Source organism: Amblyomma mixtum, chromosome 3 (assembly GCF_055824585.1).
Source record: "Amblyomma mixtum isolate Tamu chromosome 3, ASM5582458v1, whole genome shotgun sequence".
NCBI classification, from domain to species: Eukaryota; Metazoa; Arthropoda; class Arachnida; order Ixodida; family Ixodidae; genus Amblyomma; species Amblyomma mixtum.
In genome coordinates, this window is record NC_143014.1 from 65,977,898 (window position 1) to 66,049,488 (window position 71,591).

Here is a 71,591-nt window from a genome sequence, read left to right on the forward strand (position 1 = left end):
TCGGTTTCACGGAAGCGCTGCTGTCATTGATCAATATCCGAGCTTCTTTCCCAGAATCAAGGGGAACCAAACCCGCGAACACCTTTCGTCGCTGCGCCTTTCCTCGACAGGCTCGAGCAGTGCTGACAAACGCTGCTGCCTAATCGGAGGGGGGTTCGTTTACGACACAGTTATGTGCGATTATCGCGCCCAGCGACTACCGGCTGAATCTCCGATGTATGCGGATTCCAAACGGCAGTCTGAATGCGACACGGGAAGAAAATACGCTTGCAGTAGTTTGTCTGCTACGTGCACCTCAATCATGGCGGCCAGTGGCGGCGCACCGCAGCGCCGCGGCGCGGCTGTGCGCCAGTGCCTACCTAGAAGGAATAATACATAACAGTCGCGCTAGAGCCGCGGTTCTTGCAACGGCGTGCTGACCGCCGTCGTAATGGCAGCGCACCGATCGCAGGGCGTTGCTATGCCTAACTTAATTGCTTCGCACTGAAGCCGCAGTGGGCGGTTCTTTGGGACTAGCCAATGCCTGCTATAAAATGTCTAATATTGCTACTTTATTTCATTATAAATACAATAATCGCTCATTAAAATTGGGGTTGAGCGTCCCTCATAGCCTTAGTCGCTTTGGGACGTTAAATTTGGGTTGAGTTCGTTTTCGCAATGCCTTTTGCACAGGATTTTCAAAGGGATAATGTGTGGGTTCGGCATAGCCAATAAATTGAAATATCCGGGTTCGGTGTATCCGGGCTCGACTGTACTTTATTTGGTACAAAACGAAACAGTACTTCGCACCTTCCGTTGGAAAAGCCGTGCCATATACTTTTTGCCGGCGTTCAGTGAACCAGAGCTCCGGCCGGTTCGATCGAAACACAACTCGGCAAAGTGGTCACTGCAAAGGCGGCTGCCTGGAGATTTCCACTTGTCCCTTTTTAAATTTATCACCCAGTGTGATGGTATAACTTGTGTCTAAAGCGCGGAACCGTGCATCGCAATGAAGCCCAGCGTCGGCGGCGCTAGCGCAACAGGGCGACGCAAAACAGAGCAGACAAGGCTGCGTATATATTGTGTGCACAGTGACGTCCTGTAGTTCCCATTGTGCTGCAAAGGACCCTTCTTTCCGAGACGTCTTTCCGGAAGACTTTGTTGGTCTCCTAATACAGCTGACTGCGCAACACGCAAGAATTGTCGTGGAAAAAGACGAGAATGACGAAAAAAAGAAATGCGAAGTGAAAAACAAACTGAAACGCCGTGCTGCTGTCTAATTTCGTGCACTGTCAAAGGCCGATTTCCGGGACACGGCTGCTTTCGGTGGCTTCACGATCGGGTGCCCGATGGGCCATCCAGTCGATCAGACGCCTAGGGAATGCCGGTTGTTGGGCCGTTTTAGCAGCAGGTAACACCACTGATCTCCACTTTGTGGCTGGAGGTCGACGGATGCGATGCCGTTGGTCTGGTCCTTTGAACTATATTTTAAATAAGGCGAGTAGGGTTTAGTGGGGGCGACGCGGAGCATTCTTCCACTGCGTAAACCGCGCCAGCTACACATACTTCTTTCCCCATTTTTCGCTTAAATAACCGTGTTTCTCGAAGCTTCCCATCTTTCGGATAGCAATCGAAGCTTACATCTGGTTTCGTTGCGTACATCTGGCATTAGAGGCCTTTAACGTTCAGGAGACGTATTAGCGTGAACGTGTACCGGTTTATCGGGCGCCTCCTGCGCACGCGCAGTGGCATGGGTGGGACTATACGCGGTCACTGCGCGCGCGCAGTCGGTGACCGCTAAACTGGTACACGTTCACGCTAATACGTCTCCAGTATGCTAAAACCTCTATTGAGGGACTAAGCAGTAAACCCCCCGCGCTAAAAGCATAACCTGCTGCTGTTACCACGACGACAAAAGATGAAAATGTGTAATGCAGGTGCTCGATAACAGAAAAAAAAAAACAATAGAGAACAACGTAACCTGTATCTATTAAAGCGCAGAAATTCTCTCGAGCGCCCATTTCTGCCTCATAATCGTACCAATCGTACCTTCTGGGCAAGATCTATGCTGTTCGCTACAGGGGTGGAGCTCGCGCCCAATAGCAGTTAGTATTTGCGGCTGGAGTGAGGTTGTCACGGACCGCTCTTGGCAGCTTACTGTGACGCATAAATACGTATTTCCTGGGGCTGTGGTCGCACCGCTGTATTCTCGCTACTGACAGAACGAAACAGCAGAGCTCGCTTTCAACGTCTGCACTGCATACATCAGGGGTGGCCAAACTGCGGCTCGCGAGCCGCATGCTGCTCCTCGCGGATCCAAGTGCGACTCGCGACTCTCTTGCTTCTGTACCCCCCCTCCCATTTCTGACTCTAAAGACAGCTTCTCTTGTGTTCTAGAAGAGAAGGCGCACGTAGCTAGGCAGCTGCTGCCAGTTGGCGCCATCATGCGGAGAAGCCGCAAACTGATGCGTGTGCTGCTCATAGTTTCTAAATATTACCTCCATGGTCCAGTCGGTCCAGCGCAGCTTCAAGCTGCTTTCTGCTCGAAAGGGGCATTGCAATGCAGAGGCACAGTGAGCAATCGCTGCACGACTGGCATTCACTGTTACCAGCAGTTTTGTTGCAAGAAATAAAAAAAACTGCCACGCCCCTTTTATATTGCGGTTCTTCACTGAAAACATTTTTTTTTCTTTTGCATATGCCTGTCTGGCCACCCAGGCCATACAAGAACGCACAATTAGCAAGCGCTCATTATGAAAAGGCGAACCACTTTCGTTCATGGGTCCTCAAAAACTGGGAGGGCCGGTTCTAGTTGCATCGCTTACTAGTCTCTGGCGTTACAGCGCCGCATGCCCGCCTAATCTGTCCTTCCGCCGCAACGTAAACACTTCTGACGTTTACGTCACGTGTTCAGTCGCAGCCGCGTTTCGATGGAGACGAAACGCAAAAGGCGCCAGTTCGCTGTGCGATGTCAGCGCATGTTAATGAACCCCAGGTGGTCGGGGTAATTCTGGGGTAATTCCTTCACTATGGCGTCCCTCATAGGCCATGTGTCGCTTCGGGACGTTAAACCCCATTTTTTTTTTTTGCTTACGTCAGGGGTGACGTTACGGTGAGAACGTAAACATGTGTGAGGCCTCACTGCCATCAGCTACTCAAGGGCTCCCTATAATATTCAGCGATAAGCCGATAGTTCTCCATTCTTCAGGTTTAACTATTGCGTCTCATCATCTTGCTGTCGATAGATATTATTTGCTGTCACAAACAAACTCATACAGATACCTATAGATTTAGAGATAACGAACAAATTAGTTTAGATGATACCACATCACGAAACTTTATGTAGCACTTCCAGAACATGTCCCCTCCATAAAACTGGCGTACGAAACATACATTCGCGCTAAGCTAACCAGGCCTACTGAGCTCATTCGCTCGAAGCTGCACAGAACCGGGCAGCACGCTTCATCACTTCTCAGTATACATATCGGCACAGCGTTACTGAGATGAAATAATCTCTCGGCCTTAAATCTTACCGCTTAGGTTTATTGGTTTATTTTTGTTTAATTTCCCAAAGCGACTCAGACTATGAGGAACGCCGTAGTGAAGGACTCCGGAAATTTCGTCCACCTGGGGTTCTTTATCGTGCACTGACACCGCACAGTACACGGGCCTCTAGAATTTCGCCTCCATCGAAATTCGGCCGCAGTGGCCGGGATCGAACCCGCGTCTTTCGGGTCAGCAGCCGAGCGCCGTAACCACTGAGCCACCGCGGCGAAACCTTAGCGTTCCGCCGAACAGTTCAACATTTTATATTTTGCTTAAGTTGTGATTTAACTTTCCTGCACTTCGCACAAACTTATTACATGCTCCTTTACGCTCATCTCGTCGCAATTTAATTCATCCAGCATTCTGCCTTTGCACGGTTTAACCAACGCCTTAAACAAATCTTTCCTTCCCATTGTCCTAGAAGAATAGATAATCTTCTCGAAAACATTTTTACGAAGACTAATGCTTCCAGATTTATGGAGCTACTCTGACCACTTCGACCTGCGGTACTTTCCCTCGTGCTCCTCTCCCAGCTATCCGATCTGCTTGTATTTCTGCGTTATCTCCTATTTTGCTGTATTTCTGCATGCTTTGCCACATTTGTTTACTGCAGTCCTATTTGCCTGCACTACTTCATTACTTTATTACTTTAGATTTTTATGTACTGCTACATGGTTTGCGATATTTTGCTTTGTTTTTTTAGTGGGGGTAATCTGAGTGTTTTGTTAATTTTATGTTCATTTATATTTTATTTAAATATTTATTAATTTTTTAAAATATTTTTTTTTTCGTATTTTGCACTCTTCAAAGGTTTATTTGGAATGCATATAAAACTTAATTTGAAATAAACAGCTTTATAAAGATGTGCGCACGAGAAGTGATTGAGGCCATAAAAAAAAGTTTGTCCGTAGTATGTTTCAATTCTGCCAATCCTTGCTCATGAGCAGGGGTCAGTCAACCAACGACTTCTGTTGGGACATGATTGCTTTGGGTTACCCTCCCTCCATTATGTAATGTCCCTAACGGAACCTTTGCGGAAAAATGAATTATGATTATGATGAACACTGCCTCGATACCGTACGTAGTACTGGCCGATGTTTATCTCGTATTTGAAACTCTCGCAGTCAGCCTTCCTTGTGCTGCAGCTTGGGTGACATTTCGTGCCTGCATTTAAAGGCTCAAATGCATCGTGTTACTGAACAGTCTTCCCAAACATCGAGAAATGAACGCCTGGGCCCGTGGATGTCTGCACCTTGAACACGTCCAGGGCGGCTGTGGCCCTTGCCACGTTGACGCCGAGCATTATCCGGGCGGTGAGGTTGGTGACGCGGCCGTCCACCTCCCCGGCCAGCTGGAGGGGCTGTCGCGGCCCGGCGTTGTATTGGCACTGCACGAGCAGCTCGTCGAGGCCCAGGCCCCCCGACAGGGCGAGCACGCCGTCCTTGAGCGACGCGGCCACGTCGCCGTGGCGCTGCAGCGCGGGCAGCCCCAGCACGCGCACGTCGTGCACGCGGCCGCCCGGGAAGCGCAGCTCGCCCGGAACGCGCAGTGGCGTCAGGCGCTGCACCAGCGCCGCGCTCAGCCGGAACACGCGCAGTATCTCGTCCACGATGACGTTCGCGATGCGCGTCGTGTCCAGCCCCCCGTGGCGCGGCGGCGTGACCCGAGCTGCTGCTGCTGCGTGCGCGCGCGGTGTGGAGAGACGGGCTACGGACCTGGCACGGCAGAGGCCGAAATTGGCCCCTCGGCTCGCCGCGGACGGGCGTGCACGGCGCCCCCAAGGAGCCACTGCGCAAACGCAGTCTGCAAATCACACCTCGCAACTATTTACGCGTCATCCTGGAGTAAAAAAAGCTTTCGGGGTGTGTGGTGGCCAGTTGGCTAAACTACACTGAAAAAAAAATTTGCACCCTTAAGGGTGCATTTCCGTGTCTATAACTCACACCCTTGCACGCTCACAAAAGGGTGCAAAGTATGTTCGTCGCACGCATACTAATCTTTACATTTGCACCCTTTTTTCCAACTACCCAAAAGGGTGCAAAGTATGCTTGCGCACCCATAGTAAGTGTTGGATCATTAGAGTTGCACCCTTTTTCCGACTGCTTTACAGTTTCGTAGGTTTTTATTGCTTTAAAAGGCGCTGATTAATTCTTTGGGAGGGAGTGCACTTTTGTAGGGAAGCTGAACATTTCCTACGAAAAGCTGCCGACGACCTGTCTACCTTTGCACTACAGTTACGGAATCTTCTACTATAATTATTATACTCAGATGTGCCTTTCGCGGTGTTCCTGAACCTCCTTGCTGTGGAGTCACATTTGTGATGTCTGCATGATTTGCACGGCATGATTTTGCTGAATATATATATAAAAAAGAGCTTGCTTTCAGCAAACCCGCTCGCACAGTAACACGATGCTGTAATGTGCCACATATTTTTGCTACAGGAACAAACGGGTATAAGCTTAACTGGAATGAAACATACAAAGCTACTGAGGAGACAGAGTTAAACACAGAAGACACCACTGCTGCGCGCAATACTTACTTGCAATAACGCGCATAATTTCTCCAAGTTTATACACGCCATTTCAGCGAGCCCCCACTTGGAGTCAGTGATGCTTAGCACTTCAGCTAAAATAATTCAGTTAATCATCACATTATGGGGGTGCAGATCGCAGTCATAGCTGCTCGCATCAAGGCTGCAGCTGTCATTTAATGGATAGCTCGAATAGCTCATATCATTTTAAAAGCAAGCTTGATTGATCTATTGCAGTGTTGTTCAACAAGTCAAAGAGCACCCGTACCACCTTACGCACCCTTGCACCCGAAGGAGCTGCAACACTTACACCCATGCACCTTTGATGGGTGCATTAAAGGTGTTAACATGATAAGCGCACCCTTTATAAAAAAACAACGACAAAAATAAGTGTGGGGAAAGGGTACAGTTATTAGCGTTACACCTTTAAGGGTGCAATTTTTTTTACTGTGTCAGCGGCGGTCTGCAGCTTTAGGTACGGACTATCCACTCATCTCACTGTCGCCGGCAGGCTGTTGCGGATTCTCGTGGGTAGACTGCGATGACCTTCCGTTACGCGTGCAACGGCATTTCGTTCACGCCGAGAAATGCAAGGGGACGTTGACGTACTGGAAATTACTGTTGTGTCATTATTTTTACCCATTGTTCATTTAGGTAGATCCATGCGTCGCGGCGAGGCGCTATGCCGCACAAGTTGTAACTTGGCTGGAAAGGTTGCAAGGGCAGCATATATTTGTGTCACGATAACCTGCATAACCTTTTAAAGCGAAAGCTTTACTACTTGCACTTTCAAGCCTTTGCCGTGACGCGGCGGTGCCACCATTGACCTTTCGCATGACCTCTGTGTGACGTCACGCCGGAGAGCTGGGCGACCATCTCGCGCCGTCTGCAAGTAGTGGCGGTGCCACCACCGGCGGCCTTAGATTAGATTGGATTATATTAGATTACATTACATTAGATTGGATTAAATTGGATTGGATTTGATTGGATTGGATTGAATTCGATTGTATTAGATTAGATTACATTATATTTGATTTGATTGTATAACCGATGCATCACCACAAGTCTAACCACAAGCACCACCACCAGCTACACTACCAGCTGAACCATGGCGTAGGTACGGTTATTGCTTTCGCAATTACCTGGCTTAACCAAGCTAAGCCACAGCGAATTTTTTTACGTACGTTTTCTGTGTAAAACTGGCATTGCATTATTATTATTATTATTATTATTATTATTATTATTATTATTATTATTATTATTATTATTATTATTATTATTTCGGCTTTGCGGCGGAGAAATTGTGGGATGTTGATCACTTAATGAGCGCTTGTATGAATGACGTGGTGCGTAGAAATTCGCCACTCCGAGTCAGAACCCTGTCGTGGTGTCAGGTGTGCAGGTTTTAGATTCTGTCTATGCCATCTTTTAGGTTTTGTTCTGCCAGGCCTGTCCTGCCGCTGGGCAAGGCGCGCAGATGTGTGAGAAAGAAAATTGCGGCGCTTTTACTTTTTTACGATTTGCAGGTTGGCTGAGCGCGAAGCAAACGAGGACAAGAGAGGGACACAGGACGAGCGCTAACTTGCGACTGAAAGAAACAGAAGCAGAATTACGAGCTCGAGGAACTGAATGCGCATGCCCAGCTAACCACTGATAAGACGAGGGGGCAGGATAAAGACAATCTGAACCAAGATAATGTGGTGCTAAACGACGAGATAAAGTTGCACGGAAAGTAACAGGAAGCGCCTCTTCCACCTTTAAGCAGCAAAATCCAAGAAATTGCGCAGCATTTATAAACATAGATTCCTTTCTTTCGCAACATATTCCTTTCTTTTTTTTTTTCAGTTTTCTTTCGAGAAGAATCAAAGCGAGGACGTCCACGCCGCGTGTGCATGCTTCTTTCTGGTCAAGTACTGGGTATTTTCTCTTTTTTTTTTTACGGTGTTCGTTGAGTATGTTGACTTGGGGCGGCACGAACTGCCCATGGCAAGCACCCCGATGACCGTCATTTCTACGGAGCGATTACCTTGAACACAGGATGTATTACTAGTCAGGCAAACGGGGTCGTTGTTAGCTCAGTGTTTTTATCAGTGGTCGGAACTCGAATCTTACGTAAGCGTAAGCACCGCCATCGTCATTATTTCCTTTTTCCCCCGGCCCTCCGCGGTGGCTCAGTGGTTATGGCGTTCGGCTGCTGACCCGAAAGATGCGGGTACGATCCCAGCCGCGGCGGTTGAATTTCAGTCGAGGTGAAATTCTAGAGGCCCGTGTACTGTGCGATGTCAGTGCACGGTCGAAATTTCCGGAGCCTTTCACTACGGGGTCCCTTATAACCTGAATCGCTTTGGGGCGTTAAACCCCCATAAACCTAAACCTTTCCTTTTCGGAGCGCGCGCACGAGATCTGGCCCTAACCTGACACTGCAGACCGATGTGACAGGCAGACCTGTCTACATTGCCTTTTTCTTTGTTTTTAATCGTTTCCTCTCTTTTGTTTTGGAGTTTTTTTCAATCGGGCCTCTCGGACCACTTAGCATGCGCATTGCGAAAGCGGGAGCGCCGGCCTTGGCTGGGGTGCGGCCGGCGCGTGGGTGAACGTGGCGATGGAAGCTAAAATATGCAAGCCCCCTCCTCTCATTTCCTTCGCTGTGAGTTGACAGACTGCCCTCCAGCCCTCCTCCCCTGAAATCTATTCTTCTGGACAAAACCGCACCCTTCCACGTACAAGTGCCGGGTCCAAGGCTGGCAGTTCAAGCGTTCTCCAAGCTCTGCTGGAAATAATTAGGGCTGCCTAATTAGAGAGTCCTCCCTTAGCGGAGAAGCAGCAGCTGGTGAAAAGGACGCGTGACCACCAGAGTGACGTCATAAAGGCACAGTCGGCGGCGACAAGCACGTTTGCGTCTTCCGCCCCGCCGCGGTGGCTCAGCGTCACGTGAGAGCGCTTGGCTGCTGAGCCCGAGGACGCAGCTTCGATCCTGGCCGCGGCGGCAGCGTTTCGTTGAAGGCGAAATGCAAGAGACGCCCGTGTACTGTGCCATGTCTATGGACGTTAAATAACCTCAGGGGGTCAAAATTAATCCGGGGCCATCCACTAAGGCGTCCCTCATAAGCAATGTCGCTTTGGGACGTTAAGCCCCATATACCGCTTGCGTTTCCCGTGGCCCGGGCCGAACTTTTTTTCCTTATTACAAAACCGCTGCTTTGCTCTCTTACTTGGCAGTTTTGATCGAATGCCACAGAATAAAATTCAAAACGTCACGATATGTAAACGCTGATAGCATTCCTCCGCAGAATGAATGGTGACCAAAGAGATCTGTGAGAATCGGACATACAATGGAAATTTGCAATTGCCAAATGGCTTGCTCTTTGGCATTGCCTGTCGGTTCCTCCAGTTTTTTCTCTGTTCTTTGGCTTGTGCGCTTTTTTTCCTCCCTCTTTCATCGTCGCGGTAATGGTATTCGTCTTGGTAACTCACCTGAAATGATTGTGCACGTTGTAAGAATCAGCAGACTGTGCATCGCGGGACGACACCGTGGCATTCTCGCTGCGGGATTCGCTTTCTAAAGCCACAACTGAACAGCCAGCATGCCCCAGATGCGAGCCCGCATCGCCTAGGAACGCTGTCAGGTTTGATGGACAGTGCGCGACCAGAACCCAGAACCGTTTCTACTCTTACTGAGGGACGCTCTCGCGAGTTTTAATCGCGCAACCCTTCTTCCCAAATGCTCGGAATCGGTTGTTGTAGTCTCTCTCTCTTGCGTAATAGGGCTGAGGCACGTAGCCAGGAATTTTTCTCGGTAGGAACCTAAGGTAATTTTCGAGCTGACGGAGGGGGCTGACCTGGGGTTAAGCGGCTCGCCCCCCCCCCCCCCCCCCCCCCTTGGATGCGTGCCTTATAAGGCTGGGTACCTTAGCGCACATCCCATAATTTATTCCGTGATATATTAGTTACCACAAAAGGAAGGAGTGAACTTCGTTTCTCTCTCTCACTCTCTGTGTTGTGTTGTGTGTTATTGTGTTATACGTATAAGCAAGGTTGTAATCCTGCCGTCGGCGCGGGAAATGCGGCGCGAAGTTTTGGGCCAAGTACAATACCGTGTCGTGCCTCGGACAGCGAGCGACCGAAGCGGACGCCTTCTCCCGACCATCATCATCAGTAGCGGAGGCATTTAAAATCATGCATACATCTTTCGGCTGCGGTATATACTGCTGCGGTATATACGGTATATACGGTTATATACTAATACTCCATTCGTGTTGCAAAGAGAAAGAAATGCAAGGTGAGGATGAATGCGACATTTTATTAAGTACTATACAACATCACCGGGTGATATCAAGCGCAAGTGTAATTATATAGGCTACTACTGACGTTTCCGTGTAGTGGAAACCATGATTGACCAGCTTCAAAATGCAACTTCGTTTGCGCGAAGTCAGATGGCCCATGTAGTGGGCATATGTTTATTTTGGTTCGAGCGTAAAGCTGCATTAAATATGTGATACTATGCGCAACTATATATAGATTATAATTACATTAGATACAGCTAACCAAGACTCTTCTCTGTGTCGTTATCACAGGTATCGCGTTTTCAAGTAGAGAAAGCAACGCTGGTGCAGTATTGTCACGCTGCACAGGTGCGTGCGTGCTCCGCTTGGCAGCACGCATCGCCACCGGATTTGTTGCGCACAATGACAAATACCGACTCCGGAAGCTCTTCAGGCTGCGTGCGGTTAAAAAAAGCTATATTTGTTGACCTACTGGGCACGCAGAGAGTCGCCGTTTCTTTATGAAAGCAGACTGCGTGCCGTTGTGCTAAGAGATCTAGTACTGCGGGATTGCTTATGTGTTCACCGCGGTGTGGGGCCAGAAACTCTCATTTGGCTACCAGTTTGGCTTAGAGTTAGTCCCAGACTGATCAGAAGGCTTGTTCGTACAGCTCCTTTGGGGCAGATTGTGTTGCGAGCACTCTATGGGTCTAAAAGCTGTTGTGCAACTCTCTGGCTAAAAGTGGCGAACGTTTCAAGGTACTGTGATTTCTACACAGTTTGCTTCACGTCCTAAGATTATGTCCGCCTCTTTAGTCACGCGTGCAGGTATTGCTGACGAAGTGGTGAGTTGGAGCGTGCACCAACATCAGTGTAATGCCCAGCTAAAACCCTAACCGCACGAAACTCTGAACATATGCGTATTGCTTAGCTTTGCGATTAAGTGAACCAGCACGAAAAGCGCAGCACCTCGTCGCCCCTTTCTTCCCCGCCCAAAATGTTGAGCGCGTAGTCGGGAGCCCCGTTTTGCTGCCGACTGCGCGCTCCACCGTGACCCCTCTCCGTCTCTGTCGGCAGCCGGCCGCGCAGGGCACGACTTAGCGCTTGCGGAACTCATTGAGCGAGGTGAGCTTGCTGCCGAGGTCCTTCATGGCCTCGTTGATGGCCATCGCCCCGTCGGTCTCCACCAGCTGGATGATGCGACCCTTGTTGGCGTTGACTGCCCAGTTGAGGATGCTGCGTAGCGCCCAGTTGAACAGGACGGACGCGCCCGTCGCCCGGGTAATTCGTATGTCACTCAGCTGAACCACCTGCGAAGCGACGCGCATTCCTCGTCAGACACTCGAAAACGTGCCGCTCAAGGCACACAACGCGGAGCGCACGGCGGTCGCACGTGCTAGTGAAAGGGTTCTTACACTGGCCATTCGAGTGGCCGTTATTTCACAAATGACGTCAGAATCGCAGAAATACAGTGTTAATTAAAGTAAGCCAACAGTCGCCGAAACCAAAGAAAGCATAGGGGAATGAGTTTCATTTGTGGCGTCAATCAGTGGGAAAATAATAACGTATTTTTCTACTTTCTAATCAATTATCTTTCAGCCATAAAAAAATACGCTATTATTTTCCCGTTGATTAACGCCACAAATTAAAAAATTAAGTTAGTTTGCTTTAAAATATCGCAATGGCAGGGCTTCGGAAGCAGCGTAGAAGCGCGACCAAGCACACGAAGCCATTCTCTTATTAATTATGAGGACCCATGTAAATGCCTTTGGTTTCTCAGGTCGTTTAGGCTCAAAGTATGACCATTTCCAGTGTGGATCCGCCTTGCTTTGGGCGTTGCTTGTCCCAAACAAGCAATGCGAGTAAAGGATCCTGCGACCCGTGCTATCACAGACTGGGGCTATGCAAAACATGCTCGTGAGGTCCAACCAATCAAACGAGTCATTCGTTCCTGTCAAAGCAGTCGTGCTTCTAAGCACGAACGGTTCGCTGCACGACCTCAACTGCAGCCCAGAAAAGCTAAAAAAAAAAGGAAAGCTTTCCTAGGCTAGTTGAAGCCGTGCAACGAATTTCTCGTGCTTGGAGGCATTTGTCTCGTCTTTTCCCGGTACCACCGCTTGTTTGCATAGAGCAGCTCTTATGGTAGCCTAGACGCGCGCCTTCTATCACCAGCACTGGCTGGGCGATACCACTGTGTAGGTTCTTTCATCCTGAACGTTCCGTCGACAGTGCATAAACCTGGATAAATGCAGTGTTGGACACGTCGTGTATCGTGATTTGAGTGCGGAGTTTTACTTCCGACATAAAGCGTGATTAATTCCGGGCGTGAAAGCTAACTATTCATTGCTATTATTGTCGTTTAGGCGTTTGTTTGTTCTTTCGCTTGTCTGGCGGCGCTTCCAGGGGTTTCTGCTGGACGCCGCAGCTCACCTTGAGTTTTCGAAGCGAGGGCGTGCCGCTGTTGTCGACGTTCATGTCCATGGAAATGCGCACGTCGTTCACTTTGGCGGCCAGCTTGCCCCTGAACGGGATGAGGAGCCAGGTCCTCTTCCAGTCGGACTCCAGCGCCAGGTCGCGCGCGCCCAGATGCACGAGCACGTCGAACGAGGAGTCGCCGAAGCGGAAGGTGCAGTTGTCGCTGCGGTACACTGAGTTGACTCCGTACAGCAGCGCGTTGGAGAGCACAAAACCATTGTACTGCAGCATGCCCAAGGACGCCGGCGATATCTTTGCCTGGATGGTCTCGCTCGTCTGCACTTCCTCGAGGATCTGGTCAACGAAGTCATTGGCGTCGTTGATGTCCTCCTCGCTGTCATCTTGGGCCGGCTTAGTGCTCTGCGCGGGCGTCGTCACATCGCCGGCCGCCGATGTGGACAGCGATGGTGCCGGCTGGTCCCCGGCTAAGTTCGGAGTTGTTGGCCCTTCTGGATATAGAGAGAGGGCAAGGCAGCCTAATGATATCACGGCAAAGTCGGGCGCTCCGAGAAGCATGTCTGTACCAGGAGCACAGTGGTGAGTATGATTTAGCGGTCTGTGAATAACATTGCGAAAGGCGTATATCGAAAGGGTGTGAACATTCAAGAATGTTGTTTGCGGACAATGTCAGGAGAGAGAGAGGTAATTCTTTTCTGTTTTTTTTTTTTTAATAAAGACGCTCAGTGGATAACGTAGGAAAAGTTAGCAAACAATGCGGATGGGGATCGAAAGGTGAAGAAGCTTAGGAGGGAATGGGTTAATGATAGGGTGAAGTGGAAGGGGCCATCAGAGACAGTGACCTCGTTTAAAAATGGGGAAAAGCTTCAAAGAAGACGACGAAGACCAGTCCGACGCTCCAGAGTACCCACTTGGCCACTCCCCCGTAGTGGGTATGTGCCATTTTATTTGAGGCCAACCAACCAAGTGGCCATGCTGAGCCATCAGTGCAGAAGCAGTGCTTGATGCGCATAAAGTTACTCCCGTACTAGAATAAAGTGCAGTTCAGAGACGGCGTGCCATTAAGAACGGCATACACCTTGCAGTCGCGGGGCCTTGCTCTACCAAGTGGGAGCTGACCGTTCATGTACCCATTCGCAATGGTCTTCGATAGTCACAACTGCTCGCGCGAGCGGTGGCCTAGTGGTTTGAGCATCCGCCTCGCATGTGGGTAGGGCGGGGTTCGATCCCCAGTGCCGTCGGGTACCCACCGGTGGTACAGTGGGTACAGGCTTTCCCCTGGCCTGGTGCTCGGCTTATCTGGGGTGAAATTCTTGGGAAATGGGTCTTTGACTTCACCTTGTTGTGTAAAGAAAAATTCCTTGTCCCATAGCGCTGTTCGGCCAAATCTGCCCTTGCGCCATAAAAAATTATCATCCCAGCTTCTCTTCAAAGCAGCGTTTCACTTCCCTTGATCCAGACCGTGCAGCGTCGAATTTTCGACGACCTCGCAGCCTCGACAGGTTGTGGCGGCAGTATGGCGGCTGAGCTTTGACGGTCGCGAAATTTCATGTCATAAATGCAGAAATTGCACGCCTAATGCGTGGTCAGGAGTGTCATGGCAAGGTCTTTTAGAGGTGTAAGGAAAAGAAAGCACCACTGTGCGGACAGGTGAGGGTGTGTTTGCTCTGGAGTTACCAAAATTCCTCCAGTACAGAGCCGATCACACTTGTCTAGAGCGCTCTAGCGGTGTGCTAGGGAGCAAATGAAGTTAAATCTTATCGCAGCTGCTTTGCTGGGGGTGAGGTGCTGGTGCCTGTGTGGTGCACGTGTCTATTAGGCTTCTCCCCAGCGCAAGTATTATCAGTGAAAGTCAATGCCTACTTTAGAATTTCGCTTTATTGCCACCGGACAGCACCGCTCGAGCGCTCTAGAAAGGTGTGATCGACTCTGTACTTTATGAACATAATAAAGCTACACATTGGCACGCTTCTAGCTCATTTGTAAAAAAAAAATGGAATGCACTAGGCAGCACAGAAATTGTCCACGTGAAAGACGAGAGCATTGAATTACCTTGGCAGAGAACACCGGCTACAAGCCAGCTCAGGAGTATCGCTCGCAGAATCATGGTTATCTGGAAACTGAAAAAAAAAAAAGAAAGAAGAGGAAGGGGGATGAGAAGGCATCGTTTTTAGCTTCTGACTTAAGGAATCATTTTGAGGTGTTAGCACAGCGTGAAGTTTGGTTGGTTGGTTCATTACGTACAAAATTAGCGCCAAAAAACGGGACGAAAAGATGCAGGCAGCACGAGCGCTGCTAACAACTGAACGTTTATTGCGAGAGACGCTATAAATAGGGGGGCTCAAAGCACAAAAACAGAACGGCGAAGATAGTGGACACGAAACGCCAAAAACAATTGAAAGTGCGTCATAATGTTTGCCTAGCTATTAAAGTATGCAATCTCCGTTGCTAACAGGGTGAAAGAGAGGAATTACATACCTTGATAGATAGGCAATCATTATGACGTACTTTCTGTTGTTTTTTTGTTTCGTGTCCACTCTTCTCTGTTGTGTTTTTATGATTTGAAGGCTATCTATTTATTGCATCGTTGGCAATAAACCTTCAGTCGAGCGCTCGTACCGTCGGCGTCTTTTCGTCCCGTTTTTCCGCGCTAATTTTGTACGACATTTCAAGTGGGTTTATCCAAAATTCGCTGGCCTGGGAGTATGTTTCGTCAGCATTCTACATCCAACCGATTCGCAGTACTGTCACGTGGTAGTGACGACAGGCAGCGGCAGTGGCGTGACCCACAGACGACGGGCAGGCTAGCTTATGACTCAAACGAATAACTCTTTATGACGTGAACTTGTCGCCACAAATATGAAACTCGGCGATAACAACAAGCACACTGGGAGGTCATCGGAGGCAGGCTTCCCGTTGCTGTCGTCCGAGTAAGTTCAAAGATAGCTTTAAAGATAGCATAACTATCGTGATAAGGCGCCTGAAACACCGACAACAATCCCGAACGCTGTGGAGGTTCTCACCCGTGATCATGATCGCTCCAGGTCGCGTTTCGCGTAGCGAGCAAAGCGATAAAGGCGATTGCCGGTGGCAATGAACTATATGAGCATGAAAAACGAGCATAGCTTTGCGGCAATATGTGTAAATGTGTTGCGCGCTTGCTGTGATGGAATTTGTTGGCGCGGTACAGCACTGGAGAAAAGTTTGCGGGATGTAGTTACGCCGAGAAAAAAATTATTTTTTTTTTATTTGATGCCTCAAAGGCCCCTGGTATGGGGCATTACATGAGGGAGGGACCTGGTTTGTCGCGGTCATGGACCATGAGGGACCTGGTTTGTCGCGGTCAGACAAACCAGGTCAGCGAAAACCATTTGAGCTTGAAGGGACATTCTTGCTCCATCCGCTGAAATAAATACAAACTGACTGGCGAGCCAGGGAACGCGGGAATATTTTTTTTTTCTCCGCGAATCGGCATCAACTACCCGGAGTCCTTTAATGTGCACTGAAAGCTCCGTACCCGGATGTTTTCGCATTTGGCATCCATTGGAATGCAGTCACTGCGGCCGCTGTATGGAACCCGCGAAGTCGTGCTCAGCAGCCAAATGCCACAGCCGCTGAGCGGCCGTCGCAAGCCGGAATGAATGATGGTTTTCGCGATGCTTCCTAAATTTAAGGGTTTCTTGGCGCATGCGCATTGACATTTTTTTTTTTTTCTGTTGTGATCACGCGAACGGGAAAATATTGTAGCGGATACAATATTTATTGTTTTGGTTTGGTTTAGTGGGGTTTAACGTCCCAAAGCAACTCAGGCTATGAGGGGCGCCGTAGCGAAGGGCTCCGGAAATTTCGACCACCTGGGGTTCTTTAACGTGCACTGACATCGCACAGCACACGGGCCTCTAGAATTTCGCCTTCATCGAAATTCAGCCGCCGCGGCTTGGATCGAACCCGCGTCTTTCGGTTCAGCAGCCGAGCGCCGTAACCACTGAGCCACCGCGGCGGGCAATATTTATTGTATCCGCTACAATATTACGGGAAAATATTGTAGCGGATATTCAGCGTTCTCAAGATGCCGTTTAACATTTCTAAACGTTGTAATAGCGGCGCATTAAAGAAGATATTGAAAGGCTAATTCAAGAGTGGCCTCGTCGGATACTGTAATTTCGGTGCCTACATTAATTGTGACATACTTTGGTTGATTTCCTACAGTAATGGCACGTGGCGGCTGCTGATTGCGAGAGCAGTTAAAACCTGAGCTCCCGCTTCGTTACGGAGACACAGCGTAAGCTTCGTTACGGAGACACAGCGTAAGCGGTGCACCATTCACCTGCATGTTCGCCAATATCTCTTCATTGCGCGCGCCTCTGAACTCCGTTTAACGTATGCATTTCACGCAGTAAGGTTGCAAATGAAAGCTTTGAAGTGCAGAAAACATTTGGCGGCAAGGGGACAGAGAAATGAAAGAATAAATGAATGTGAGGCTGTTTTAAACGTTTTTTTTTTCTTTTTTTTTTTCGCAAAAGGTAGACCCGTTCACTCTAATACGTGAGCTCTGTCTGCCGAGGATGATTCAGGGTCTCGCGTTCCCGACATGGTTGAAACTATCAATACACATCCGTTTTTTGTTAAGTGTGCAATATAAATGCGTTTCGTAAAGGTCGAAAATCCAAAATGACATTCCTGAATCGTCGTCGTCATTATTGTCAGTCGTATTCAGTCCACTGCAGGAGAAAGGCCTCTTAAAATGACCTTCAATTTACTTCTGTCTTGCGCCAGCCGTAGCCACGCTATAAAGAACGCGCGCTGCCTAGGTGGCACGGCAGCTGTTCCATTCGGCGACTAAAAACTGCTGCCGTCAGCCGCTTGGGCCGCTACAAACGCGAGAGAACTATCGGGGACAAAAGTGGTATGCTCCCCACGCGGCGGGAGCCGGAGAAACGGAAAACTGCGTTGCAACGCCATCTACACGCGGCATCTGGGATCGAGACAGCGAATGCGTGACCTTTATTATCAGCAGGCATGTCGCTTGGCTTGTTTCAATGTTTCGTGCGTGCTTTAGCTCGCCAAAAAATGCCGCAGTTTTCCGTTGCTCCGGCTCCCGAGTGTACCACTTTTGTCCCCGATAGTACATTCTGAACGATTAGGGGCCCGAGTCTGGCTGATAGCAATAAATGATAGCATTCATTGCCTATAGCTTCTCTCGGCGTAGCCCAGATAGCTGACGCGCGGCATGTGTGGCTGCGACAGAGCGCTGACGCTCATGAAAATAAGCGCGCTAAGGTGGCGTAGAAAAGCAGTATACGAGTGCACCATAAACTGCTTGCTACTGTCGCTAGGATGCATGTTACGGCGCTGCAATCGACACGGCAAACTTCAGCGCAGGTTTCCTATACCGGAAAATTTCTCAAGTTTGTTAGTTCATAAGACTGTCGTGTGCCGTTATGTTTTACTTCTATTGATATTCACTCTGACCCTCTAAGTTAGCAGCGGTTGTCACTTATCTGCGCATTACATGTCGCGCCCATGTCCATTTTTTTCTTTCTGATCTCAGCTGAAATATCAAGTGGCGCTGTTCTAGAACCCGCGCTGCTCTCTCTCTCTCTTAATGTTATATGGTTTGGTTGGTTTGGTTGGTTTGGTTGGTTTGGTTGGTTTGGTTGGTTTGGTTGGTTTGGTTGGTTTGGTTGGTTTGGTTTGGTTTGGTTGGTTGGTTTGGTTTGGTTGGTTGGTTTGGTTTGGTTTGGTTGGTTGGTTTGGTTGGTTTGGTTGGTTTGGTTTGGTTTGGTTGGTTGGTTGGTTTGGTTGGTTTGGTTTGGTTGGTTGGTTTGGTTGGTTTGGTTTGGTTTGGTTGGTTGGTTTGGTTGGTTTGGTTTGGTTTATGGGGTTTAACGTCCCAAAGCGACTAAGGCACTGAGAGACGCCGTAGTGGAGGGCTCCGGAAATTTCGACCACCTGGGGTTCTTTAACGTGCACTGACATCGCACAGTACACGGGCCTCTAGAATTCCTCCTCCAAAGAAATTCTAGCCGCCGCGGCCGGGATCGAACCCGCGTCTTTTGGGTCAGCAGCCGAGCACCATAGCCACTGAGCCACCGCGGCGGCCCCAATGTTATATACCTGCAACATTCCTTTTCGTTGCTCGCTGACTTATAGCCTATTTGTTAGCATCCAGGTTTTGGCTTCGTAGGTGAGTACTAGCAAGATACAGCGAATATGCATTTTCCCATTCGTGGATATGTGTGACTTGCTCCTCATAATTCGGCAGTGAGGGCCAAGTGCCCTGCATCCCATTCTCATTCACCTGCTGATTTCCCTCTCATGATCTAGGTCTGCCGTGGCACCTTGGCCTGTAGACAGGTGCGCATATCGCAGATCGTTATTCCTGTGCCGGACCGTTCAGAATTACTTTCATTTTATTCATATTCATTTTTACGCCTACCAATGCACCTGCGTGAACAGGTACTCAATAAATCGCAGTAATCCATCCGTCAGTTGCTCATATCAGGGTAACATCGTCGACAAATCTGATGTCACTGAGGCGCTCTCTGTCAGCTACTACGTCTCTTACTGTTCCCAGTTTAACGCTCTGAACACTTCTTGTTGATACACAGTGTATAACCACTGAATGACTCTTTTCCGGCCTGACGTTTTCGATTGGCACTTTCACGCACCGCTTATGGCGTGCTAAGATATATTCTAAAAAATGTGCGTATGTGAGTCATTTCTTGGCAGACTCATTTTCCTGCGTTTTTCAATCAGATCCTTTGTTTTCTGCGAGTTTTCTGTTGTCCTATTTGGCTGTCTGACTCCCTCTTTCTGTTGCTCATTACGCTGAGCCCTTTCGTCAGGTTAGCGTTCACTGCTTGTACAGGCGCGGCCATAAGTAAACGGAGCACGCTATTGCGTTCGAAGTGCAATCGCGCTTTCTCCATTGGTAATGAAGAAGCGTTGTTTGTCTACAAGAAAGCCCACCAACCTTCACTACCAGCATGCGCGCACCACTGCTGGAAATTTCAATTAGGTGACGCGTGAAAAATATTCGAAGGCAGTTGCGTGCTCTGTTTACTTTTGTCCGCGCCTGTACATACTGCCGTCTTCTCCGGCTAATGCGAAATATTTGTTTTCGAGTAAGACCGTGAACTGCCCCGCATTCCCTCTTACCGCTGACTCGTATATGTGGTTTTTCTTGACAACTTTCAGCCTCTCTTTTTTCAGATCTAGGCTAATTTTAGACGTCGCGGACCATTCTGTGACCACTACACTTTATCTTGCAAAAAAACCCTCATCTTGCACGCTGCTGGTATCCGTGCACGGTATGTAGTCTATTAAATTTCATTTTTGGTCTCTCCATTCGGGCTTCTTCATGCCCGCTTTATGTTCATGAGTTTACGAAAGAATGCGCTCAATATTCTCAAGTCTCCTGCTTTCTACAAATTCTGCCAACAGTTCTCCTCGACCATTCCCGGAGCTGCGCGAAATATAGTTTCGAATTGCCTTTTCACCTGTCAACTTCTCACTTCAGGGCTGAAGTCGTCCAGTAAAATAGTGCACTAAACGCTTTTACTTTGTCCTCTGCTGTCTCCATGTCATCGCAGAAACTTTCGGCTATTTCGTCTTCGCGATTTGGTGTTGGTGAGTGCGCTGTGAGCCTGTGCTTTTTTCAGTTTGTCTCTCTTGTTGAGCTTTATTGCTCTGGCTGCTACCATTTCGTTAATGCAGAATTCGTTTACGCTTCCCGCTACTTGTTTGTGCGTCAAGAATCCTACTCCGTGTTCTTTTTTGTCAGGCGGTCCTCTCTGCTGTCCATCTAAATTCCAAGCAGCACAACTAGGATAGATACGCCCGATATGGTTCTAGCGTGAGCGTGCAGGGCCTTGACTAGCATAGCCTGGCGTTGCCTCGGGGTTGTTCGCAGCACCCTAGGCCTGTTTTTGTCAAGAAGCCACACTGGATCGCAGAGGCCTGAGCATCTCATCAGCATGGAAGAGCTACTCATGAACAGTAATTTTGTAATTACGGCGCTAATTCTGCCCTGTCAAAGTACATCTGCGGCGCATGCTATGCGTCAATGAATCTCGTGCAATCGTTCTTCTTTCACCGCTTCTGGAGAGAGCATACGCAGCTATTTCTCGATAATTATTCGAGGGCATTAGACGCAGTGAAAAGGGTGAAATTCTTTATATTTATTCCGAACAGAAAATTAGTATTACCTGAGAATTACAGGCAGTTAGAAATAGTATATAGAAAGCGGCTGCGGATTTGTTTTGTAATAGGAAATGCTTGAGAATGGGCTGGTTTGGACTTAATTTTTATGAGAGCTGCGCTCGTTAGAATGACAGGAACACACTTAGCGAAGGCAAACAGGAACAGGAGCGCTTAACCGTTCGTGTCTGTGTTCGTTGAAAGCAACGCAGTTCTCGTAAAATTGTAATAGAAGTGGGGCGCTGTGAATGTTTTAGTATCTGCGTTATGCCTGTTTCATTTATTTGATATTTCAAGGAGGGAACTGGAGAACTAAAGAAATGAACTAGTCTCGCGACAACGTCGCCCATATGTTGCTTGCCGCGTGGCGTCAGCGTTCAAGCGCCATGCGAGCGACCGCGGACAACAATAAAGCGTGTTCTGCGTCACAACAATAGATAGATCGCGCAGACGCGTGAGTTCCGCTGTTCGTGGGAAGAAAAGGTGGTCAGGCGACTGACTGGGCGGCCTTGCACCGTGGGAAAGCGGAGCGCGAAAAACGAGAAGAGTCAGGTTTACGTAAGTACACAACACATGAACACATAATACATAATAATAAGCGCATGAATACAAGCTGCGAAAACAAGAAGCGGATGACGCATGCTCATTTGGTACACAGAAAGCATAAGCGACTTGGCGCGCATCGCGCGTTGTTACGTGCTCACGCGTTATACAGCCCGTTCTAATGACGCCATATTCAGCTCGAGACATGAGAAGTTTGCTCACGTTTGCTTATTTTTTTCTTAGCTTAGTTTGCGCACTATAGACACGCGATCGTCGCCGTATACTGCTTCAAGGCAGCTTTCGCTGAACGCGTATTTAGGGAAAACGGCAAAATGCCACAGTTCTACTTGACGGTGCGAGTGCAGTCCACGACGCGACAAGCGCCGCAACGTATCGCGTACGGTGGAGCCGTTCTGCCTGACCGGACTAATGAGCAACGCTCGTCGCCGCAAGGTCGGGCGCCCGCAGCGGCGGAGCAGCGCGCACGTCTGTTCTTGAAGCCCGTTTCCGCGCGAGCGCCCCCGCCTTGCACATATCCTGCCGGCTTTTGTGCGGACGGGCAGTAAATGCGACACGCTGCTTACGTATGCACGAGACGCGTCGGTTAGGCGTTTAGCTCCGGAAGCTCCTCATAAAGCCATGCCTGGTGCGGTCTCCGAGCGGTTGGCTGCCTTTTTATGTCGATCACACCACATAGCGACTTGCCGATCGAGTCGTTACGTACCCGAGAGCGACACTTCTAAGCGATGAAAATCATCTAACCCGACATGCTTAGGGATCCGGAGAGAAGTCTGCTGAAAAAGCATCGAAAGGATTTCGGTTTAGTACGTTGTCAGTCTACTTCCAGATGGCAGGGTTCAGATCCTCCAGGCCACCTTCATAGCGCTTCATGCTCTTTGAGACACTTTTCTTTTTATATATATATATTTTTTTTTCTCGCAAGAAAAGCGCTTGTAATGCGGGTGATTGCACTCCCCGCGCTGTCACCGCGACCCGTAATATCATCAGTGGCGTGATTGTTTGAGCGATGAGCACGTTTCGGGTAGCATTCATTGTGACAGAGGTCGTCTGATTGGCTGGACTTGGTCATGTTTGCGTAGCTAGCGGTGTGGCCCATTGGCTAGGCCAGCATAGCCAAAGTGGCTTGGCCAAAATGTCATAAAGTTAAAGTTGCGTCACACGCAATTGTTTAGGCAAGCGCCTACGGTGTCGCCACGAGGTCTTTATTTCTGCGTTTTATAAAATATGACAGGTTTGGCGCTAAATAGCTCAACAGTAGCATGTATACGTACAACTAGTCTTTAACATGCAAGCGTTATCGAAACTGGTGTTCGTGCTCCTCCGATTGCGCATGCTGTGACATTAGCACGCGCACTGCTTTGTATTTTCTCGCCGTTATTTGCTATTGGCTTTGTCCAGCATACGCCTGCACACCTTTCTTGGTGTATTTGAAGAACGTTTGCCACTTCGCAATAACACCTGTGTTCGCCGCTATTTCGGTACAGTGAGACCAGTGCATGCGTTGTTTGCTCCCTCAGCGCAACCACTTTCCATTATAATTTTGACTTCGTACCTCGAGTGGCGAACTTTAGTTTCAGAAAAATTAACTATAAAGCGTGTACAGGTGCACCAAAAGTAAAACGGAGCACGCGAGCGGTGGCCAAACTGGAAAAAACTGCATGCCAGCGCGCTCTGTCAGCAGATGTGCAGCGCAGAGCTAATGGGCGTCGGCACATCCGGCTGACCCATCTCGATGATCTGATGCCCGCCTTATCGCCGGCACCATCGAAGCCACGCCGCTACCATCACTGCTCACCAGAAGCGCTTGCAGAGCTTCAAGCAAGGGCTTATACTGTTTTCCCGCGTCGTGCAGGAAAGCTGGCCTTCGGCTGCGTGCGGTTTCTTCTTCGTCAGTAATGGCACCATTCTCAGCCTGCGTGACCGCCGTGGTTTGCCCTTCACTTGGCGGCGAGTTTGTTGAGCTATGGAGTATAAAAGCTAGTGCATGGGTTTGGCAAGTGCGGCCAAAAATTTGCTTGGTTCAAAGGAACAAATGAAAAAAAAAAGAATTGTATGCATGTATTTGCTGTGTTGTCTTTATAATATAAATATATGCTCAAAATATAACCGATCGAGAATCATTCAAGCAGAGACATTATTTTCTATGAAAATTTGTTTAACTTTGTTTTCTCCACTGTAAGAAAGCTTGAAACGGGAGTTTACCCGGAAGAAATGAAGAAAGCAAGAGTGACAGTTCTGTTTCAAGGTGGAGATAAAGATATAGTGTCCAATTATAGACCAATATCTGTGATTCCAGTCTTTTCAAAGGGCTTGGAAAAAGTAATCTTTTCCCGTCTAGTGAACTTTTTTACTATAAAACAAATCCTGTCTGAGGCTCAATTTGGCTTCCGAAAAGGCAAGTCAACAGAATTAGCACTGTTATCACTGAAGGAATGTGTCCTGCAAAACATTGAAGCGGGTATTCTCACTGTCGGACTCTTCATTGATTTTAGTAAGGCTTTCGATTCCATAAACCATGAAATTTTAACACATAAACTTTCTCAAAACGGAGTCCGTGGAACACCTTTAGACCTGATCAAATCATACCTACAAAATCGAAAACAGTCCGTCTATATCGACAAGCATCAGTCTTCTTTTCTGGCGGTACAAAATGGTGTGCCTCAAGGCAGCATTCTGGGCCCGTTGCTTTTTAACATCTATATAAATGACATTGTGCACATTCATGATAAAGCGAAATTTATCATATACGCCGATGATAGCAGTATACTTATATCTGGTCACGACATAAACAAGTTAATAGAAGAGTGCAATGTAATCCTTACGAAACTAGAAAACTGGTCCTCTTCTAATTGCCTCCAAATAAACCCTACAAAGACTAAAATAATAATTTTCCGTGCAAGGAACAAGCCATTCGAACTACAACGCGCTCCTAAATACGCAGGTCAAGAAATTAAAATTGTTGACAACCACAAAATCCTTGGAGTTACTTTCTCGTCGCATCTCAGCTGGGATCAGCATGTGGAAAATATTTGTAAAAAGCTCTCTTCAGTAGCAGGTGTTCTATCACGATGTCGATGGCTTCTTCCCACTCACGTGAAAATTCAAATTTATCATGCTCTTTTCGGTTCCGTTTTGAATTACTGTAACTCTGTTTGGGCAACTACCACAAAAACAAATGTGATAAAAATACAGGTTCTGCAGAAGAAAATGATCCGCTACATTGCAAACCTTCCTTATCTCTCTCCATCACGAAGTGCCTTTATTAATTATAAAATAATTCGTTTTGAACATATGTATGTTTTTCGCATTTTGAGGTTTTTTTACCATTCTTCTCGTGCTTATAGAGATTTCCTCATACATACTGCCCATTTAAGGACCGCTTCGAATCGAACCCACACCCGAAACACCGATCCCTGGTATATTCCATATTTTCGAAATAATTTTAAACTTCAAACGCTTGAACACAATTTACCGACCACTCTAAATAAGTACAAAGTTTTGACTGGTGTTAAACAAAGTGAGTTAAAAATGTATTTTGTTAATATATAGCCAGGTTGCATTTTATGTGCCTCTGTTTGTCTGCAGGTGCCATGTATGCACAATGAGTTTGTTTATTTTTTTTTTTTGGGGGGGGGGGGGGTTTGGGGTCCTTTCTTTGTTTTCATGCGTCTGTAAACTGCCATTGTTTTTCATTGTATTGAATCAATATGTCACTTGCTTCGTTGTGTTTGTTTGTTCTAACCTATATATCTTTGTAAACCTTTTTTTTTGCGTTCTGTCGTGTACTGCCATTTGAGGTGCTTGGGCCCCGTCAAGCTGCTTTTTAGCAGCTTTTAGCCCTTGCATCTCTCTAGGATGTAACTTACATTCTCGAAAAATAAAGCGAAATGAACGAAATGAATAATTTGTGTTGACGCAAGCGGTATTCAATTACCTTGTTTGCTATGCCGTTGATCATCAATTTGTATCACAAAGACAATCGAGCCAATATATGCATGTAATTCTTTTTTTCATGCGTTCCCTTGAGGCAGACAAAGTTTTGACCGCACTTGTGAAACCGATGCAGAACAGTTTATGCTCCATAGCGCAACAGACTCGCTGCGAAGTGAAGTGCGAACCACGGCGGTCACGCTGATTGAAAACGGTGCCATTGCTGATGAAACACTGAAAGCGCTCTTGGCGAGCAGTGATGGTAACGGCGCGGCTTGGCTCGACCCGACGATAAGGCGAGCATCAGATCATCGAGATGGGTCAGCGGGATGTGCCGACGCCCTTTCGCTCTGTGCTGCACATCTGCTGATAGAACGCGCTGGCGTGCAGCTTTGGCCAGTTTGGCCACCACTCACGTGCTCCGTTTTGCTTTTGGTGCACCTGTACATGTCCTGCTGTTGGGTACGATGCGAGGCTATGCACAAATAACGCGGTAAGTCAACGGCGCCCGATTACATCCAGCCGCCAACCCCTCTGGGAGCCTGCATACTCTGACATTAGGACAAAAGCGGATGTTCGTGGATAATTTCGGATCTTATTTCTAATTCTAAGTTAACATTTGAAAGAAGAGGTCCGATCACTGCCACGTGGAATTCTATAGAGATGCAACTACTCTGAATGCCTGAGCCTCAAGCAAGATTCTGGCCTTTGAAGTCAATGGTACTGCTCGATTTCATAATGGCTCTGAAAGTTTATTCCTAGACATTGCCATTATTGCCCATCACCCTCGTTTTACACTGCCCAACAGGTCGAAATGCAACGCCGTTCTTCACCGTATTGATTGTCTTTTTGCTTCGCAGCACCGCGAGCGATTAAAAAAAAAACATTTCTTAATGCATTATTTCGCATGTTCGATTTCATACAAGGGACGCAGCAGTTCTAGTATAGTACAGAGGTTAACATCTTCAGAAATCCGCGGATCGAAATTCGTTATAGCGGAGGACAGGCTTTGGCGGATAAATGACTTGGGAGCCGGAAACCTAGCTTGTGAGATTGCATGCGTATCAGTGAACACAGAGAGCCTCTACTGTTGCGAGGACGTTTCTGATCGTTGTTTGCTATCGTTTCTTAGCGTTACTTGGCATTCTGTAACGAGAGGCGAACAAATTAAATCCGCTTGCAATGTAACGAATGAATGTGCGTTTTTTTTTTTTTAACCATCTGGTTTTTTAGGCAGCCGAAGTGTTCACAACTCACGTCAGTGTCGATGCTTCGAGATGCGTGAATCTTTTCCTTGGAGACGACGGCGCCGGTCCAGAACGAATGTCAACATTCGATGCGGCCAACAGCAATACACGCGTGTATGCAAGTCACAGACTCTTGGACAAAACCGACAGCTGCGGCTCGTCAGAGGGGAGCACCTAAGGCAACAGCACTTCTTAGGTTGCACGCGAGGAGGCGTGTCCATTTCGGCGACCCGTCGTCATGGCAATATTGGTTTCGTGATCGCTCGCATTTTGTTCTTTCACGGAGCTTACTGCAAATAGGGAGGTTCTTTTACCAAAACTTCGGGTAAAAGAAAGAATCGAACAGCGCAGCCGCGCGACAGCTGGTTCTCCCAGAGGTAAGCAACGTAAGGCACATTGTTGATATTTGTACCACTGACTACAAATCGGAAAGTTCCGGCTTCGCATTAGTAGCACGTCAGAAAAGTATTCTAATGACAGGGTTTTATTTCACTACACTATTGCGAACTTTCTCTTTTAATAAAAATTTTGAGTAGCCGCTGAATTCAAATGAAAGGCATCAAAATCTTGCGACGCGTTATTTGTGCATGTAGTGTGTATGTACAGCCTGTGTCAAAAGTTTAGAGCCCAAGAGGTGTCCTTCTAAGACGTGCAGTGGGGCTCTTGTGGCATCCGTGGACGTCCTAAGTTTTGGAGGGGTTTAGGACGAGATTTCCTCTTACTTTCGAGGGATTTGCGCTTATTAAAATGTTCTATAGACAGTCTATAGAAAGTCTATAGACTTCTTATTGACTCTATTGACTTCCTATCGATATTGTTTTTGTCTATTCATAGTCTATAGACTGTCTACAGACAAAAGTCTGCTAAAAGTGTATGGCCGTAAATCTATAGATTATCTATAGGCTGCCTATGGCATTTGTATTGCCTATAGACTGTTCTCTAGGATTTGTCTATAGACAGGCCAACACTGTTCCCACTTCGAGTTATTGATCAATTCGCTCTCGCCCTACCATAAGCTTGCCGTCCCGGTTAGCTCAATTGGTAGAGCGACTTCTCCGGTGAAGCGGTGGTCCCGGGTTCGAACCCCGGACCAGGACGAATTTTTCTTTAACTACGAAGTTTCTGAGAAAGCTGTATAGCTTTCCTTTGTAGCCGTAAGGCTACGCTCGGATGGACGTCAATGAGTAATTACTCCCTTATTACAAATCTACTCCACCTTGGGGGATTCCCCTAAACATTTGACCAACAGTCTATAGACTTTATAGACAGAAGTCTATAGACACTTTATAGACTGTCTAAAACTCTTTTTTTGTAAGGGTGGAACGCTGGCAATGCATAACGATCCATTCCGCATGGTCCAGAAGGGAACTGAGAGCTCTTTACTTTTGACAAATGCTGCTCAATAACGGTGCCACTGACGGTGCACTATCGGGGACGGGGAGGGTCTCCAGAAGGTGGAAAAGTGATCTCGGCGCGCAAGTACCATGTCTGTCAAAGGTCACCTCATTTTATTCCAACGCATCAGAACGCGTGAGACTGATCTTCACCTCCTCAAGTGTAGTCCCGAGCGACGGATCAATAACGGAGCTATCTGCTTTGGGCGCTCACGCGTCCTGTAGACTTTTGTCCCCGATAGTGCATTGAGCCTGCACGTGAACAATCGCATTAAAAAAATATCACCGTGTCTGGGCTTCACCAACTTTACATCCAGCGCGTTTCTGACGCTAAGAGCTGAAAAAAAGAGCTCCTGTTAAATTATGCTTGGTTTTGAGAACAAGGCCCCGTACAGCGGTCGGCAGTCTGCAGCTTGTGTGTTATATCGTCGCATTTCCTCTCACGACGACCAGGTTATCCTACAAAATGACCTACAAAAAATAGATAATTGGTGTTCCGAATGGTTGATGGAGCTGAACATCACTAAATGCAAATTTATGCAAATTTCACGCAAGCATTCCAATATTACGTATCCTTATTCTCTTCAATCAACTATCCTTTCGCAGGTTGAATCATATAAGTACTTGGTGTCACAATCAGCAGCAAACTGACGTGGGAAAAACACATCACTCAACTCGTTGCTGATACATCAAAAACACTGGGTTTTTTTAGAAGGTCACTTTCACTGTCTCCGCAATCAATCCGTAAACTAGCATACGAGACTTTCATTCGCACTAAACTTGAGTACGCATCAGCAATTTGGTCTCCTCACCAGGCTTACTTAATTAACACCATTGAATCCATTCAGAATCGTGCGGCACGCTTCATTACTTCAGATTACGATTTTCACCACAGCATTATACCGCTATCAAGTCATCCATCGCTATCAGCCCACTAGCCCTTAGACGCAAAGTTTCTCGCTTATGTTTATTGCACAAATTATATCACAATTTTCCTAACCTACGCGAGTCCCTTCTAGTCCCTCCTGTGCGCACGTCATCCCGTTTATTCAACTCCATGAGCATCCAACGTTTACACGGATCAACTAATGCCTTTAACAAATCTTTTTTGCCAGCCGCTATTCAAGACTGGAATCGGCTTCCAGAATCGGTTGTCATTGAAAGCGATCCAGTAAGGTTTAAAGAACGTCTGATGTGTTATCTTGCTGTATAAATGGTTTCATTTCCCTTTTGTGACTTTATTTCTCTTTATGCTTTTGTTGTGTGTGTGTTTTCTTGTTTGTTCTTTTTTTTTAATTCTTTTTTCCCCACCAATGTGAGTCATGATGAATGTACTACTCCCCCCCCCCCCCCCCCTTATGTAATACCCCCTCCCAGAGGGGCCTTTAAGGGTCAAATAAATGATGAATGATGATGATGATGCTTGTTCCTCCATGTTACATCTGCCGCCGTGTTAGCGTCTATGGCCCACTTGCGCTGAGCACGAGATAACGTGTACGACTCCCGCTCGCGGCGGCTGTATTTCCGTGGAGGCGAAATGCAAAAAGACCCCTGGGATTCAGAATTAATCCGAAGCTTTAATCAGGAGGAGGATTGTACCAGAATGGGGTTAAAAATTTGCCGAAAATAGTGTGTTGATTCACAGAACTAGTCCTTTCCCTGTGATTGAATTACTCATGCTTTGGGAACGCCGCTCGCGGCCACCCTGTTCCCCTTATTCTTGCAATAAGCTACTCCGATGATGATGATGATGATGATGTATACAAGGCCGCATGTATTATTCACAAGCAATGAAGTAAACGGCACCGAGGCGTGATTTTGAGCAAGCATAAGGCAAATGTAAGAGATGCATGAACGCGTATACCCGCGTGGACGGATTTACAAAAGAAAGAAAATGAAAAGAAGGAAAAGGATTACTTCAGTGTTATATACAGGCATTAAGTGCGTGACGAAGTTCGTCAACTGAAATGAAATATGTAGAGTATAGCATCAAGCGGTGTCGATTGTTTACCCAGCTTAGTAATAGAACAAGTTTTGGGTACACTTGCGTACCGCAGTCGGGGTGTTTTTGCAACAGCAGTATCTCGCAATCCAGCGACCCATTTTGAAAATGCCTGCTGAGCGCCTCCACGGCATTGAACACAGCGTCGCAAGAGATGTTGCGCAAACTTCGTTTAGTGAATTTCAACAACATGACTGCGAAATTAGTAAATGCCTTTGAGTTCATCTATAGCGTTTGTCAAAGTGCGGTCCATATTAACGGTGTGCTAACGCCGGTTGCGGGTACGAGCTTGTGAAGTATAATGCCGCAGGCAGACTTCTGCATGCTTGAGCCCTGTGACCCATGCATCAATCACAGACAACTACACAAAGAAAGAAAGGCCATTATCCTAGAGCTAGTAATAATAATAATAATTTGTTATGAGAAAAGGAAAGGCACAGAAAAGTGTGTCCCGATGGACACCTGAACTGCGTCGTGGGGGAAAGAATGAAGGAGGTGGTGAAAGTGGGAAGAAAGAAAGACCCGTTGAATAGTGAAGGGCTGCGCGGGCTAGTTTCGACCATCTGGTGCTGTTTAACGTGCATTGACACATCGCACAGTACACAGGCATCTTTTTGTGTTTTGTCTCTACCGAAACGTGGTCAGCGCGGCCGCGATTTGATCCCGCGTTTTCGGAATCAGCAGCCGAACGCCGTAACCACGGAGCTGTCACGGCGAGTCTCCGTGAGTTGCGAATACACACTGTGACTATACCGTCTCCCTCTCCAGACTGAGGCATTTCCTGCCCCATTGCGACGGCTGCCCTTTGAATACACATACGATGTAAAAGTGCACCCACAATACCACAAATATTTATTTTAATATATCGGTCCTAATTTGAACCAAGATAGGGGTGGACAGAGAAACAGAAACAAGACAAAGTAGTCTCAGAGCTGTACGTAATAACATCAAGTGCGATGCTCCAAGCGTACCGCCATCATAAACACTAGGAATTAGCAGTTGAACAAGAAGTACACCTATAGCGTTATACTTTCTGTTATTGTACACACCATCAAGACGTTTGTGAGTTGCCTATGCAACAACATGTACAGGAAGTTTATTCCAGTCTAGTTCTGTTCAAGGAAAATGTGAGTGTTCGCGCAGCCTTTCGAAAATTTAGCCTCCGTCACGCGTCTGGCGCGTTTATGGCGGGCTAAGCTCGATGTATCCTCCTTTTATACAATATTGAACATCTCACCACATTCACCGCGACCTGGAAGACCACATTCACCGCGACCTCTTCCTACCAGCAGAGCACCTCCAACACATCTTACTGCTGCTTCTAATCCAGCGCGCGCACGGCATGCTAGGAGAGCAGCGAAAGAAGCACTGCTAGAGTACCAGGCTGGGAATTTAAAATATAATTTCCGTTGTATATTTCTCCCTGCTTACAGACTGTCAGACACAGGGTTTTCGAGGTTTTGTCCTTGCCACAAGGATGTTTAATTCAAGTAACACTTGTTGCTGGGCTAGTCGGTGCATTATTCTTCGTACAAAAGTTAGCGCAAAACACAAGACACTCACAAGAAAGGTGGACAGGACAACGCGCGTTGTCCTGTCCACCTTTCTTGTGAGTGTCTTCTGTTTTGCGCTAACTTTTGTACGAAAAATGATGTTTAATTCGCAGGGCGCTTTGCGGCAGGGCGTCCTCAGACATTTACAGACATGGGTATGACTTAGGGAGCTTAAAGAGCTGCACGTCCTTGCTCTTTTTTTTTTATGAGTCCAGTCCAGGCACAAAAGCCGCAGCGACACAGTATTATTTGTCGGCATTGTTTCGGGGGTTGTGGGCGTGTACGCATCTCTTAGTCTACGAATATGCCGTCTCAAGGATGGCGAGCCACTATTATAGTCATCAGCAAGTCACCATTAGAATATTCGTTACAATGTGGCGTGCTGCTCAGTACGCGCTATAATAGCCCCACTAATCTCCGCCTGATGTTCGCGTGTTGTGTTGCAGTGCGCCCGATGCAAGGATAAAAAGACGTAAGCGGACGCGCGCTTTGCAGTGATCTGACCCGAATGGCAAACGGTAGGCCTGCATTGCTTTCGCTGCGAATACAAAACGACATTTGATGGTTCGCAGAGAACGCATTCGCATATCTCGAATAGTGTACGAAAGAAAAGGGGGGGGGGGGGGGGGGGGGGGGGGTGAGTATCTGGACTATTACACCAGTCTGTTCGACTGGGTTTTACTTAAACCTTGTCGGTAAACTTGTATGGCAGCCTTGGATTTCGTGATCTTGAGCTGCTGAAATCCGGATATTATCAGTCGCACAGAGCGCAGACTTTAAAAAGCACGTTCTCATATGTCGGCAGCAGCGAGTTGTGTCCAGGGTTGCGTCAAGCAGGCGCAATTACTCCCCGTCATTGCTTCCATGACCCACTTGCCGTGGCGCTCAGTCGTGACGCAGCCACTCATCGACTACTGAGTTAAGGCGTACCTCACCAGGGACCTTCACTGTTGCACTATAGTTACCTCTGTACCTCTAGCGGGGAAGGCTGGCGCTTTTATGGTCCAAGCAAAGGGACTGTAGTGTCGAGCCTTCCCGAGTTCTTGCTGCGATGCAAAATTACAACACCTGGTAATTTCAGACACATTAGGACCAGCACAATAGCTGCGCGGCCATCGTAATTCGCAAAAGCCACATCTTACGCGCTTCAATAATGCATCATTCGTGTTGCTTTTGGCTGACGCGATCAAGTCTTTTTATGTACAGATATCAGAGCATGGCTATAAAAGCAGTAGGACCAAGTGCTTGATTTTATTCGCCATGACACGCGCAGCAAAAAAGAAGAGAAACTGGTGTAAGGCAGGCGATCGCTGCTGCGAAGCATTTTCCCTGCGATGCTCTAGTTATTTACGTGGTAATACTTTAGAATGTAGTAGCCATATAACAACCCTTTTGGTGGCTTAGAATGCTCACGGCATGCTCCCTTTGAACTCGCGACGTGTAGGCAGCCCGAAAAACTTGCGCAGTGCACGTTTCTCGCTGCCATTGCTTAGATGTAGCGGATGTTGTGTGTATAACGAAGCGGGCAAGCTTCCTCTTCCGCTGCATAATCCTTCCTCACACGCAGAGAAACGTGTAGGTATTCGAGGCTGCAAAATACGCCGGCGAAAATCTCTGCTCTTCAATAAATAGCTTCCGCGCTCGCGAGAATACAGGTGCGTAGAACGAAGCACATGCCAGTTCTTTTAAGGTCCGTTACACAATGAGCACGTGAGTTGCATTCTTAACACCACCTGCATGCCCCTTGTCAGCGCTCCCTGTGCCCTCATCGGTTATTAAAAAGCAGGATCACATGTGTTTCAAGAGCTTCGCTGACGCTTTGCGTGTGCGCCTGGAGGTCTCAATTCTTCTCAGAACAATCAATTTGTGACAAGCCGAGAATGCAGTGCGACGCTTGCGGCGGTACGTCGTCCTTGCCGAAAAATTATGCTGGAGATCGGGAGAAATATCACGCTCTTCGATGCATGCAGCTTTTCAAAGGTAGGTACTTTCTTGCGAGTAAGACATCCGTCTGTTTGACTGATCAGAGCTTTTAGAGCGATTAACGTTTTTTATTTTCATTTTTTTTTGGTTAATCGGTTGCAGACAGAGCAGTGCTAGCAAACATGATGGCTGTTTTGTTAAATGCTCGGTTATAATTAAATAATGAATCCACGTTTATTCCGGTTAGAGGTGTCTTTTTGGCACCTGATATACTGTGAAGACTATACGCACGAGGAAACACGAGCCGCGGAGTTAGGGTATAGCATGTATCGTGATTGTTTGGTTGCTTGCGCGCTCGAGACAGTCTATTCGTTGTCTTGCTTGCATTTTCGGCAAGTGGTCTTGAAAATCTACGCTTTAGTATGACGTCACACTAAAAAAAAAAGGGGGGGGGGGGGGTGTAGTCTGACTTTTCTACTCATGCGCGCTTGAATTCCTACTGGATGGTATATGAGGCTTAATGCCGCAAAGCAACTAAGGCTATGGTGACGCCGTAGTGGAAGGCTCCGGATAATTTCGACCATCTGGTGTTCTTTAACGTGCACTGACATCGCACAGTATACGGGCCTCTAGCATTTCGCCCCAATCGAAATGTGACTGCCACGGCCGGAATCGAAATCGCGTCTTTCGGGTCAGCAGCCGAGCGTCGTAACCACTGAGTCACCGCGGTGGCTTACTACTGGATACGTCGTTTGTGTCTGCCGAATTTATAAGATATTTTGCAGAATGAGAAGAATAGTTCAAAGATCTCTGCACCTCTTCGTCAATGTGTAGTTTTGTAATAATGCGAAATGTGTGCATACGTTTGTTCTTCGTTAAATATTGCAGGATTAAGTAAGGACATCGGACTAATCAATTTTAAGGCGTCTGATACGGTTAAAAAATGTTGATCGGCGCCAAGTCCTAGTTTGCTGCCAAATTTCTGCTTGTAGAGCATTTTCCATTCTTCTATACGTTTGAGTGCAAATACATGGTGCAGGTTAGTCGCTAGCGTGTGGCCAAGCCCTGGAAACACTTTATCACCGACTTCACCTGAGCGCTGCATTTACAAACGGCTTGGGATACCGTTTCGGTCAAATGAACAGTCCGCTTTGTGACAACTGCGGCTCGAAAGAAACCGCGGAACGTATCCTACTTGATTGCCCTGCTTATGCTGACGAGCGTGCGTACTATGAACATTGCATGGTGGAGCTCTCCCCACCGCCTCTAACAATGGACAGTGTTTTAGGTCCCTTAGCCTGCCCTAGGCAACAGAGACATGCAGTGAATTTTTTGTTTGCATATTTAAAGGGCATTGGACATACTGACAAGCTCTAATTTCACCTTGCATGTTACCCTCATGCATTCCTCACGAAGTGAACTCTGTTAGCCTATTGGCGGACTATGCACTTCATCATTTCATATGTAACATCATTACTCGTCGATGCACCTTAGTACGCATCTAATAGCCGCATTTTATCTCCCCCCCCCCCCCTTTTTATTTATTTTATTTTATCTTGTTCGCACTGCTCTTCTTCCACCTTCATCTTCCAAATTCCCTTTCCCAGCGATTTTTAAACGCCAGCTCAATTCTATGTTTTTTTTCATTAAAGGGTTTCTCTTTCTCTCTCTCCAAGTCCAAGCATTTGAGTGTAGCTGCCAATTCTTTAACTCGCGGACATCTTTCTGTGGCTATGCAGCAGAAGGTACGAGCGCGAGGCACCGGCTTTCACGAGCGTTCGGTTCTCACGCACTCGCGAACCGACCTCGCAGGTCTGGAAACTTTACTTTCGCCGCTGTATAGCTTCTGTTGCATTTATCCGCAGAAAGTTGTTCGTGGGAATATTCGAAAGTGCCTTGCCCTACTGTTTATTTTTATCCCGCGAGTGCTGCCTACTCAAATGCAAGATTGTTTCCCCGCTTTCGAAATGCTGTGGCGCCACCCACTCACAGCGCGCTCGATGCGGAGACTTAGCATGTCACGTCAGTGCTGGCGACCGGGATGAATGCAAATCGCGCTTCGTGGCCTTGATGCAACACTTCCGCGTTATTGCGTCTCTTTTTTTGTGCGTGTTGGGGTGGGGGGCGGAGGCGGGCTGTGACTTCACGCTGCGTTTAGCATGGTCGCTACTTATCTGCTTGGCCCGTATGCCGTGAAGTTACTGCCGACCAACGTCGTATAATCACGGGGCAGCAATTGCCTCATGGAACTTTCGGCTTGTGTTGGTTGTCTACCACGTTATCAGCACAGAGAGGCAGCGCGCGTCGCTTTTCCTTCTTTTAGGCGACAGAAATTCTCGGACCGTGTCGAGAAGGTTAGGTGTAAAAACAGGCTCTCTTATTTTTTGTTTTCTTCGCGGGCTGAACGAGAGTCCCCCTGCTTGTGCAGAGGCAAACCAGGGCTAGCCGCCTTTTAATAGCATCTGTTGTAAGAAAAAAGAGAGAGTGAGAGATCGCGATAAAGTAGTGCGGCGTCCCTGCACAGGTAATAAATGAGGAAATGTCTACTAAGGATTGCATGTGTGAGGTCGTTGTGGTGCATTCAATAGTTGTTCTGCATCTAGCTGGCTCTCGTGCCGGCGTGAAAAGCATACGACCAGCCCTAGCAACCTGTTCCTTGCAGTGCATGCAGGGGCAAAAATTCGCTCACTCGAGCTGTTTGTTCTTTAATCACGTAGAACGCAAGTCCGCGAGGAAAAATGTTGGCACGAGAAAACTCCGCGCATCCCATAAAATATACGTGGCGTTTCCAGCACTTTTTTTTTTTTTTTCAGCGACGACGGCCAGCCCGTCTTGAGTGAGAAAACATGCGAAACTTGAGACTTGTTTGTGTCTCGAGCCAGTGTAGCATGTCAGGAAGATGAAGCAAAAATATGCGTATTCAGAGGTTCGCTTTATATAATTATTGCACTTTTCTGACAGCTTCGTCAGCGGGCCAGCATCATTTAGCTGAAAGTGCGCTTCTCCCGCATAAGGTTTGGGGCAGCTGCTGTGATCGAGTGAAGAAAACATGTAAGCGCAGCTGTGTACGTAGTATACTAAGCTGTCGCCACTCTGATTCCGCCACCTCGCAGCTTTGTTCGATCGTCGTGGGACCGCGCTCTCGGCGCAAGCCGGTGCGTTTACGCACGCATGTCTACATTATACCAAGCGATTTTATACACAAGTAACTCCAATATGAAAAGGAACGCTCAGCCTGCACAGATTGAGGAATTCTGTCGCTATTTTTGCACGCATGTAGAAAATGTCGAGGAGGTATTATTCGTCTAAAATAATACTATCAAGAAAAAAAAAAGGAAATGCGCTTGTCGCTCATACATGAGACGAAATCGCTGCCTAAATGCTCCTCGTGCATGTGTTCCCTGTCATATTGCCGCTGCCTGTACAGTTAAAAGTACAGGGGTTCGCTTCTAAGCCGTGTAGTGGGGCTGCTGTAGCATCGGTGGAAGTTTCAGAGGTGTATCTTGCCTTCAAGAGGTTTGCTGGCGAGTCGTAGCGAGCCACCACGCAGCATGACCCAGAGTGCAATCCCCTGAGCTCTACTTTTGACAAAGGACGTAAGGTGCATTGGAGACACTTATGAGCTGGGAACACGAGACACGCTCAATGCAGACGCTCATTCTCGATAGGAAAGAGTAGAGTGTCAGTATTCCCAACGTCTCTGCTTTCTTCTTTTGTTTACGTTAGCGCGGTCGAGCCGCGAACGACAGACAGAATGGAGCTGTCTTCTACTAAGATAACTGTTCGTGTACTGTTCAGAGAGGGTTGGACGGTGTTCTAGCATATCAAATTCCGGCTTCGACCGAAGTAGCGACGCTGTGCCCACGGGATTCCTGCCAACAAAAACGTCTCGCCGAAATCATTTAGTTCGCATGGAAGTGGTCCGAATTAGCTGCGTCACAGTGTGCGTCACTCGTAACCATAACGCTAACGAAGTGCGAGTCATATTCAGCAGTGACGCGTTACACTCGCGAGCTGCATGCATCGCGAACGCCCTCCCTGCAGCTCATTTGTGCGCCACCTATAAGCGGAAGACAACGCATGCTGCCGCGATTCGAGTCGTGTCTGCAACAGCCCGAGCTCCGGATTGCAGCGAGGGCTGATGATGCGCCGCTTGCGCGCTCCTTCCTCAACCCGCTGCAGCGAGCGAGAGAGGAAGCGCCGGAAGATTTTCGGGAATCGTGATGTCACGAGCTCGCCCGCATTATGAACTGGGGCGCGAAGCAATTAACAGCAATGAGGGGTTGGGGCTCGCGGCGCTCGCACGATGAAACCGCGCGCCAGTACGATGATGAAGCGTTCTGTCGAGCTCGAGATTCGCGATAAGGCGCCCCGGACGCACGATTCACTTGTTGCTAATTAACGGAGTCATCTAACCTCGGTATTTTAATCTACCTGCTGCCGCAGCTCGCTAACTAACCCGCCGCTAAACACGAGATGGAGGGCCGCGAGACCGTAACTTCCCCAATTCTATACATTTCTATGAGGCATATGAATATGAAAACGACGCGTAGTACCGAGGTGTTTGGGTCCAGTGAAAAACGGCGAGTGGTCTAAAATTGCAGGAACGCTCATCAAACGAAATATCTGCTTTTATTAAGGGTGTCTCGGTGATAGGGAGTGTACCTTCCTGGACGGCGCCATTCGTAACCCAGCGGTCGCTTTGGGTCGCAAGACCCGACTGTTTTAGGGCTTCGTGATTGTATTCTCGAAGACGCACAGACGATAAAGAAGTGGAGTTGTTGACAAAATCTTGAAAAAAAAAAGAACAACAAAGGAAACAAGCCCGACGCTTTTGGCTCCTCAACGGCGGCGGGTTACGTGTGCGATCCTTCTCGGCGCGTTGCGCAGCCGCTCCCGGGGGAGGAGGTCGCTGCCGGCACGGAAGAGACTACGTGCGCCGAATGCGGTCCGCCGAGCCTGGCGCTGCCGGGCGCGCTCAGCGTGTCTTGTGGCGCCTTACGCTGCCCCTTGCCGCACGCGTGTTCTTTCTTCTTTTTTTGCCGGCACGCGGCCATGAAAATGCATTTGGCAAGGGGGCCCCTCGGGCCTGTTTTGTGCTCAACACAGGCCGACCTTACAAGACGGACACCCATTGACTGCGACAAAGTCACGCCGAAATTCTCAAGCATCTGTTCAGCAGTTTAATAGGACTCTTAGCTGTTGTTTTACGGGGCTTAATAGATTGTGGTGAAAGAAAAAGAACCAATTCTTGCTTTTTTTTTTCGCTGGCGCCAATGGCGAGACACGAGGTCATGTATTCTCTTCCCCATTCTCGTTCCCCGACCAGTGTATGATTTCACGAAAGCCTCGAGCTCAGGCTTCAGAGAGAAAACATGCAGCTTCTAGAGTTCACACTTGCATATTGTTCATCGATTTGCACGAATCGTGCGCTGAGCCATCACCGCCGGATGCTATGGGGCCAGTGTCAGCTCTGTGTTCACGAGCCCTGCATTAGCACGTGATACATACGCGAATAATATTTCGTTCGCATGACTACATTCTGCGTGCACTGAGTAAACAGCGCTACCCCCTCCTCCTCAACTAAGGGCTGCCAGAATCATGCACGCAGCACATTACAGGCAGTGCGCCCCTGTGTGCCACGCGTACCGAAACTAGTTACTACATGTATAAAAAGCACTTAGTCACCGGTATTTCAAGCCAAGCGTGAAAGGCTGTCAGCCACAAGAAGTTTGCTGCCCCCCCCCCCTCCACCTGCATGATAAAAGTGAAAAAAAAAAATAAAGAATATAGATATAATGGCAAGAAATGTTTTTGTTTTTGAGGCAAAAATGATGCTCCTTCGGCAAGTTAAACTATGTCGTGGTGGTTTGTTGCGATGACTAAGAAAAAATAACTTGGCAGAAGGCACGAAACAGGGCTTGTATAGATAACTAAGTAGATAGCAACATATACCGAGCTTTCTTTTTTTTTTTTTTCACGGGCGCATGGGATCAGACAGGGCGTGCTCTGTTTCTTCCCGGCTGTGGTTCGTCGTCTTGCCTGGCTGGGCTAGTTACGCGGAGCGCGCCCGAAAGCGAACCGCTCGGTCGGTCCTACGTTACCCAGGCGCGTTTAACCGGCGAGGATAGTATGCGGCGCCGGGCGTTTTCCGTCGGTGCAACTGTTCTCCACGAGAAGGCCGCGTGGAATCGCCTTCTCGGTAGAAGTGGCGGTCGCTCTCTCAATTTCCGTCACACACGAGCAGTCATGGGTGCTTTCCACGCTTCCATCAGGCCTTGGTCAGGCGACGACGGTCGTAGAAAGTGTAAGGTGATTCCGCGCCCCTTTCTTCTTAAGTCATGGGGTAAAACCCTCCGAACGCGCAAAAGAAGCCGTGCTCGTCGTTTCTTTCTTTTTTTTTAATCAGATCAAAAAGGCAGGAGAGCTCTGCACGCGACACACAGTATCACCCTCTGCTTTGACAGCCTATGCCACACGGTTGTTGTTGTTGTCCTCAAGAAGATAATGGCGCGTATCCACTGCGGGGGATTGGCCAAGAACAGGCGGCGACTTGGCCAATCCCTCGCAATGGGTACGCGCCACAGATGATGATAATGTCCTAAGGCTTAACGGCACAGGTATAATCTCACTCCTCCTCACGTACGCCTTTTCTTTCTTCCTGTTCATCTTTGCGAAATTAGGATTTCACGGGTCTTTACGTTGGTGAAATTGTTTTGACGACCGCCTTGACGCCTTTATAGACCGTCGGTACCAAATATATCGGGCCAAGTAAAGTGTTCACTTCACCTAGCTGCTGAAACTTTCACAAGGTAATTTGTCTATTTTACGTTCGCCTGTTATGCGTGTTTTTCGTCGTCAAAGCAAAATTTAATTGCAAGTCCGCGCTCCGCCATGCCCATTTTCTCATTACTTCGTTCCGTTGTGGGTGAAGTGATCGAGTTCACTAGAAGCTGACTCAGCGCGAGAGAGGCGAAGCCACAGAGGTGGCGTAATTTGCGGCCAACGTTTGTTTACAAGTTGCTGCCAGTTTTTCCTTTCGTACGAATCTCAACCAAAGACGATCGCTTTTCTCATCTCGAAAATGTACGCATTCTTCCGCAGCGGTCGGAACTTCAGTTATTTCTTCTCTCTGAAGAAGAGAACAGGGTGCGAGGGGGGGGGGGGGGGGGGGAAGCACTCCAAGTATGTCCGCGTTAAGTGCCGCACGATGCCGTCGCTGGCACCCGCTTTTGTGTGACGCAATCAGCGACGCTGCAGCTGGCAGCAGTGCGCGTCCAGCCAAGTCTCAAATATCGCGGAGAGAAAGAAAGAACAACTGCGCCGTACGATGAGTGTTACTTTGTGCGGGAGAAGAATATACCAAGCTGTAAATACAGAACCGCACTTACGCGATAGCACTGCATTTCCTGAAGAAAAAGTAGCCGCTTTTACGCAGCGTACGCATTCCACAATGACCGAGTTAGCGCCGGAGGCTATAGGGTTCCGAGTCGGGCTTATTATTTATCATCGGGCTTCGCAATGTCTCCAGCCTCTTTGGCGACAAGGGGGGGATGCTGACCTGACCGAAGGAAACATCTGAACTATTGCGTCGGCGCCGAGTTTTGCTCCAGACGCTCTGCTGGCGCGACTGAGGTGTACGTGACCGGTTTGGCGAGTGTCTCGCATAGTTGCCAAACCGGGGTGCTTTTCACAAGTGCGTCCGGTTTTTGGATATGTTTCCGCCAATTTAAAGGGCCCCCTTGTCGTCCGTGGCCCGCTTGAAACACAGAGACCCCCGCCGTGACCCTCACGGGCTCCGTTCCACCCTCTCGTGTTTGTTTCCTCTTCCGCTGCTCCTCGAGTGCATAGCGCGAAGAAAATGCGGCGGGTCACCCGCGGTGCCATTACTGTAGAGCCGTTAGCGCCCGATATCGCGAGGAGCATTCCAGCTGTGTGGCCCGGCGCTGCCCTTTTTTATCTACGCCAAGTGGACCCTCACAGGTTGATCTCTGAGTCTTCCTCAGCTACAGTGCGGACTTCGCGTGCTGTGTTCTCAGCAAACAAGGCTCATCGTCATTGCTTAACTGCCATTAGCGCCACGCACACGCGTATGTGTGTGTGTGCGTCCCCCAAGGACGTCGGTGCCGACTGAGAATAGAGCGCTTGGATGCACATGACTTCACTCGGCGTTGCGGTCAGTGTGCAGGCGGCCCAAGAACGGCTGAGTAACGTGACGTGTACCGTATAGCTGAAATTTGCGCAATACGGTTCGCCGTGCTTAGAAAGTAAGTGGGCGCTCCTAGCTGACATGCGTCCAACCCTTCCATATATGGAACGAGTAAATATTTGAGCGTCATTATGCAAACCAGCGTTTCATACCACAACTACTCCTACGACCGCATTATAACACAACGCAATCTATACACATGAACTAACGGTATCATAACTCCTACGCGATTGATGCACAGACGCGCACTACTGCAGCCAGTGTGTGTCATTCGGAGATTGCTGAGCAATTCTGATATTGCATACTCCAAGTTCATAAGCACTATATATCTCCGGCCAAAGATGCGACGCGACCACCTGCATCGAGCAGTTTGTGAATGTACCACCTGGAAACTCTGTGCATGAGACAATAATGACCGTCCACCATCTGGCGGTTAGCGTCTAGCGACTCACCCGCGCGAGCGATGCACGGCCACCTTGGGACTCTTCAGCTCGGCAACGCAGTGCACAGCCGCCTCTCGCTGCCACAGCGGTGTCAAGCAGCACGGGGGGCAGGCCCCTCTTTATGCAACGGCCGCGGGGCCCATTTCGCGTGGAGGCCGCCACCCCCGCGGTGCGTTCGTGCAGCGCCGGCGGAAAGCGCGCGCAAATTCCCCGTGGCGCGCCACGCTGCCGTCAGCGCTGAGTTCGCGCGCTCCCGAACATAGTACGTGCCTATTAGAGATCAACGCATCGCCCTCGTGTTCCTTGCGGTCCTCTAGCGAAGTCGCGTCTGTTGTTTTTGTTTCTTAATTTGCTCTCGCTGAATAATGGCTAGCGTCTGCGTGAAGGAGCGCCCGATATTCAGCGCGATGTGATGCAAGCGCGCGATTTTGGGCAAGACGAATGACGCCTCTTGGTGCGTATGTGGTGCGCGTCGCTGGTGGCCTTCCTTTTTGGGCGCCTGATCGAGCGATGGCGTACGGAACTCAGTCCTGGTCGTGAGCGTGACGCAAGCGCTAGCTGAACGTGCCGAGGTGTTCGTATGAGGAAACAGCCTCGCTCTGAAGGAAACGTATGCTGTGCTGCTCCTGCCGATCGTGGAGCATGGTATAGTAATGACACCTCATCCCCTTTTTACGACCGAGACGTGGTGTCTCGAAGACACCAACACACCTATTCGTATGCCTCTCGACGTTGTTGCCACTGCAGACAGACGGTTTCAGTTCCGTGTTTGCGTCCACATAACATGTACATTCCGCGCATACCTGCTGTTGCTTCGTTCCTGTCTTATCGCGAAATAAATAAGCGCGCTAGTCAGCATCAGCCATTGGGTAAGCGTAAAAATAAATAGAAATCTGCACTGAAGTGCCTGGTAGCATTCCGGGAAGGCGTAAAAATAAAAATACTCCTTCACCTAGGCGCCCAATCACATGTCAGGCAGGCGGGCGTTCTTGTATTTCGTAGCACGTACTGATGATTTTACGGGGCTCCCTCGTCGTTACCAAGACGATAGCGAAAGTTTAATGTATTTTTTTTTAATATACTTCGGCGACCGAGTCGGCTTGAGCGGTGAATACAGGATTGGCTGGCTCTCCACTCGCCGACCAGGATCCGGAATAGCTCTGCGACGCTCAGTGCCGGATAAGGGGGGCGTCGCTGCTTTGCAGGATGTGCCAGGTACCGTTTGGAAAGGGTCCAGGCAAACCTCGACCGTCACTGAGACATTCTATTCAATGAACACCGCGAGGGAATGAGTCATCGGGCGGCATAATAGGCTAATCCCTCTTGTCCCCAATTCTCCGGCAAGCCTCCAAACAGGACCTCCTCGTGCGCATAAATATGTCTTGGTATAACAGCCGCATGGCCTCCTCTACGAGTTTGAGGCTAAGCTGGCAGCGCCGTGTCGTGTTACCTATATTTATTCGCATTGCCTAAAGATAGCTGTCGAAGATTTGTGAAAGCAACGAACGTAAGATCCCGCCAAGAAAATAAACACATCTAGTAGGCAGTGAAACCTGAATGCTGTTTGGGAAGTGCATTCTAATGTGGACTCGCAAACAGCATTGCAAGAACACGATAAAATGCACTTCCCGCAAAATTAAAACTCTTTGTATATCTTCTTATACTCATTGCAAATAAAAGAAAGCAAATGAGAAGAATGAACCAGTTGATGCAAAATACACTGGACTGCAAATTCACTCCAAAACACGCCATTCCACGTAATAACCTAGATGAAACCCCAAAATCTCCGCACTGGTCACTGCTCGTGCACTCTTTACTGAGCTGACAAGATTAGGGCCTGATTTTTTCCCGCGACTGTTCTCTTTGACGAATGAATCTCGAAAAAAGAAAAAAAAGACGGAAGTGCTTTCTAAACGAGCGAGACACACCCTGAGCAAACGCACTGAATAGAACCTTCTCGAGAACGATGGCATGCAGAATAGCGCAATAGCACACGAGGACAAGAAAGAATACACCCGAGTGCTGTGTCGTTATTTTAGATGTCACGTGCCATCGACAAGCCCTAACTGTCACTTTAAACGAAAACGATGACGTTCCGCTGCCGCTTGACGGAGTAGCCTGGGAGTTCCAAGGCGGATGCTATGTGCACAAGAACGCTCATACATCCGCTCGAGCGCGCGATGGTTCTAAAACGCAGCGTCAGAAGCGGTACTGACAGTTTTGCGCCCATGCGACGCGAGACACCGGCGTTATCGTGCATCTTTCGCTCGGCGCAAGCTCCGCAAAGCACGCGTACTATGCGGAGAAGAGTCTTTTACGGAGGCAGGAGTGGACAACTTGGCGACCCATCGCGAGCCAGTCGCCGCGCGCGCGGCACTCGTGGCTACGAGTCCAATACTTCCGACAGAACAGCATCTAAACCACCGATACGAGACCTTGTTTCGAACTCCCTCTCCTATCCAAATTGCAGCGGAAACGAATGAACGGCGGGGCTCCTCGGAGCACCGACCACGGCTGGCTAAATGCAAACGCGTGGCAGCCGATCGGAAGCGGCATCGCGTGCACCCGTCGTTGGGTCAGGGCGACGCTGGCGGGCCTTACCTGCTGCGGGCGGGACGACGTCGTGCAGAGGCGGCGGCGGGCGGCGCGCAGTGCCGGCGGGGAGCGTTCCGGCGCGCGCGCGTGGTGGGGGCCTTTCGCCGGTACACTGACCCAGCGAAGCGCGCCGATCAAAACGAAACTGGTTCACTCTCGCCGCGGTAAGGGCGCCGCGTGGCCTTGGCGTCCCTCCGGAAGGAGAAAGAGGGCGACCGGTTTGCGACCGCCCTCGCGGCTGCTGCCTTCGCTCCGGAGGAGGCTAATCCTTTAATTTCGCGGCCATCCCGTGAAAAACAAAAAAGAAGACAATGGGCGCTCCGCACACGCTCCCCAAGGCCCACCCCGGCTAGGCTCGAGCGCGGGAAGGGGGGGGGGGGGGGGGGTAGGCCCTCTGCGCGCCGGGTCGAGGGGACGGCCGCGGAAAATACGAACTCGGCGGCGTTACTCATGCGCTGATTCACGGCACGCAACAGTGCCCTTCGAGGAACACGCAGCGTTCGCGGGGGCTGTGAAGGGAGTGGGAACGGCTTCCTGGAAAGGGCAAAGGGGCGCGAGTCAGGCCCGGTTATTGAACGAGCCCTTGCCTAATAAGTCAACCACTCTGCTGATGTTCCCGCGGCAGACCCATAATACTACGCCCAGTGTGCGGTGAGTGCGAAATTGAGGCAGTGTGCTGGCGTTGTCTGACCATTCGACACCGGTCGGACAGTGGTCCCGTCGCCGCTTCTCCCGCGCAGCGCAGCCCTCTACGGAAGGCGTGTGTCGTCTAGTTGTCTCACTGCAACGTATCTGATTAAACGTGTGCACGTTGTCGAGGCCCCAACGCACCTTACCGTCTCCCGACTATCAAAACAGATCAAAAAAAGTTTAAATGTTTTCCTCGCCGCCTTCATGTAAACACAGCCGAAAATCTCCTTTGCTCACCGCAGGGCGCAAAGCGTGAAAAGTGAATCTAATTAGCGGAAGTTGATTTATGCCTGACTCGTGTCCTGCTAAGCCGGTGCTTCCAGTAAGTCGACTGTTACTCCGACTTCGCTCTTGCGCTGCTGTCTGCAATCAGAAGTGTTCATTTTAGTGCGATGGCACTTACAGTGGGCATTCCCCGCATTTAGCCGTTGTGTGCTTGTTTGTTTGTCTGAAGCCTGCTTTGTGGCAGGCTGCCCACCTGCACACCGGGTTGTGGGCAACCTACCAGGTGTACACACACACACACACGCACACACACATGCGCGCGCACACACACGCACGCACTCACACATGCATACACACGCACACATAAATACATACGTACACTGCCCACCGTGGCAGGTCGCAGATCAATTACTGGCTGAACGCAAGAGGTTGCTCGGGAAGAACAACCTGGGTCTCGCAAGACCCACCGATGGCTGCACCTACCATCGCAGGGCAGTGACCCATCACTTAACTACTGCTGCGCCAGGAGTGGTATGAGATCTGCAAGGAATCTGCGAATTTAAAGTAAAGAATGACCAATTCCGCAAACAGGGGGTTTCAGCTAAGACTTTGCATAATTTTTACAATTAGGCTTTTTGAGTTAGAAGAGCGCTTTTTTAGGCATAGCATTGCCAGCGCTGTAGTACAGCAGACTACAGCTAAGACGTGTTAACTAGCAGGTTGTTTAACTGATAATGATTAGTTAACGTTGTAACTATTACTGTTAGACTTTTTCATTATTGAGAGGCGTGTAGCCCGTCGTAAGTAATATCCATATCGGTTTTTAGAATTTCGAAAACGCGGTTACCCTCGGCGCTATGGCCCAACAAATTTTGTCTATTTCGACTAGTTGCGTGCACTGTATAGGTTGCTTTGCCTGCAAGCTTCTCGAAAGCGTATGTATTCTGGAGCGATGTCGCCAGAATGGGCAACAGCGCCGAAAGTAACTGCGTTTTAGAAATTAAAAAAACTGATATCGACATTACTTGCGGTGCGCTACGCGCCTCTCAATAAGTATGGAGCCTAACAATAATAAATAAAAAGTTAACTATTCAGTATTAGATAACCAGCCTGTTACTTAGAACGTCTTAACTGTATTCTGATGTATTCTACCGCTGGAAGTGCTATGCCGAAAAAAAAGCGCTCTTCCAACTCAAAAAACTATTTTTAAAAATTCTACAAAGTTTAAGGTGAAATATCCTGTATATGCGCATTCACCCATTATCGCTATTCGCACAACTTCCATCCGTGAACAATGAATCGGAACAATGGAACCAAAGTGAAAACCGAAGTGCTGGCGCACCTAACTCGCATTGGGCCTAACTGCGCATATCTACCGACAGTTTTTTTTTTTTTTTTTTACTATGGTTTAATGTCTGAAGTGGCTTTAGTGACTTAATGTTGCAGTCAAATGCCCCTTTATGTGAGGGCTAAAACCATCCCAAAAATGCCTTGCACTGAAATCATGCCAGGCGCCTGGTCTGCGTCAGCGTCAGATCCTATATGTACCATTTTTTGTTGGCTCCATGAGCCGGCAGCAGTCAAGATTTCTCTCGGCTAAAGAGAAATATGAATTGTGCGAGAGAATGAGAAAGTTGATGGTACTAGCTAAGAGCTCACGGCCTCGTACTGACAGAATTTGATCCGAAAAGACTGCAGGGTATCAGCATACACGAGGAAGTTTCAAACAGATGGCTCGGTCCTGTGGATTTCTAAAATTTTTGGTCATAGGCTTCGGATTACAGAAAGGATGGAGAGAAAAGGAGAAGTGCATAGCAGGTGAAACGATGAAAGCTGAAGTGACCGATACCTGATGGGCGGCACGGCATTGTAGTCAAGACTCCAACAAGAATTAGGCACTGACGAGCTGATCTGAAGAGACAAGCACTGCAGCGGGGGAGTCATGGCACATGCTCGTGCTGTGCAGCCAGGCCGACCACGTTTGCTGGTACCTAAGTTTCGGGTATAACTTCTCGCTTTCTTCTCGACTCCTTGCACTACAAGCAACAAAGAACTTCGCCGTGTTTCGTCACTAGGAAGCTTGGCCGAATGCGTCTAGCTGCGCGCTGGATGACGCACTGTGAAGCTGGGTCTTTTTGCTAGAAATGGCCGACCTGGTAGTTTTTTTCTTTTTTCCAAGCATTTTCCTTGCTTCCTCTTCTATATCAGTAATAGGAAACAGAGGACCGAAGTCAAGCTAAGACTGCACAAGCTGGGCGGCAGACATCGCGATGCATTCGTTGGACAGATAGTGTTGAAGCCTGAGACGCTGAGACGCTTCTCGTGAGAACTGTTAATAAACTGACAACGCATTGCATTGCATGGAAGTGGAAGACACCGTTTATTTCTCGCTGTGTCTTGAAGGGCTAGAACGCAAGGCGCGACACCGCACCGCACAACGCGACACAGCACGATACAACTCAACTCGACACTACACTACATAAAGTGCGTGGTCGCAGGTTCTACACGACAGCGGAGGTAGCATTCAGACGTGAGCGAAAGCTAAAAAAATGTAGGCCACTGTGTTGTAACCCCATTTAGGCTGAAATCAACCCCGATATAATCGTTACGGAGATCCACCTCAACAGAGCTGTCACTGAGTGTGAAACTCCAGGGAAGAAACTTGTTGTCACATATCCCCAGCCACAACACATGTCCGCATTTGCTCGCATAACAGAGTTGAGAAAGCCGTCTGAGAGAGTAAAGACGATATCCTCCTGCCTCATCATCCTTACTGCTTCCTGGATGAAGAAAGGGAGATAGAGAAAGCACTTTATTCAGAAACTCTCGGTTAGTCGCCGAGGAGCGCACAGGCTATTTCCACAAGGGGCAGTTGGTCCTTTAACTGGTCCAAGGTCAACCAGGAGAGAAATGTAATTTGGCTGCGAATGGCGTGCTGTAATGCGCAGCTGCAGATAAAACCATATTTTAATTGTTGACAGTCTTATTTCGCACATGGGTGATGGTTTTTACTTTCAGAATGCATTCACTCCTGGAGGACCGTACGATAGCCGTCGTAGGTAAACTAATAGTCTTTCGATGAAGATGCTGAAACACCTAGTGGCGCATAAGTCGAGCACCCATGACAGCAGGCGCAAAATGTGGTGAATATTTGAATGATACAGTGCAGTATGGTATGGTGCAGTACGGTATGGTACGGTACGGTATGGTATGGTATGGTATGGTATGGTATGGTATGGTATGGTATGGTATGGTATGGTATGGTATGGTATGGTATGGTATGATATGGTATGGTATGGTATGGTATGGTATGGTATGGTATGGTATGTGGGGTTTACGTCCCAAAACTGAACCTTGGACAATAAGAGACGCAGTAATTGGGGAATAGAGAACTGAGGATTAGTTTCGACCCCCTGCGGTTCTTTAAGATGCACTGATATCGCTCAGCACAAGGACGTTTTTGCATTTCGCCTCCATCGAAATGTGGTCTTTGCGACCACGATTCTACCTGCTGCCTTGGCCTCGGAAGCTGAACGCCAAAGTTTCTCGACCCCTGGGACGGGTAACGCGGGAATAAATGTGACAAGTGTCTGCTTTACCCGCGACGCACGTCACCGAGCTGAAAATCCTCGGGGATATTGCTTGCGTGGGCACTTCCAAAAAAAAAAAAAGAAACACACTTTACGAATGGAATCATGAAGTTAAAGTGCCGCAAATTGAAATTAGTGAAATTGATGTAATGAACGCACTCGAGTTCATCCGATTTATTTCGTATACGTTGAATTCTTATGCTCGATCAAATAACCAGAAAATGATTAAGAATATTTAGCTTCTTTCCTTTTCAGCGTCGTTGAATACGCTAAAGGCGCTAAACCCTCTTTAAAAAATATAAAATATGACCAAAGAAATTTACCAATCTCACTGTTTTCTTACAATAGGTAGAACGCACGTACCATATGCTGGAGGCAGAGAAAAGAGGGGTCGAGGCCAGCACGATCACTGTTCGCGCCACTGTGTGCACTGCGCCAGTCGTTGCGGGACTGTCTGTCGCTGCTGTGTTCCGGAGGCGGGAACGAAGTGTACGCCGCTGCTTACACCTGGTGCGTCATTTCCACCCTCTCTCAACGCGGGATTTCCGTCTACATTAGGGGGGTAATTGCCTTCCGATGCTTTCGCAATCTGTCGTCTGTGCAAGTTTGTTCCTTCTCTTGCCTCGCATATACCGTTATAGGCGTGGCGTCCTTGAAGGGCGGGCTTCACCGCCTTGCCAACTTGACAACTTGCCACTGTCCCTCACCGGCGAAACGCGTAATAAGAATGAAAGCACGGGTATTTCTTGACCGCGTGCTGCGCAGCACACATAGCGAGACACGCATGCCCCGTAATCGTATACGTGTTTTCCTTTCGAGACGTAGCGGTGCAGTTCACTGTTCAATAACGGACAGTTCACACGTGAAGGAAATACGACGTTTGCAGAGACATTATTTCCTCTTCCGCCTCACTAAGAGAAGATAAAAATAAAATGAAGTCTACATTAACCGAACAAAAACAGGGGCCGAAACATGTCCTTAATTCTAATTGAAATAAAAATAGTGCTCCTTAGATCCGCGATGACAACGGCTGCTTATTCTTTTTTATTTAACGTTTTAGGGACGTCATATTACAAAAAGAAAACGGTAAAATAACAACGAAAACATATTAAGAGCAGGAGTCGCGGGCAGGAGGTAGGCGAAAAATGCGACAAGACATGAAAAGACACGAGCAATAGACTCGCAGAGGAATTCCATTGCGCCACACACATGTCTGTAAACCACCGTCCGATAGTAAGGCACAGTATACAGAGCATCACGCATCATCGCACACTGTTACGCAACACTACATCAGGCTCGCGCCGCATGCGTGACTGCGCGGCACTACGCTCTGCTGAGCAGCGTTTCGTAGTGTGACACGCTAATCATGTGTACGAAATATAGTGCGTAGCAACGTAAAGCGCTATAATCTAAAAGGGCTATGAGGATAGCGTTTAGATGTATCCGCGGCTCTTTATTTATTTATTTATAGTTATTTTTTTATTTATTATTTTTTATTTATAATGTTCGCAGGGGCAACGTTTTCTTTATTGCTATAGGTACTTTCTGAACGCTAGTTCTCCTCTGCCACTTGATAGGACAGGTGCTACTGCACGACGACTGTTGGAAAGCGATGTACTCGTGATGACCGACCGACAGCGTATGCAGTCTACTTCTAAATTTATTCAGAAACTATCAGTTTTAAAAAATCCCCGCCAGGAAAGGCACACAAGGTCGAAAATTTCGCTTCGCGAACCGCAAAATGTGGAAGATCCACAAGGCCTGCCATCGCCGATGAGCTAAACTGGTTATTTCAGTTGGAATGAAAGTCTTGTACGCGCTAAGAGACAAGGGGGGCAATCTCATTAGCAATTTGGAAAGGTAGTTAAGATAGCCGAAGGGTCCTACAAAAACTCTATGCAGTAGCCAATGTAATCAGGACATTAATGAGAGGGAGAGCAGAACACAGCAATGGGACACCCCTCCAGTAATGAAAGAGCAATTATAGAAAGCCTTAGGAGCAATGCGAAGGGGGAAAGCAGCTGGTGAGAATCGGGTAACGGCAGATCTATTGACGGACAGTGGGAAAATTTCACTAGAAAAACTAGCCACCCTGTATATGCGATGCCTTATGACCTCTATCGTACCGCAATCTTGAAAGAAAGCTAACATCATCTTAACCCATACGAAAAATGACATCAAGGACTTGAAAAACTACGGACCAATCAGCTTACTGTCCGTTGCCTACAAGATATTTGCTAAGGCAATCGCTAATAGAATCGGAACAACCTTAGACTTCAGCCAACTAAATGACCAGGGAGGCTTTCGGAAAGGCTACTCAACGATAGACCGTATTCACACTTTTAATCAGGTTAATGAGAAGTACGCAGAATATAACCAACCCCTATACATAGCCTTCGTAGATTACGCGAAAGCATTTGACTCAGTCGAAACCTCAACAGTCATGCAAGCATTGTGGAATCAGGTTGTAGATTAAATTTATGTAAAATTATTAGAATTTATTTACTATAATGGCTACACAGTCCTACGTAAAGACAGCATAAAATTCCAATAAGGAAGGTTGTCGGGCAGGGAGACACAATCTCGTCAGTGCTATTCACCTCCTGTTTACAGGACGTATTCAGAGACTTGTGTTGGAAACGATTGTGAATAAGATGGGTTATGGTTGTTTTACGATGTTTAACGTCCCAAAGAAACTGAGGCTATGAGGTACGCCGTTGTGGAGGGCTCCGGATAATTTCGACCAGCTGAGGCTTCTTAACGTGCACTGACATCGCACAGTAGATGGGCCTCTAGCATTTCGCGTCCATCGAAACGCAGCCGCCGCGGCCGGGATCGGACCCGCGTCCTTCGGGTCAGCAGCCGAACACCATAACCGCTGAGCCGCCGCTGCAGTTCAGTTGGGGATAAGAATTAATGGAGAATATCTTAGTAATCTTCGATTCGCTGATGACATTACCTTGCTAAGTCACTCAGGGGATGAATTACAAAACATGATTGATGACTTAGAGACGCAAAGCAGAACGGTAGGTCTAAAAATTAATATTCAGGAAACTAAAGTAATGTTTAGCAGTCTCTGAAGGGAACAGCAGTTTACGATTGGCAGCGAGGTGCTGGAAGCGGTAATGGAATACGTCTACTTAGGTAAAGTAGTGACCGCATGATCCGGGTCACATGACTGAAATAACTTGTGGGTTTCTAAGTGGACACAGGCCACCACCCACCGCGGGTTCGAGCTTCGCGCGAGCCAAGGGCCCCGATCAGCCGTCACCACACACACACTGGGACACCGATGCAGTGCACTCAGCCTCCGCTGGGAGGAGAGCGATTCGCCGCAAAGAAATAGGCCTCCAAGTTCACAAAGGAGATGTTTATTCACATCGTCCTCCAGCTGATACACACACACTCAATAGTCACCCCGTCCCGGGGGCGCGCGAGGAGCAAGGCTCCGCTGCGCGCACGAAGCGACTCGAGTAATGCGCACCGCTAGCACGCCGCTGCAGGAGAATGTCCCCGCGGCAGTGCTGTGATCTCTCTCTCGTGTCGACCGTTGGGCCGGTTGCGAGAGAGAGTGGGCATTCAACGCAAGGTACGCCTGTCAGAGGTCGCTGGACCCCGCTGGACAGGCTCGAGCCGCTGCAGGTCAGAGGACACGTGCGGGCGAGCTCGAGTAAGCACTGGTCCGAGCGGCAAAGCCGGCACGGACAAACAGTAACGTACGCACCTTACGCTGTCTCGGAGGGATCTCTCTCTCTGGGCCCCGCTCGGACGGTCGCGCAGTGCGCGGCCGCCCAAAACGGGTCCCGGATTCCCGCCAAAAGGCGCCAATGGCAAAGGCCCTTGGGGAGCCGGGGCGGAGCTGTGGCTAAATGACAGTGATTAGTCACCCAGCCGCCTCTCCACCGCCTGAGGCGGGAGCAAGGGAAAGAGGAGAAACAACGCGGGAGGCCGGCTAGCCGAGCAAAGGCGACGGCAGAAAGCCAGGATTCCCACATCCCCCTCTCCTTAAATGCCCTCCTACCCATCGGCAAAGCACGCGGCCAAAATAAAGAAATCAATACACACAAAAAAATAAGCTACACTTCAGTTCCAAAATAAAGAAATGAATACACACAAAAAAAAACTAGATACACTTCAGTTCCAGCCACAACAACGTAAAAAAAACAACACAAACAAAGGAAAACAAGGCAAACAAACAAACACGGGCATACGCTTCAGTAAATCAAAGCAGCCTGCAGATTATATACACGGTACACAAGGAGATGTGAATACCACTGTACAGCTGTGTTACAGGTGGATGCCAGCCTCAAAGTTCGATGGCGCGGCCCAATGGGCCGGTCGGCGACTCACCGCTCGCAGACTTCAAGTTGAACGGGTTGGGAGGGCCGACGACTGATGGCGGTCTTCTTTACGTTGATGTAGGGTGCGTTGATGACGACGGGGCCGCGGCAGAGCACTGACCTCGCGCCCTTGGACACGACATCACGTTCGGCACAAGAGAGTTAGTGCACCCCCTTCACGCCGGCTGAAACGGGCGAGGACGTTCGGCGGCGTCCAGATGTGTAACCTTGTCCACAGCGAGGGGTCCTTCTCATCCTCGCGCTCACGCAGAAGGACACAACGGCACAACTCACAGGCGTCGCCTTGGCTCATGGTTACGCGCGCACACAGCCACAGCCACAAACACGCATACACCGGCACGTGCGCGGACGCTGGTCGGCGACAACGACCCCCCCATCAGAAGCGTCCAGAGGCGCCGCGGCGAGGGTCAAAGGGTGCACTTTCCGCCCCCCCATCGCCCCAAACGCCCCGCCAACTTCCCCTCCATGCGGGCCGCACAAAACTCGCACCGCGACACACGGCTCCTTAACGAGCCAACCACCCACAGTCGGGCCGGAAATGAGAAAAGGCGCGCTGTACAAACGACACCCAATCTATTCCTTCTAGCAGATAAGAGCAAGCACGAGCGGGCTGAAGTTTGCCTATGTACATCTCGGTACGTTAGAACGAAAACAGATGTACAAGCGGGGAAACGAAAGTGGCTAGAAGCTGACTCAAACAAAACAAATAAATAAACTGATAAACACACAAGACTGGAACTGAGCATGCTGCAAAAACAACAAAAAAAATAACACACCGTGCTTCACCTGGGTAGGGCCTGACGAGAAAGCTCGCCAGCTAGCTGAGGCTGCGTGCCTTCGGTTGCGGAAGAGTCCGCCGTCCGGCATCAATCACACCGGTGACCGTCGCCTCAGATTGTACCGGTGCTCCGTACGCTTGCGTTCCGCAGCACCAGTTGTGCCTTTGCGGCGCTTGCATTTGATACCAATGGGTACCGGCGCAAGCTCATCAGACCGTGACGCGTAGGCCTTCAGGTCAATGAACCCCTGCTTGCTCCTGGGGAAGGCCCCATCAAATCGCAGGTGGCCATCTGCCACGGACGCACACTGTCAATCGGTTTCATCGTTCCAGGCGGCTTGCCACCCCGTGACTTCACCGCTTGACAGACATGGCAGGAACGGCAATAGCGGATAATGTCACGCTTCATGCCGGGCCACGTCACCGATTGACTCAGTTTTGCAAAAACTTTGGAGCCACTCAGATGACCGGCCAGTGGTTCGTCATGAGAGAATCGCAAAGGTGCGCCTCTCAGACTTTTGGGGATAACCACCTTGAACGGGTCGATGGACTCGTCATCGGTGGCTATGTACTTCAGCACGAGCCCGTCATTGTCCAGCAAATATGACTCCCCGGGGTTCGCCGCGACACACGCTGGCTTCTGCCCCTCCTGCGCCCGCTACAATACAAGTAGCGTCACGGCGCTCTGTCTCCCTGAGACCGTCGCTCACCTCGCGACAAAAGGGGTCATTTTGCTGGGCTTTCAGTAGCTCTTACGGCTGAAAACGATTCCAGTCATCCCAGAGGGGAGCATGGTCTCGTCCCCACTCAGGTTTGCAGCCAAAATTTCCGTTCGCGTCGGCAACTCCGAGGCGCTCACGAAGAGCTTTGCCTCTCGTCCGCTTTGCGAAGCGCTGCTTGCCTGGTTAGCGGAATGGGTTAACCCGTTTGCGGGCTCCCCCTCCTTGCCGCCCGGCGGCTCGTCCGCTGTTTCGCCCCCTCCGCCTACAGGCGTCAAGGCGCCGCTGGCGAGTGGGGCACGGGATAGCGCGTCAGCTACCACGTTTGTGCTCCCCTTTCGACACTGCACGGAAAAGTCGTAATGCTGTATCAGGAGAGCCCAGCGCGCCAGCCGACCCGCAGGCTCGCGGAGCCGCATCAGCCAACTGAGCGCACTGCACCCCTGCCTCAGTGGAGGCTTGGGCGGGCTGCACGAACGAGGGAGGCAAGGCTCCTAGTTCGATGAGCGGCGTGGTTTCCACAGGGAACCGGGCCAGCGCCTCGCCGTTCCCAGAGCAGAATTGACTGCTCGCGGGGCACGGCTGCTGCTGTTCGAAACTGCCGGTTGCTGCAGTGTGACACGAACTGCTTTCGCACTGGGCGGAAAGCGTGCACAGCTGAGGCATGCGACCAGCGGATGCACCGCAGGGTGCTTCCGATACAGCTCCAATGGGAGCCGCGTGGTCGACATTTTGGGTTGTGTCGCCGTAAACCCCAATGGGGGCCGCGGCCAACCACGGTGTCTAGCTATTCGAAGGAACAGCAGCCAGCGGATCAAACGACGCTACAACTCCGTAGGGAGCCGACATGTAGCTGCCGAGTGCCCCGCTGGGGGTGGTAGACATGGTGCGCAAGCGTGATCGTCAAGGCGACCTGCTCGGCTAATGTGCCATCAAAGGCGTAAGCGCCAATGACTTAGCACGTTGGGCGCCAGTTGTGGGTTTCTAAGTGGACACAGGCCACCACCCACCGCGGGTTCGAGCTTCGCGCGAGCCAAGGGCCCCGATCAGCCGTCACCACACACACACTGGGACACCGATGCAGTGCACTCAGCCTCCGCTGGGAGGAGAGCGATTCGCCGCAAAGAAATAGGCCTCCAAGTTCACAAAGGAGATGTTTATTCACATCGTCCTCCAGCTGATACACACACACTCAATAGTCACCCCGTCCCGGGGGCGCGCGAGGAGCAAGGCTCCGCTGCGCGCACGAAGCGACTCGAGTAATGCGCACCGCTAGCACGCCGCTGCAGGAGAATGTCCCCGCGGCAGTGCTGTGATCTCTCTCTCGTGTCGACCGTTGGGCCGGTTGCGAGAGAGAGTGGGCATTCAACGCAAGGTACGCCTGTCAGAGGTCGCTGGACCCCGCTGGACAGGCTCGAGCCGCTGCAGGTCAGAGGACACGTGCGGGCGAGCTCGAGTAAGCACTGGTCCGAGCGGCAAAGCCGGCACGGACAAACAGTAACGTACGCACCTTACGCTGTCTCGGAGGGATCTCTCTCTCTGGGCCCCGCTCGGACGGTCGCGCAGTGCGCGGCCGCCCAAAACGGGTCCCGGATTCCCGCCAAAAGGCGCCAATGGCAAAGGCCCTTGGGGAGCCGGGGCGGAGCTGTGGCTAAATGACAGTGATTAGTCACCCAGCCGCCTCTCCACCGCCTGAGGCGGGAGCAAGGGAAAGAGGAGAAACAACGCGGGAGGCCGGCTAGCCGAGCAAAGGCGACGGCAGAAAGCCAGGATTCCCACAAACTAGATGAATAAGAATGATGTGGATCGCATTTGGTAGGTTGTCTCAGATCGTGAATGACAGTTTATCAATATCCCGCAAGAAAAAAATATATAACAACTGTATCTTACCGGTACTCACCTATGGGGCAGAAACGTGGAGGCTAACAAAAAAAGGGTTCAACTTAAATGGAAGGCAACGCAGCGAGCTACAGCAAGGAAAACGATCGTCAAGGAACAGGAAGGGAGCAGAGTTGGTCATGGGACAAACGTTGTTTAATGACATCCTAGTCGAAATCAAGAAGAAATCGGCTTGGGGCCTTGGGCAGGGAATGCAACGCGAAGGCAAGGTAACCGATGGTCGTTAAGGGCAACGGACTGGATTTCAAGAGAATGCAAGCGTAGCAGAGGGCGGCAGAAAGTTAGGTCGGCGGATGAGATTAAGAAATTTGCGGGAATATGGTGGCCGCGGCTGGCGAAGGACAGGGTTAATTAGAGACATATTGTTTGAACAGTTTGAACAAATGTCTCTTTGTCTCTTTGCAAGCAAATGACTCTTTGTAAAGGCATTTGTCATAAGGACGGAAAATTGGGCGAGCTGGTGGGGATTCATACTTTTAACTGAGCAAAAAAACACGGACACTAGGTAGAAGGCACGACACGAGCGCAGACTATCAACTAAATTTTTATTTCAGGAAACAGGTGCTTATAAAAGCTCGAAAATAACCCAGGGCACAGACCCATAGAAACAAACGCAACACAATCACAAACTTTGGCGCGCGCACTGTCAATTCATTCATACAAAACAAAACCCCCAAAAAACAAGGAATAAAACCATGTAGTGGGGGGGGCGTAGTCAGGCTGATGATGATGATGAATCTCTCCATAGAGCTAGGTAATGGTGGATGAGGAGCGAATTTGGGTACAGATGGGCCACTGGCATCAGGCACACCAACTTGATACCTTCGGCAAACGGTCTGTGTGGGTGTGAGCCGCTGGTGGAGGCGCTGGCGCTGTCCGGTCGCGAAAGCGCTGGAGTTGCGGTTAAAAAGGGACATAGGCAGGAATGTCTTTTATGCCCACTTCGGTTTGCGGTTCGCATGAGGGAGATTGAACGGAAGTTAGAAATTAGCGGATTAGGGCCTATTGTGTCGTGACGGCGAAGGGGCCACCTGGAGACACGTCGCATACCGCGACTGGTATATGCTGATGATATATAATTGTTCTAGCAGACGTCCCGAGAGGTCTTCAAGACTTGGCAGACATTTGCCGAAAAGAGGCGGAGGTTTTGGGTCTGAGCTTTAGCGCAGGAAAATTGGGAGTCATGGTTTAAAATGGTGAGCCCGGCACGACCAGGCTACAAAACTTACGTATATATTTAAGGCATACAAGTGTCCTGATATATGGGTAATTTATGACAGAGATTACATGCAAAACCACACAGGGAGGTTAATTATAAAGAAAGCAAGAATAAACGCTACTGTCATGAGAAATCGCTCGCTCTGGGGATATAACAAATAAGAAGTTATTAGAGGAATCCGGAAAGGCACATGGTACCGCGCTCGACGTTTGCAAACGCTAAGGTGTGCTTGAGATCTGCCACAAATTCTGTGTTTGAATAAAGCAGAAGACGGTCGGTATATAGGCTTACCTTGGGGGCACATGAAAACGCTACTAATGAAGCAGTGGTCGCCGGAGCGATGAAAATCGTAGAGGGCGCTGGCTGTAAGAGGAGTGCTGCCGCATCGCTTGCGGCGCGGAGAGAACACGCGCCGCGTCTTAGAGCTTCTGTGCTTCATTTCGTTCGTTCTTTTCTGCCGAGTCACGTTGTTTTGCTGTCGTGCCATGGTGCATTGTCAACTGAAGAGGAAGGCAGAGAGACGGAGCGACGAAACTGCGCGGTGGCTGCTCACGGAGAAAGCGCGATCCGTGTTTGGCGCACCGGTGATGCGTGAGGCTAATTCGCAGTTCATCAGAAAAGGGAGAACGGCAATTGCATTCGGTATTGTGAGAGAGTTTATTGGCAAAAGGATAATCCTACACCGGCTAGCGTTAAAAATGAGCAAATTCTTTATTCTTTACTCAGAAATATCCCGCTTTGTCCAGGCGGCGATTAGGAGGAGGATTGACAGCTTTGAAAAGAACAAATCATTGGTAAAGCACACTTGATCACTGCGCAATCGGTATCACTCTGTTACGATTCGCGCAAAGGATGATTTAGCATAAGATTCGTCCTAGACCGGTATTCTCGAATTTCGAAGTCATTATCAGTTCGTTCGAATATGTAACTCGGTGCTTTCAAGCAAATATTTTTATTACAGTCGTGTTGTGAAATTCTGGGAACAACAACCTCGCACGGAGTTTTCTTCGACGAGAGAACAGCGCTTCCCATTCCAATCCACTTTTCACTTTAGTGCAGTTTTGTCCTCGCTGATGCCGTCGCATCGCAAACATCAGTTTAACTTTCAGATTAAGCGTTACGATATTTCTGCGCTTTCAATGTGATGCCGCTCAGAATAACTATAAAACAGGATTACAAACATATCGCAAGCATTATACGTTCCAAAATTCTTCTCATTCGTACAGCACTATTCGTACAGTAATGATGTTCTTCAACCAGCAGAACTCATTTGCACAATTTCGCTCATTAACCATTCACCACTATCACATATGAGACACCCTTTACAGCTGACGTGGTGGTAGTTACTTGCCTGTCACAGCTGTAGTGCGTATCGTCCTCATCAGCGCCTGTCCGTGTCTCCTGTGTCATCTTCCTCCCACACTGTTTTCTGCGTTGGCTCCTGGAAGGCCGCTGTGATTACAGCTAACCGTTTTCGACGTGCGAAGAAAGAGACCGAACAGATCTTCCTCGAATTTGCTCGAGGACAGACGCCGCCGATGTTCCTAGCACCGATGTTCCTAGGCTAGGATGATGTGCCCATGACAGTAACCTCACACTTCGTATAGTGAAGTTTTACGTTCAACCGCGTTTCCGTTGTTATGTAAAATCACTGAACTAACAGCAGAGCTCTAAAAGAGAACAGATAAAACACTTCAAGCTGAGGAGGTGCAAATCATCGCTGCTGTGGCACAACATGTGTTACAGATTTGTTGTAACGTTAATTTGCTTCTGGTTCCAGCCCTCACATTCACTTTGCCCGTGTTTTTATGGTTTTTATATGTTTTTATGTGTTTGGCCTCAACATTTATGTACTTATACTTCACTCGAACCTTGTTCTGTTTATAATGTAATCTAATTTCCATGTCAGTAAAAGGCTGTTCGGTGCATTTAATGTTGTGCAGTCTTTTATATTAAGCTATCTATTTATTGCATGAAATTGTTTATAACTTTGTTTTTATGGGAAGGGGGAGGGGGAGGGGCTTGTTTACTGTTAGCTGTTTGTAAGTTTTGATGACCTCCCGCTGAGATACTCAGATATTTTTCTGAGATATTTTGCGATTACTTGCGATTTTGCGATTACTCAGATATTTTGCTGATTAATCGGCGCATGGCCATGGCCATGCGCCGATTAATCATCATTTTGTATTGCCGTTTTCGTTCATAACTGCCCACTGTGAAATAAAGTGTCCAACATTGTCGTTTTACTTCCTTTTTAAAGTGCTCTTTGCATAGTCCTGTCAGCATGCAATGTGTTCGAATTACGCAGACACATTTACGCGCAGGCTACCCTGCCTGCAAATGCCCGTGTAAAACGGTACGCTCGATTACCTGACCAGGCTATCATAATAGCGGTGTTTACAAATACGTGCGAGAAATCAAATTTCCACATTACGTTCAGAAAATTGCATGCTATTTTACGGCAGCTTAACCGCATTCGATATTACCACGGTGGTCGCAACCGTATACTCCTGCGCACACTTTTTCTTTCGCCACCACAAGCCACACTTAGAGAACTGCTGTCATTAGCCGCGAACTGCTGCGATTTGATATATTAGGTGAAGCTTAGGGTACCGAAGCCGCAAAATTTTCAAATTAGCGCCTTCGTAACCACGTCAAGTATTGCGCCGTGATGACAAATTCCACACAAATTGCGGCGACGGGGGCGGCTCGACAAGCTGTCTGCTATGCGCTCATATAGCACTCCTCGAGGGCTCCCTACACTCTGAGCTTTCATCCCTGAAACGACCCGCTTTCAGCCCGCGGATGATGCACTTCCTACTTCTAGTACACTGTGCCAGCGGCGTCGCCAGTTGCGGCCCGCCTCAGAGCGTCCGATCGCAACGCCACCATAAACAGGCGGATTATCACGGCATTCGAGTGTCCCCTTCTCCTAAACCACTGTCGGAGTACTGGCTGTGCAGCCTTAAAGAAATATTTCGTTTTTTTTTTTAATGCACCAGGCACGCTACATGACGCAACGCAAGTCGCCAATTCCGTTTGCAGAAGAACTCGGAACGCCACGGGAATGCGTTCAAGAGCGGGCGACTAGCACCGCAGCTTTGTTCGCCACTGGCGGGGACAAGCGCTGCATGGGCAGTGGCTAGTACACTTTGCCCCAGCCGTACCCAGCCGTAGGGTGCCTCGATGCCAGCGCTACCCAGCCGGCGACAGCAGCACCACCGCATCTTGCTTACGTCACAGATCTGTGTTTGTCTGTAATCAATGTGATTTAGGAGCACGTTGGAAAGGGCACAATGGCGCAAGGTTAGGTTAGAGCAGGCTGAAGGTACAACATGAACTGGTGGGCGAGTTGGTCTGACATATCTTAGTGAAGCAGCGCAACGGCACAAGGCCAAGGGAAGAAGTGTTTGTCCTCTTCTTCCCTTGGCCTTGTGCCGTTGCGCTGCTTCACTAAGATAGGCTGAAGGTGCCACTGGGTTTGCTGTATCCTCTGTACAAGATATACCCTACACAATGCACCGACGAATGTCCGTGGTACACTGTTAGCAAAAAAACACCCAAAAGGGAGTAAATGGCTTGTCCTCTAACGCACACCCAAAAGGAGGTTTTTTTTTACTCCATACGTATGGTGTTTTTTATTTACTCTTATATAAGGGAGTTATTTTGGACTGAAAAGGGAGTAAATTTTTTACTACCCACAGAAATGGAGCCCAAAAATGGCGTCATGTTTATTTATTCTCATTCAGGCTCACTCTTACAGCAGTGACAGCGGCGGAAACGGGCAGTAGCTCTGCGGGCCGCCGGCAACCCAACTTGGGAAACTGCGCTGCCCTAGACCCCGCGTAACGCATTCTTTACGCCGTCTGCTAGCCCAGCGGCGGCGTACGCGGCAGGAGTCGTCTGCTTGTCGTCTCCTTTTGCTGTACGAGCTCGTTTCGTTGGCCATGTTCGTAGATAAAGGGATGTAACCTTATAATCAGTAGTTCAAAACTGAAAAGGAGACGCTGGGTAGTTTTCACGGTCATGCACCACGCTATATTTGATCCAAAACCAGAGCAGAAAAGATGAAAATACACCTGATGGTAGTTTGGAATGGCAGTGCTTGCTTTCATATTCACTTCATTAAGGCTTGGATTTTAAACATGGCTGAGGAAAAATGTGGCCTCATGAGCTCAATCAAGAGCTCAGCGTTGACACTATGTTCTATCACAGTTCCAGTTCATGCGAGAACACATTGCGAGAACCACACTGAAAAAAGCCTGTGAGAATTAGGCCTAAGCGGGGGCTGTAACGGGGTGGCGACACAAACCAAGGAAAGTTAGGTATGGTTAGAGCACTGGAGGCTTCACAGGAGCAATTCAATTATGTACCGTACTGTAGCGGAAAACGGCGACAAGCCGATATCTTGTACCGCGGCAGGCGCCCGTGAAGGAGCAGAAGTCAGCAGAGATCCGGCGACGATGGTAACCAAGCGGTCTTCACTCACTGCCGTTATCAGACGACTGACCAGAAGCAGACGAGACGCTAGGTGGCGGGGTGGATTGCACAAAATGGTGTTTTTTTACTCCATTTCGGCACTGATGGAGTATTTGGCACAATTAACTCCCTTTCTAGACTGGAGTAAATGCTGGTAAATCCTCATTTACTCCCTTATTCCCTCATGGGAGTAAAATGGAGGACAGTCCACCTTTTTACTCCCCACTCATGGAGTAAATGTTCTCACTAATAGAGTAAAAAGGGTGACCGCCACCCTTTTTACTCCCTTTTGGGTATATTTTTGTTTAGTGTACAAGGACAAACCGACGCTGGTACATGTAACATGGACTTGCTCGCAGGCAAAGTTGGATCAGAAAATAGACAACCCGAGTGCGACGCAGTAGGCGCACCTGCTGGCCAGCGAGGAAGATGTACAAAGGTTCCTCGTATGTCGAGCAACTATGGCAGCAACCAGGTGCGGTATCCTGGACCAGGGGTCCCACAGCACCTAGCGGCCCTTAAGGGCCGCCAACACCTCTAAAAATTACAAAATAAATTTTTTCCATGTCCATGTCAGGTCTGTAATTAAACCTATGGTCCCGAATATAAATGATCAGCACCAGTACCTCCTATATTCTTTCAGTTCCCGGAAAAAGAAAAAAAAATACACAGAGCGCTCCCGAAACGGTTCTCCGACGCTCATCGCTAGCTTGCCCGCATCGTCTTCATGCAAAGCCGCGTTTATAATCGCGCTTGCGATGCCAGGTGCTTTGCACGTTGCCAGTGCAATGATGAGGCAGAAATGGGCCAGGGACGTGCGAGGGTGAGTGGTCGCACCTAAAATTTCTTTTCTCGCTCGCTATCCACCTCAAGGTGCCGACAGTTAGGATCTATGCGCACACATGTGCCTCGAGAAAGTCGGCTCCCAGCAGGAAAAAAAAAGTTTTTTCGTTTCGCTGTTGTGTGGGCTTCTAGTGGGTGGAGGCCTTGTTGAGGGAAGATGTAGGTGTTTGGTGGCGGGTAGTGCTTCTGGAGGGTAGAGTTGGGTGGGCTGGTGGTGGCTGGCGCTTCTGCATGCAGGTTGAAGTGAGTGGGGGTAGGGCGGTGGGTCGATGGTAGCGATGGTCGGGTGGCCCCCATAAAGGGGGGGGGGGGGGGGGGGAAGAGGTATGGAGAGGTGTTTGGGGGGGGGGGGGGTGCTTCCTGAGGGTGGACGCTCCTCGCTTGTGCTGGAGGCTTCACTTCAATACACATCAGGTTCCTGAGATGGGGGGAGTACAGAAGCACTGCTTAAAAAATGTGCCACGAACGCCGAAACCGATTTCATATTGAATCAATGTCCTCCTTTTACGAGGCGGTTTTTTCTTCATGCATAATGTGCTGAGTAAAAATAAATAGTTAAAAGCGACAATGTTATCTTGAAGGTGTGAGATGTTGTACGTTGCTATTACTCGCGGAAGCTTTGAAGCTCAGCCGTCACTGCGTTGTGAAAGAAGCGAGAATGCGGGTTTTCCCGCCTTCATCTCCGCCCTGGGGCACGACTGCTTTGTCGGCCCCAGCCTGCATGCAGCAGCATGGGGATTTTGCGAGCCGCACGGAAAGTGATTATACCCCAGTCAGCAAGCATAGCCAGAAATCCCTCTTTTGTTTTCCTGTCGGAAGACGCCCCCGTCTACGCGACTCTGTGGCTTCCCTCTGACTGCACGCATAACCAGTTCACGGGGTGTTTTGTCACCCTGTAGGAACCTGAGTAGCGGCACATGAATTTCCGGCCGAAACATCTGCATTTAGAGTCGCGCCCAATGCGGGAAGGCCCGTGCGGCGTGACTACTTCGCGCGATGACTGATACGGAACCTTCGGTTAAATCGCTTCTCATGAGGGCACGCAAAAGTGAAGAAAGAAAAACTGCACGTTGAGAAAATAATAATTAAAAGCTTGCCGGCGTACATCGTGACGAAGAGCATATTTAAACCAAAAAACGCTTTTTCACTGAAGTTCTAGCTGCGGGTCAGTCTGGCCGCCGCTTAGTGACGTCTCACCAGAACCTCTGTCTTTAGTTAGTCCAGTAAAGGTGGAGTATATTTGTAATGAGGGAGTAATTACTCACTGGCATCCACCCAAGCGAAGCCATATGGCTACGGAGGAAAGCAATACAGGTCTCACAGAAACTTCGTAGTCGAAGAAAAATTCGTCTCGGTCCGGAGACCGAACCGGGGACCACTTTTGTAGCCGTATGGCTGCGGTTGGGTGGATGCTAACGATTAATTACTCCCTTATTACAAACCTACTCCGCCCTGAGGAATTCCCCTACACATTGGACTAATAGCGTTCCCACTTCGAGTTGTTGGTTCATTCGGTCTCGCCCCCACCATGCTAGCCCTCCTGGTTAGCTTAGTTGGTTGAAAGACTGCCCCGGATAGGCGGGGGTCCCGGGTTCGATCTGCGAACCTAAACGGATTTTTCTTCAACTACGGAGTTTCTGTGAAAGTCGTATAGATTTCCTTTGTAGCCGTATGGCTGCGCTTGGGTGTTTGCTTAGGAGTAATAACTCCCTTATTACTCTAACCGCAGTGCTCGGTCGCAGCAGCATTCGAACTGGCTCTCGTTGGAAAGAGGTAGCGAGCATCGCCTTCGCCACTTGTGGTAGCGCTTGCGAGAATCTCGATTTATCTCGCTTTATCCATAAATAAAACAGGGCCAATGCGTGTTTGTCCTCTGCAACTGTGGAGCTGCTTGTGTTTCAGCGCTGATTTAGAGGAGTGTGATCATTTTAGCCAGAGTGAAGACCTTAAAATTGATTAATTTTATTGCGGGCATATATGCAGGGTGTTTCACGTAGCATGAAATAAAGTTTATAAAGGGAGAGGCTGATTTCTGCAAGAATAAAGTTGCAGCAATACTGTTAGCGTTGTTGTTCAGTGCAACGAGGAGAGAGAGAGAGGCGATGGAGAGCGCGCGGCAGCGGCGGCGGCCCCGGCACGCTAGCTATGCGCCGCTACTGCGCATGCGCAACTGGCGAGCGCGGCGGCGGCACCTCTGAGTCACCCGCGCATCGACGGCGGCGGCGCGCCAACTGTGCGCCGTGTGACGTCACTGCTCCTCGCGCATGTGCAGTATGGCCTTGCCTCAGCTCCGCGAAATGGCTCGATGACTCGCGTAGTGTTGCTTTCGCAACAAAAAGAGAAAGCGGGTGGGGGGCAAGAATAAGCCTCCCTTTTCGAAAATAGCGCAGTTTGCTGCTTCTCGTTGTGGTCCACAACCTCACAGTTGTCACAGTTGAACACTTTCGCGTATCTTCTCAAGCAGTTTTCATGGTTCAAATTTTATTTAATCGAACCTAGCAATTCGATAACGACGAAATAAGAGCACTCGTATCTGCACGACATGACCGCCAAAGATAGGACTCAGTTCTCGCGTAGTGGGCCAGTGTAGGATGAAACCTTGTGTTCATGTAACTTGAAGGGCCCTGCGTACAAGTTTGCGAAGTCCCAGTTCCGTCCATCGGATGTGTTATCTGCTTTCTTTTTCTCGTGGGAGGCAGAAGGAAATCGTTTCATTTACGCTGCTTCCTTCGAAGTACCCGCTTGTCCTGAGCATTATTTTGGAATAATTTCATCACAATGCCAGGGGGACACGTGCGAAAAAAAGATACATCGTGGGAGGGAACAGCGCGAAACAAAACGACAGACAAAGCAAGAGGACACAAAGACGAGCGCTGTCGGTCGTTTTGTTTCGCGCTGTTCCCTCCCACGACGTATCAGTACAAACTCGCCCAGTTATCCATCCTACTTCGAAAGAAAGATAAGCCGACGCGAGCCATCACAGTTACGCGCACATCCTCTGCGGTGTCGAAGCTGCTGCTGTGCTTTGGCCCTGGCATTTAAAACTGAATGCTTCTCTAGCGATTTCACAGAGCGCCGGAGAGCCCCAACTGCGCATGCGCGAGGAGCGAGTGTTAGACAGTTACTGCGTAATTTCCCTTCCTCAAATACAATTTTCATCTTCTTCATTACGGCCCCTCTTTCTCTTTCTTCTTTCACTCCGACAGACAGAGAATTACTGCGGCATTTCCTTTCCTCAAAAAGCGTTGCATTTAAAGGGCAAAGGTATCGCGCCGAACGGGTGGTGGCATTCCGTGGACTCCCTGGCAGTGCTACAATACGCTGTCGCGTTCGAATCCTAAAGGCGAAGCTTAAGCGTCATTAATTAGCAGTTAATTAGTATTTAGTCATTAATCAAAAATTAGACAGACATTAATTAGTAATTTATCATTGCTTAGTAATTAGCGCTTAGTTATATGTGACGTCATCCAGTGCTGACGTCATCAGTGCCACGGAGGCAGTAAAAGTGGTGCGGAAAACGCTTTCGCCTCTGCGCCCTTTAAACAGTCAAAGTGCCCCCTGAGATGCCGCCGCCGCTCGATTGCCGCACCGTTGCTTCCGTAATTCTACTCGGGATGGCCATTGGCCAAACCACAGCCAATTTTTTTCTCAGATCCTTGTTTTTATGCTCACTAGCTTCGACTCTAACTAGGCACACATCGCAGTTCCATTGAATTTGCTTCAGGTACCACGTCACGTGTCCTGCATTGTTGCGTAAGTTTCGCTTTGTGATAATTAACACGGAAGTTTCCACAGTTGCTGCGATTCTATCAGAATCTTGCGCGATCCTCCTCTTGCAATATTTGCGAGCATTTTCCAAAGAAGATGTCACGCCTTTATCGCTGCGCCAACCCCATGCAAATGACACACTACTACGCACAACATCCACACGTGAGCATATCCGACGTAGTGTGCACTTCGAATGATATTTGAAGCTCTGCATTAGCAAAACTTGGCTGCTAAAGAAAGTCACAATCACTGTCTATAGATACGATAACTTTCAATCTTACGCTTGCGCGCCCCTTTGTATTTAGGCGCATGCATGCATAGCAGGAATCATGCCTTGCCGTGTCTCCTTACATCTTGGTCCAATCATCGCCCGCCTCAACAGGTAAAAAGCATAGCGACAGCTTGGCGCAAGCATTGGAAAGTATTGCTCTTTTATGCCATAGCGCGGCAGCCGTAAAGGCGCTCCTCGTTCTTTCAATCGCGCAAAGCGAAAGCGCTGAAGCTACTTTCAGCAGCGACAACGTCTCCTGAACAAAGGCAAGCTATGCCCATCAAATCGAATACGGACCGACCGGTACTTTAATGACCTCAGGGGCACCATACAAGCAGTGAAGTGCCGCGCGCACTACCCTTGTCGCGAGGCTGTTCGCGGGAGGGGCCCACTCCGGAGAAGGAACGACATCGGCTAGAGAACATTCCGGCCTCGTGGGACACAAAGCATTCGGTTGCGGGCAGCAATCGCCGACATATCATCGGTTGAGTGTGGCAATCATCATCATTGGCACCTGCGGAAGCTCCTCTGCCGCCGACACTTCTTCTCCACACACGCACAGAGTTCTTCATTTTTGCTGAGGGAGAAGAAGAAGAAGAACAGAGTTCTCGCGCCCGTCTCGTGCGTAGAATTCTCCCTGCGTGCATTTCGCCACGTAGGTGTTCCCGGTGTCCACCATTTCCTTTGGGAGAAATCTTCAAGGCGTTTGCTTCCTTTGAGGTGTCTTCAGGTTCTTCAGGCATCATCATGGGCTGTCTTGTTTGCTGCTGCAAGAAGCCCCCGGAAGCAGAAGACTATGAGCGTCTGCCACTGACATCTGAAGCAGTCTTTACTCTGGGGTACCAGTCTGTAGTATCCAACATACCCGAATTCAACCAGCCGGCGCAGCAACCAAAGGCGTCGCAATATCCAGCCTTGCGGGGTCGGCGGCGGCACCCTGCGCAAGCGGGGACTGTCACTTTCTGCGAGGACACCAACGGCGGTACCGAACCAAACATCCTTGGGCCCCCCACTGCGTGTAGAGCAAAAAACGAGCTCCGGAGGCGGCGACAGCGTCAACAGCAGCACTGACAGCGGTTCAGCGTCTGGCTCCGGTGGCAGCAGGTCCGGTATCCAGACCGGAAGGAAGACTGCCGCACCGACAACAGAGTCCTAAGTGGTGCGGTCGAGTCCATCGTCGACGACGTTCACGGTAAGCTTGCACAACATGCTACTTGCTAAAGGCGACAGAGCCTCCAGGCTTCCTTGAAATGTCCGCCCAGGCTTTGAATATTCGAAGCTCGTCTGCTTGTAGAAGATGGAGTTTTAGCGATCGTGCTGTGTGGGCAGCCAAGTGTATCCTGCATGAATACGGTCTTTTTCTGAAATGTCGACGTCATTACTGGACAACATTCTAAACACATCGCACATATTTAGCCACCGTAAACGGTGCAGCCTATGTTATGCGCTGCCACCGCGCCAATGGCGCGCTGCTCAGATTATCTACTTACACCCCACCTAACCCGAACGGGTCGCCCGGTTTGCTCTCATTGCGGTGGGTTCTCTGACACCCCTCACCTTCTCTGTCACTGTCTGCACTTTGCATACCTGCGAACCTCTGCCCTCGTCCATGTAGCTACCACATATTCTTCCTTAGAGGCGTGGCTGACGGACTCATCCACTCCGGCTAGGGTGCCTCGATGCGCGCCCGAGGCACCCTAACTCCGGCGACCAACAAGCGCGCTCGAGTGCGCCTGGCTTTAATGCTGGGCATCTCGGTTAACCTGCCCCCGACATAATTTCGACAACCCTGTCTCGTACTTGGCGCATGGAGTTAGTTTTGGAGTTAGTGTTTTCTTTTTCGGCGTTGATGGTGAACCATACTATTTCCATTTTTCAGGTCTGCCCTTGCTCGACAGCCGTCAAGACCCATTGTTGCCGCTTCATTTGTACGTCATGGGTTCACAGCCAAACGACACACGTTCATGCGTCTTATGTACTCCTGTTTTATGCTTTAACTCCCCTTGTTTTAAATGTTTCAGCCCATTCATGAAATAAACATTTGGTTTGAAGTGCCATTCGTATATTGCGATTGCTCCGTTCTCCTTTCAGACCATGGAGCTGTACATGGTTTCGGTAATGTGACTCGCATGTAAATGACGAGACGCAGACTAGTGCATGCGTCACCATGCACATCAGTTGCAGCTTCTAGCTGCAGGTGCCACCGGTAATTTTTGGTCATATCGGTCCGTCACTTCGTTCCCTCATCTATTGCTACTGTCGTCACTGGATGCAATAGTTGCGCTTGACCTGCCCGATATCTCGCACCATGGTAAAGCGTATACAGGGGCAGTCGAGAGTAATCGCAGCACGCGTACGTTGACCGAACTGCATTAGGGCGCGCCTGAGCAGCAGCGTTTGAAACTGATGCGCAACAGATGCTGTCGACTTCAGCAGCACCCCTCATCCCTGCCTTTTCGATGGCTTCAGAGCGACCACATTGCCTCCGAAATTCTGCGTCGGAGACTACGTTCGCGCTGGCAGCGGCGTTAACCTTGCAATGCGGTCTCCCTTGTTCGATATTTTAAAAAATAGTTTAGCTAAAAAATAGTGTAGTTTAGCTCCTCACGTATATCCCAGCATATTTATCAGGGCAACGTTTGCCTCGATTCCTAGCATCCCGCTTTGCACGTAGTGTTGAATACAATGACTTTGGTATTGTAAGTTTTAGCCGGCAAAGACGCCGAAGGCCTGCGGAAATATTACTGCCTGCAAAACAAAGCAAATATTTCAACGGGTGTACTGCCGCACCGGCAGGCGATAGAATGATTAATTTTGCTATTTATTTACCGTGTGCACGTGAGTATGTGGGACGTTTTATGTGTATGAGTTCAGGAATTCCCAAAATTTACTCAATTTATATTTAGCCAATAATCACATTTTTCTTAAGTTTGTCAGCTCACGGATTTTTTATATCGTTTTCACTGCATGGGCACAATAGGTATGAGGTCACAGCTGCTTGAACTGCGTTGTCCCCACGCTGGAAAATTTTAGTTTCTCTCGTATACGTGACGCGCGCTATATGCCCGCTGTCTGAGACATGCGTTCAACCTCTCTTTCCTGCATTGCAGGGTATGCGTACTACGCGTCCTAAGGCTTGTAAGTGCGTTATTCCAAGATGAACTGCGCGATGAGTACCGTACGCGACGATTGATTCCACTTAAAACCAGCATATGTCGCGCTGCAGGAAGAGGACAAAGTTGAAGCTCTTGCTTTGTTGCCCTTTACTGTGCACCCTCTTGGTCTCGGGAACTGGACAGCGTTACGAAATTTTCTGCCCAGGTCACTGCTGCCCGTTGCTGCCAGCTGAAGTGCGACACTATTTATAGCGCTTACCGCGGGGCTTGCTGTCAAAATTGAGAAGGGAAGGTCAAGGGCGTTACCGCTCGCCCTGGACTCGAATTGCGTTAGAAAGCTCGCGCAATGTGTTTTGGCGTCCCACACAAGCGCGCAGCGGCTACAACCGCCGTCTCGCTTACATTAGAGGTAAAGCCGAGACTCCTGTGTTTCACGAGCTCTGGTGCAGCATTTTTTAAGAAGCACGGTCACGGACAGGCCATCGAAAAGACTGAGACGAGGGGCACCGCCGGGGTCGAGCGTCCGATGCGCAGGCACGCTCATTAGTTCCGCACTGGTGCGCTAGGGCGCGCGGCTCGGCAGTTCCGTCTTAGTTCGGTCTAAAAGATAAAGGGGAATTTAGTTCGGCTGCCGCTCGGATGCTCATATTAATTTTGACTGCTCCTCCATGCTTCGGGGAACGCTCAGATAGGTACGAGCAGCACAAGCACCGTCAAAGATTTTATTTGAAAGCATGTCTTTTTCCGGTAAATACGCGAGGCCGAGCGTCTGGAATAACACCGGTTCATGCGAACAATGCGTGCATGCGCCTGTAACATTA

General features: G+C 49.2%; 2 protein-coding genes across 2 annotated transcripts in view; both read right to left on the reverse strand.

The window, feature by feature from the left end:
* The window catches only part of LOC149350475 (uncharacterized), an 11,649-nt gene extending 6,064 nt beyond the window's left edge, over positions 1–5,585 (reverse strand). Inside the window, exons 1-2 of the mRNA XM_089575541.1 lie at positions 5,582–5,585; positions 4,778–5,202 (exon numbers count right to left, since the gene is read on the reverse strand). Of these exons, the coding sequence (XP_089431667.1) occupies positions 4,778–5,202; positions 5,582–5,585 (429 nt within the window). The remainder of the gene's footprint in view (positions 1–4,777; positions 5,203–5,581) is intronic.
* Positions 5,586–10,335: 4,750 nt separating this feature from the next.
* On the reverse strand, positions 10,336–45,070 carry LOC149350476 (uncharacterized). The gene is made up of 4 exons (XM_089579505.1): positions 44,819–45,070; positions 14,803–14,870; positions 12,748–13,241; positions 10,336–11,627 (listed from the first exon to the last, which is right to left on the reverse strand). The coding sequence occupies exons 2-4, from the start codon at positions 14,855–14,857 to the stop codon at positions 11,415–11,417; spliced, it is 762 nt and encodes a 253-aa protein (XP_089435631.1). The 5' UTR covers positions 14,858–14,870; positions 44,819–45,070; the 3' UTR covers positions 10,336–11,414.
* Between the last annotated feature and the right edge of the window lie 26,521 nt (positions 45,071–71,591).

What these genes read in the sequence shown, in the direction of transcription:
- LOC149350476 (XM_089579505.1), bottom strand. Translation starts at nt 14,857, where the DNA reads ATGATTCTGCGAGCGATACTCCTGAGCTGGCTTGTAGCCGGTGTTCTC. An exon ending in AGCCGGTGTTCTCTGCCAAG is followed by an intron (nt 13,242 to 14,802) that starts GTAATTCAATGC and finishes CTCTATATCCAG; the next exon opens with AAGGGCCAACAACTCCGAAC. An exon ending in CCTCGCTTCGAAAACTCAAG is followed by an intron (nt 11,628 to 12,747) that starts GTGAGCTGCGGC and finishes GTCGCTTCGCAG; the next exon opens with GTGGTTCAGCTGAGTGACAT.